Source organism: Ovis canadensis, chromosome 3, assembly GCF_042477335.2.
Source record: "Ovis canadensis isolate MfBH-ARS-UI-01 breed Bighorn chromosome 3, ARS-UI_OviCan_v2, whole genome shotgun sequence".
Taxonomy (NCBI): domain Eukaryota; kingdom Metazoa; phylum Chordata; class Mammalia; order Artiodactyla; family Bovidae; genus Ovis; species Ovis canadensis.
The window spans coordinates 86,520,015-86,592,103 of NC_091247.1; the positions used below are offsets into that span (position 1 = coordinate 86,520,015).

The window sequence follows — 72,089 nt, forward strand, 5'->3', positions numbered from 1 at the left end:
TGGGAGCTTTATGAAAATTTTTTTCTGAAGTATTTTTGATCCATGGTTAGTTGACTCTGTGGAGGAAGAACTCACAGATGTGGAGAGTCAGCTGCACTGAAATAGGGCAAAGACTAACATGGATGTAGATATTCCACAAAGCCACCTATTTTTTTCTCTGCAGGATTGCTTTTTTCCTTATTTTACTAGGATGGAGTAAATGTACCTTCCCTGCAAAGCTCTTTCTCATTAGTCCTCAGATCTCCTGTCTTCCCTGGGTTGTACCTTGTCCCCCATCAGTGAGAATTTGTAGCTAATCTGTTAGCCTACTGGTTACTCCTAGTTAGAGGGAAGTTACTTGTGGGAGACCCAGGTTCAATCTCTGGGTCGGGAAAATCCCCTGGAGAAGTGAATGTCAACCCATCCCAGTATTCTTGCCTCGAGAATTCCATGGACAGAGGATCCTGGCCAGCTACAGTCCATGAGATCACAAAGTGACTTTCACTTTCACACAAGCTTTTATCAGTATAACTTTTTCTTTAGTGTATGATAGTCACTCAGTCAGGGGATCGTCCCCACCACTGAACCCCAGCCTCCTGCATTTCAGGCAGATTCTTTACCGTCTGAGCCACCAGGGAAGCCCATAGCTTTTCTTTATTACATTTCTCTAAAATTGAAGTGGTTCCCTCAAAAGCCATTTGAAATCTTCTGCCAAAGTCATCTTCTGTTTCTCACATTATAAATCCCTAACCTTCTAAATCCACATTCTCTAAACCCCTTTATTAGTTCCCATTTCCTTGTCAGATTTTACTTCCCATCCTCAGATAACTGATTTCTTCCACCTCCTCTGCTCACATCATTTTTTTCCTGAGATTTCTCTTTTCCTTCCCTTTTTGTACTCCACATCTGCACATTTTTTCAAGCCACCTGACCTCTCAGGAGAATACCCTCTCACTTCTCATCTGACAAACCAGCTCTCTCAGCTATTAAAATATGGGAAATTTTCCAACAACTCCTACATACTCTAGAACCTATAGTGACAGATTCACTACTGTTGTCCGGAGACAGTTTTCAGGGCTCAAAATAAACACTCCTTTATTGATCAAGAACTTGATGATTATGTTGCAGTGGCATAATATATGCATTACTTCAGCCACCTGATAAACTAGAAATGTACTCTAATGACATTGTTAATTAAACAGCCTTGTGAGATAACTCAAGAATCTAACCACCATTTATAACATTACTCGTTTGTGAAAATGAGGCCTCCATTCTAAATAACCACAAATGAACTTTTGAAGCATGAATGTTCCACACCTGGCATCGGTAGACATTTGTTGTAGTTTGCCATCCACGTGCAAGCTTCATCTAATGCAGGAAGCCACAGCTTTTCTGTTTCAAGGACCCAGAAGAAATGCATTGCTGCACACTGGAGGAAGCCCACTTGCTGATGACAATAACAGTAAAACATTTATTTCTGTATATTTTTACCTTTTAATCACACCTAATTTTTAAAACCTTAAGATTTTTAAAACCTTAAGATTTTTAGAGCCGAAAGCACAGATATGAGCAAAGAGCCAACTATTTGGAGACAAGTAACCTAGATCAAGGCCTGACTCTACTGTGTATTAGATACCTAATTGGCCAAGTCACTTAATCCTTCTGAGCCCAGTTTCCTTAAGAGTAAAGCAACAGAAGCAACAATACTATTTACGCTATCAAATGTCATGGCTCTTCCATAAGGCATGGCATCGGGACTAGTTGTGAGCAGGGGTGGAACTGCTGGGACAAGTAGGGTCTAGGGTGACCACAGAAATTCAAACAAACAGGTAGAGCATAGCAACCAAGGGAATGAAGCAATGCCCAAACATAAGGCAGACAAACACCAAGTTAGAAGGCAGAAGAAGCAGGATGTCCTCACTTGGGTTCAAAATCTGGTGAACAAGACTGAGTGGGTGGTATTCACCATCCTAGGATTCCACTGAGGTCTTTATCAAAGCCAGTTTCACTCCCTTGGGAAGAGAACCAAGCAAGCATTTAAAATTATAGGGAGATAGACAGAATATGAATCTAAGGGAAGCCCAGTTCTATGCAATGAGCAGGGCAACAGATGCTTGGAAACAGGTGGCAAACTATGATGAAACTGTAGAATGGCTTCACCAGAACTCAAGACAAAGGATTCTAGTGGTCATCCCTGAGATGCCATGCCCAGCAGCAAAAAAATCTTGTAGCATGACACTAAGGTTACACATTATCAGGGAGAGATTTTTTTTTTTAACATTTCAAGTCTCTCAGTCGTGTCCGACTCTTTGTGACCCCATGGACTATACAGTCCATGGAATTCTCCAGGCAAGAATAGTGGAATGGGTAACCTTTCCCTTCTCCAGGGGATCTTTCCAACCCGGGGATTGAACCCAGGGCTCCCACATTGCAGGCAGATTCTTTACCAGCTGAGCCATTAGAGAAGCCCAAGAATACTGGGGTGGGTACCTATCCCTTCTCCAAGGGATTTTCCCAACCCAGAAATCAAACCAGGGTCTCCTGCACTGCAGAGGGGATCTTGATCAATTGAGCTATCAGGAAAGCCAAAAATCTGACCCTTGTAGTTTATGTCCTCCTGCTGCTTAAGAGAGAGAGAAAAAAATATCTGGTACTTGCAGGCTATTTTCCATTTGGAGACCCTTAGCCTTCCTATCTGTTTCTTCTCATTCCCTCCTTTTCTTTTAGAAGAATGACGTTGCCTAGGGAAAGGGGTGTCATCTCTAAATTGGTGAGGCAACATATTCCCCTAACCCTCATATTGAGGGTCTCTGATCCAGGGGCCCCAAGTAGTAGTTGGAGGAAACTGCCTCAGTGGCAGGAGTTTGAGTAACCATTGGTAACTTAGCCTATAGCAATGTACATTGAGGGGGCACAGGGCGGTTTGACAAGAAACATCTTCCAGTAGGATTAAACTTGACTTTAATTCAGTTAGTTCAGTGGGCTGGGACTTGGTGTGCTTGGTTTCGGGGCGTTGGAGCAGGTGAGCTCCTCTCACTGCCGTGTGACCACAGGCCTCTTCTTTGCTCCTGTCCGTTACTCTGTAATTGCTGGGTGCCAGAGCACCATGGGGGTAAGGCAGATTGACACCACAGCTGATGCTCAACAAGTGTCAGAAAAGTACACGGACCAAGGACTAAACAATGAACTTGTTGTTGATTAGTTGCTAAGTTGTGTCTGACTCTTTGCAATCCCGTGAACTGCAGCACACCGGGCTTCCACGTCCTTCACTATCTATCACAGTTTGCTCAAAGTCATGTCCATTGAGTCAATGATGCCATCCAACCATCTCATCCTCTGTCGTCCCCTTCTCCTCCTGCCCTCAATCTTTCCCAGCATCAGGGTCTTTTCCAATGAGTCAGCTCTTTGCATCAAGTGGCCAAAGTATTGAATAATGAACGCCTCAAGTTAAAATGGCTTCCCTCATAGCTCAGTTGGTAAAGAATCCATCTGCAATGCAGGAGACCCCGGTTCAATTCCTGGGTTGGGAAGATCCGCTGGAGAAGGGATAGGCTACCTACTGCAGTATTCTTGGCCTTTCCTTGTGGCTCAGCTGGTAAAGAATCCGCCTGCAGTGCGGGAGACCTGGGTTCGATCCCTAGGTTGAGAAGATCCCCTAAAGAAGGGAAAGGCTACCCACTCCAGTATTCTGGCCTGGAGAATTCCACAGACTGTATAGTCCATGGGGTCACAAAGAATCAAACATGACTGAGCCACTTTCAAGTTAAAGTCCATGAACAGGAGACGAGGACTCAGACATAGGAGCGTTTTGTACAAAGAAGAGCCTGTACTTTTTCTCCCCTGCACAGGAACTGTACGGCCAGTGTCTCATTCCTCTTATTAAAAATTAAGCCTGCAGACGCCCTTAGTCCTGTGCTCTCTTCACTTTGGAAGATAGAATGCAGCCCTCTGAATGCATTTTAAGAGCTGTGTAGGAAAAGACAAGCTTAGAAAAATTCAATAAAAGACGAGAAGCCACTTGTTGACAAAATTCAGCGTTCCTGATTGAAGCCAGGCAAAAGCTCTAAACAAAAAATGTGTTAGGCAAAGTGAGTTAATCACTTAGTAAATACTTTAACATCCATGTGGAAGTGCCTGATGTATCAGTCCTGCTATATCTCCCTTGCAATGCATTTAAGGAGTAGTATAATATAGGGTGCAGTCCAAGGTGTTGTGATCTCGGCTTACTGGCGATAGTGTGAAGCGTGGGGTCTAGATGGGCAAGGTCTGCCCTGTGGGCACGGCGCGTGCTCAGTGGCTTCAGTAGTGTCCAACTCTATGTAATCCCATGCACTGTAGCCTACCAGGCTCCTCTGTCCATGGGATTCTCCAGGCAAGAATACTGGAGTGGGTGGCCATGCCCTCCTCCAGGGCATCTTCCCGACCCAAATCGAACCTGGGTCTCTTACATCTCCTGCATTGGCAGACAGGTTCTTTACCACTAGTGCCACCTGAAAAACCCGAGTTCTGCCCTACAGCCCTGCAAACCCCTTTGTGAGCCTCAGGAGTTCCCACCACGGGGAGAGGCATGTGGACATGTGTTTCTTTGGCTCTCATCCCCAGCAAAAGGACCTTCACATTTCCTAATTAGGCTATATTCAATGTTCACAGGCTGCTGATGGATGAGATACTGAAGTGTAATCACAGCTGATATTATTCATGTCCCAGGAATGTGCAGCCGAGGCCGCTCTGCTTGCTCCAGCAGGAAACAATGGTGTAATTGACAGGGCTTTTTAGTTTCAGATTCTGGTCTGACTTTATTCCTTCTGTTTGGTCATGATTGCAGAACAGGTATCTAGAGAGGAGAAGTAAATATGCTGTGAGTTCCTTTTCCTTGTTGTTTGAAGCTCATTGAGTCATATACAGACTGGCATAGCCTGTCCAGAAATGGGGCCAAGTGAGGAAGCTTTGAGTTGTTGCCTAGAGGCCATAGTAACCAGAGAAGGACAACTACCTTAATCAACAGGTGTTGTGCCAGGCATTGTGCTAAAATAAAAGGTGAAGATAAGCTGCCTGAAAAGGTTGGCAATGAGGTGAAAAAGCAGGCAAAACATGCCAACAATTAACACAAGTCAGATGCAACTCAGTGCTATGATAGAGGAAAAAGTCTTAATGACTCACCAGAGCAGGGGAAGATGAACTCTGACTAAAGGGAGATATTCTACCAGAGGAGAGTCTTGAAGGATGAGTAACAGAACATGAAGGAGGTGTGGGGTACATTCCAGAAGTTAGGAAATGGGGCAGAGTCGTGTGCAAGAAGCTATAAAAACACAGAAGAGGGACAGTGGCCCAGCCAACAGGACCCCAGAGCATTTGACAGAAGACCCGGAGGTGCTAGTCAGGTGGAGCTGGAAAGGATATTCTGGAAAGAAAAGGCAGCACTGCACATACAGAGCGGTGGGAGAATGTGGTGGCTTTGAATACCACAAATCACTCAGTTTGTTTGGAAACTGAGGACGATTTAAAAGATGAGCTTGGAGAAGTAGGCAAGAACCAGGGCGCAGCAGAAGTTATTTTTAGCCAGCTGAGCACTTTATATTTTATTCTGATGGCGATGAGAAACCACAAAAGGTGGTCCAATCTTTCTGACTCAGTGACAGATTGGATCTGGGGAGAAAGTAGAGATGGTGCCAGGATCAGTATCTAAACCAAGAGAAACTCCTTTAACAACTTGCTGTGCAGAGAGGTTACTTTCTGTGTCTTCCTACACTTTCTCAAAACAGTTGTGGCTGTAAAAATCAGTGTGAAGTGAAGACTTCAGAGATGCCCATCTTCTCAGGGATGGTGGCCACAGAGTCTATATCATTTCCAGAGGATTCAAAAGACATACACTTGCCAGTGCAGGGCAAAAGTGAGAAAGAATTTCTCATCAAAATTTCAAAATATCCACTCACTCATTTACTGATACTTAAGAGTTCATCAGATTTCTCTCAAGTCATTCATTTCCCAATCCATATCCAGAGCCAGCAGTATTTTGGATACTGAATGTGTATATCAATATAGACTGTAACTAAATTTAAAATTTATGTTTGTCAAGGGACTTTCATAGTTGCATTTCAGTAATGCGAATCAGTAGTCAATCATCAACCCTGATTATCAATATAGAAAAAAAGATAGTGTTCTATACTTTTGTACCCTTTTATTTTGCTGGCTTAATTATCTACTTCTAATTTTCTGCAAGAAAGCTCTTTATTCATGATGAATCAAAATTTATTTATTATTTAAAAAGTTAAATTTCCAAGCTCTAAACTATAAAGGAAAGAGTTAAAGAAACAAAAGCCAGACAAACAAAATAATTAAGCCCAGATCCTCTTCTCAATACTTTTTTAAAACAACTTTTTTTATTTTAAAATAGTTGTAGACTTACAGAAAAATACACCGATGATAAAGTCCCCATATACCATTTCCCTGTTATTACCATTTTACATTAATAGGGTACATCTGTGACAGTTTGTGAACCAATATTGATACATTATTTTTAACTAGAGTCTGAACAAAATATTTTATTCACATTTCTTCACTTTTTACCTAATATTCTTTCTCTGTTCCAGGATCCCATTCAGTATGGCATATTACATGTAATTGTCAGGTCTCTAGGCTCTTCTTCATTGTGAGTTTCTAAGGCTTTGTTTTAATGAATTTGACGGTTTTGAGGGGAAGTGGTCAAGCATTTTGTAGAATGTCCCTCAATTAGGAACTGTCTGATGTTTTTCTCACGATTAGACTGTGGCTATGAGTTTTTGCGAGGAAGATCACTGAGATAAAATGCCATTCTCATCAAATTATTTCAAGACTGCATATTAGCATGATCTAATTAAAACACACTTACTCCTTGGAAGAAAAGTTATGCCAACCTAGATAGCATATTGAAAAGCAGAGACATTACTTTGCCAACAAAGGTCCGTCTAGTCGAGGCTATGGTTTTTCCAATAGTCATGTATGGATGTGAGAGTTGGACTGTGAATAAGGCTGAGCACCGAAGAATTGATGCTTTTGAACTGTGGTGTTGGAGAAGACTCTTGAGAGTCCCTTGGACTGCAAGGAGGTCCAACCAGTCCATTCTGAAGAAGATCAGCCCTGGGTGTTCTTTGGAAGGAATGATTCTGAAGCTAAAACTCCAGTACTTTGGCCACCTCATGCAAAGAGTTGACTCATTGGAAAAGACTCTGATACTGGGAGGGATTGAGGGCAGGAGGAGAAGGGGACGACCGAGGATGAGATGGCTGGATGGCATCACTGACTCGATGCATGTGAGTCTGAGTGAACTCCGGGAGTTGGTGATGGACAGGGAGGCCTGAAGTGCTGTGATTCATGGGGTCACAGAAAGTCGGACATGACTGAGCAACTGAACTGAACTGAACTGATGACAGCTGATGTTGACTTTGATCACCTGGTTGAGGTTGTGTTTGTCAGGTTTCTCCGCTGTCAAATTACTTTTCCGTCACCTTTTCATATTGTATTCTTTTAAAGGAAATCCCTATATGCAGCCGAAGAAGGCAATGGCACCACACTTCAGTACTCTTGCCTGGAAAATCCCATTAATGAGCCTAGCAGGCTGCGGTCCATGGGGTCGCTAAGAGTTGGACACGACTGAGTGACTTCACTTTCACTTTTCACTTTCATGCATTGGAGAAGGAAATGGCAACCCACTCCAGTGTTCTTGCCTGGAGAATTCCAGGGACAGGGGAGCCTGGTGGGCTGACGTCTATGGGGTCGCACAGAGTCTGACACGACTAAAGTGACTTAGCGGCAGCAGCCGCTATATGCAGCCCACAATTAAAGACTGAGGAATTATACTCTACTCTTTGATAGAGAAATATTTACATAAATTATTTGGAATCCATCTGCAGGGGAGTTTTATCTAGTGCCCTTTATTTATTTATTTATTTATTCAATCACTTATTTATATTAGTATGGATTCATGGATTTATTTTATGCTTTGGGTTTTAACCCAACATTTATTTTATGCTTAGCATTATAACCCAACATTATTTCATTCCTCAAATCATTCCCACTTTGGCCATCCAGAGCTCTATCAGTTGGTTCTTGCATACCTTAAAAAATTCCAGTCATTGTTTTGTTCTCTTAAGCTCTTCCTTACTTTCTGGGACTGCAAGAAGCTCCAGGCTCATCTTGTATATTTCCTGCCCTAGAGTCAGGGATTTCTTCATGGAGCCATAGTTCTTTTCGTAGGAGATGGTATTAGAGACCATACTCTGTGTATCCTGGGAGTTACTGGGGGTGTTGCCATTGCTAGGTCCTCTCAGCTTACAAAGAATATGTGTGTGTGTATAGTAACACATGTATATACACATATATCTATAAATAGTTTATATCTAATAAGCTACATATGGGTTCATATTGTTGTCTCCAACTCTAACCCAGTACCATACGGATCATCCTAGCCTTCTCCCCATGCTTGTCTAGATCCTCTCCCATACAGCAAGAAACATGGATCACAGCCTCAGCCAGCCACAACTTAATTGCTTGATTCTAGTGCACTGTAGAGTACTTATATGATTGCTAACCCATAACCTCATAGAAAATGACGTAAACCAAAGCACTTGTGTACAATCATTCTGCCTTTAACTTTACACATTCAACAAATTTCTTAAGGTACTTAGGTCAGCACTTTCCCCCCACCCCTTTCAGTGCAATATTTCATGCATTTATAATACAATTAGATTCTTTTGCCATATTTTGCATTCCATCCTGGGATCTTACAACCTCCTAAATGATTTTTTAATTTGCATTGATGTTCACCCTTCATGCTGTTCACCAGGGTTTCCGTGGTGGTGCAGATGATGAAGAATCTGCCTTCAATGAGGGAGACCTGGGTTTGATCCCTGGGTTGGGAAGATCCCCTGGAGAAGGAAATGGCAATCCACTCTAGTATTCTTGCCTGGAGAATTCCATGGACAGAGAAGCCTGGTGGGCTACAGTCCATGGGGTCTGTAAATTTGTTTTAATTGGCTATGGTAAGACATGCAGACATGGGGAAAAAAGCTGTCATGATAATTGTATATGCACAGACCCCTAGAAATAGGAGCTATGGCACACCATGCAGACCCCATGGTGAAGCACCAGGGCTCAATAGAAGAGGAACCAGGGGAAAACATGAGTAAAGACTATATCATGGTTTCTATGGGAAAGATAAACTAAGACAGGGTCAGCAGGTTTAGGATCAGCTAGTTTGAATAATTTCAGTGGGCTCTGGGTTGAGGGTTGCAGGTCTCTTGTCATATCTGATCAGGTGATTGGGGCAGAGGATGATGGGTTCCACACTGAGAGCCCTTGGTGAGCCTGATATAAAAGGGGAGGCTGAGGTTGGCCTTCAGATTGGTTGGTATGCATATAAAAGCCACGTTCTCATGCAAGTTGTTTGCTGGCTCTGGGAATTAGCTAACCTGGGAGGGACAGCCCCTTCCAGCATCCACATAGCCCCAAGATGTCAAAGCATCAGAATAAAAAAGCCTACTTAATACACTCTACCTTGCAAAGTCTTTATTGCTGGGTCTGTTTTCATTGGTGTTGCCTGAGACTGTCTTCAGTCTTTTCCCCCTTGAACTCCTTACTTCCTGAGGTCTAAGCAAGCTAAGAATCTGCTTAGTCTCTCCAGATTCTTGGGGCAACCTCTCCTTCAAATCCTAGTAAGATGAGGCTGCTTCTTCTATTGATGGCTCCTGTGCGTCTGTTTTGAACTTCATGCTTTGCAGGTCATATCAAGTGTACCTGTTGTGTGGCCCCATGCAAACCCTCTGGAGGTGAGGGATTCTTCCTTTCCTTTTACTCCCACTTACCATTTCTCAAAGGAGCTTCCCTGGTGGCTCAGATGGTAAAGAGTCTGCCTGCCAATGCAGAAGACACAGGTTCGATCCCTGGGTGGGGAAGATTCCCTGGAGAAGGGAAGGGCTACCCACTCTAGTATATACTTGTCTGGAGAATTCCATGGACAGAAGAGCCTGGCGAGCTATACACTCTATGGGGTCACAAAGAGTTGGACACGACTTAGCAACTATCACATACACACACCATTTCTCAAATCTTTCTGCTTGCCTGAGACTCTAAGTATTTACAGATCTTCGTTATCCATTTATTATCCTCTGTTTTTCTTTTCCCAGCCGTATGGGCTATTGTTCCTCCTGGGTCACTGCTGATACTTCATTCATTCAACACACTTTTTCGCACATGGTGTCTGTGACAGAGATGGTGCCAAGTCCTGGTGACACAGAGACAAACAAGACTATCTACCATTGGAGGCAGGAAAAGCACTTTGAGAATTCTTTCCTTTTGAGGTTTATACTTTTTTTTTTGAGGTTTGATAATGTCAGTCACATTCATAAGAACTGTCTCACTTAATCTTGATTCCCACGTTCACAATGACGTCTATATTAACTTTCCCTTCCACCACTGTTCTTATAGATAAAGCTCTAAGTTTTAGAGAACTTAAGCAGTAGCCCCTGAGTCACATGGCTAGCCAATGAAGAGCTGGTGTTTGAACCCAGGTATCCGACTCCAAAGCACACAATTTTCATCTTGACGCCATGGGTCCCCCCAAAGACATAATTCATAGCTCTCTCCCATCCTGATCCTTGCAGGATGGGCCTCTTTGTCCAGATAAAATAAAAATTATTTAGCAAAAAGTAATAATAATAATAGCAACAACAGCAACTTTTCTGGACTTAGAAGCCTTTGCCACTGAGTGGATGATTCTGAGAAAATCTCCAACTTTTTCTAGGCTTCCATTTCCTCTACTATAAACAGGAGGGCAGAACTAGTGACTTCTAAGGTCTCATAAAATTCTGATGTTCTTTGAATCAATCAGACATGTCTGTAGCACTGTTTAGAGAGTTGCTTAGAGATTGCTTTGAGGAAGAATGCCAGGAAAGGCCAGGTGCTCACCCAACGACGAGAAACATCTCAGAATCATCTTAGCTAGTGTTTCTCTGTCAAAACATGCTTTTTAGTATTGCAGATTCAGCATATTAAAACCATTGTGTGCTGAAACCAAGGGTAAAAAGAAGCAAGCCAATGCATTTTAAAGACACTGTGGAAAACAAACCCTTGCTATGACTAAGGCACTGTCACCCTGCTAGCTGAACTTGCAAGGGAAATCTCAGGGCCCATCCCACCTTGGCACCTTCATGCCCTGTTGCTGGCTACCCCAGGGTCAACCGCAGCCTGGTAACATAGCTCCCAACAGCCAACCAACCTTGGGTCCATCATGTTCTTGAACTCGGCCAGGTTCCCCTTTGCTCCTCTCTCACGCCATTCTCACTGTCGAATTAACCTCCTTCCCGTCTTCACGTTTGTATTAGTTTGTTGGCGCTGCTATAAGAAAACACCTCAGCTTGGGTGGCTTAAAAAAACATGCAGCTGTTTTCTTACATCTTAGAGGCTAGAAGTCCAAGATCAAGATGCAGGCAGGGTTGCTTTCTCCCAAGGCCTCTCTCCCTGTTCGGCAGATGGCTGCTGTCCTACCGTGTCTTCAGAGGGCCTTTGTTCTGTGTGTGGTCCCTATCTTTTCCTCTTTGAAGGACACCAGTCATACTGGATGGAGAAGGCAATGGCACCCCACTCCAGTACTCTTGCCTAGAAAATCCCATGGATGGAGGAGCCTGCAGTCCATGGGGTCACTAAGAGTTGGACACGACTGAGCAACTTCACTTTCACTTCTCACTTTCATGCATTGGAGAAGGAAATGGCAGCCCACTCCAGTGTTCTTGCCTGGAGAATCCCAGGGACGGGGGAGCCTGGTGGGCTGCCGTCTATGGGGTCTCGCAGAGTTGGACACGACTGAAGCTACTTAGCAGCAGCAGCAGCAGCAGCAGTCATATTGGATTAGGGTCCAGCCATATGATATCTCATTTAACCTAATGACCTCTTTGAAGGACCCATCTCAAAATACTGTCACATTCTGAGATTTGGGAGTTAGGACATCAACATATGGGGGCACAATTCAGTCCATAACAACTTTGGAATCCTACCCATTCTTCTAGTTCCTCCTCATGTGTTTTCTCTTTGAGAAGCCTGGAATTTAACCAACTGGAGGCTCTCTTTCCTTGTAACAACTTTGCTCTAGTCCAGCCCTTAACAAAAGACTTGAAATTGGCTGTAAACTAGCTGTTGAACAACAGAATGATGTATGTCTTATGTTATTATATGCTCTAATTGAATATAGCTTAATGCTTTAATCAGAGTAAAAACTCAACATATATTCAGTAGGCGAATGGATAAACTGTGGTATATCCAGACAATGCAATATTATTTAGTGCTAAAAGTACATGCGCTATCAAGCCATGGAGAAAACTTTACATTACAAAGTGAAAGAAGCCAATCTGAAAAGGCTAGCATTCCAACTATAGAACGTTCTGAAACTGTGGAGACAGCAAAAAGATCACTGGTTGCCAGGAAAAAGGGAGAAGAGAGGGATGAATAGGTGAACCACAGATGATTTTTAAGGCAGTGAAACTATTGTGTATGATACTATAATAGTGGATTCAGGTCATCATGCTTGTCCATACCCATAGAATATACATATCAAGAATGCACCCTGTAGACTGCTGATAATGATGTGTCAATGTAGATTCACTGAGTCTAACAAATATACTGCTCTGCTGCAGCACCTTGATAGTGGGGGAGGTTGTATGTATTGGGGGGGCAGATGGTATATGGAAACTCTATGTACTTTCTGCTCAGTTTTGCTGTGAACCTAAGACTGCTTTAAAAAATTTCAACAAGTATATTTTTTTAATCGAATTGAATTTTCTGCACAGTTCTCACAAACCTGTAAGTCTGGGTATGGCTTCCATCTTTCTGTGGAAACCCTGCTTCCCTTTATAGCTACCCGCCAGGGTTCTTGGCCTTCCCCAATCCATAGAAATTGACTAGAGGCCAGAAAAGAAATTCAGGCAAGGTTTTATGGAGGCCTCTGCTCCAGGAGGGGGCAATGAAAACAGATAACAGGTTCCCTTGCTTGCTCACTCCCCAAGGGGGGCAAGCTTGTTCCTTATAAGAGGGGAAGACAGGGATGTGTCCAGGGGCTGGGCAGAAGGACAGCTTAGGTGTGTTGCCCACCCCCTGGTAAGGTGTTGAGTGCAGAGGGCATGCTCAGTAGCTGCTTTTGCTCTATTTTTCTCCCGGCTCCTCAAAAGTGGCAGTTGGATTTTTTGTCTCTTTGTATCTTTTGGATCCAGAATTTGCCCCATCTGCACCTGCACGTAGTTATTTTTAGTCCCCTACAGCTTCCTTGTATTTTGTTCCTCAAGGAGAGGTATGTCAAGGTACAATCAGGGCAGCCCTGCAACAAAGGTTCCCAGGTCCCAGGCCTGTCTTAAAGCTAACCAGGGCTTTAGCCTGACAAGAGATAACAAAGCAATTAAGGAAGAGAATGGTGTCTGAGATTTGGTCATTCTTCCAAATCCTAACATTTGGATATTGCAAGACAACATGAAGCTTGGAGTAGGCAACCCACCTCCCAAGCAAGGTTAACTCTACTCCATGCATGTGTGCGTGCGTGCATGCATGCTATATCCCTGCAGTCATGTCTGACTCTTTGCGACGCTATGCACTGTAGCCCGCCAAGCTCTACTGTCCATGGGATTCTCCAGGCAAGAATACTGGAGTGGGTTGCATGCCCTCCTCCACGGGATCTTCCTGACCCAGGGACTGAACCTGAGTCTCCTATGTCTCTTGTATCTCTGGCAGATTCTTTACTGCTGAGCAGCTACCAGGGAAATCCAGCTATACTCCAAGGTGCAATAAAACTTCAATTAGTCATAATTAGCTATGCAAAAGGACTAGGGTTCTAGATCACTGGTTCTACAGCTCCTGAGTGGATCCTTCCTCCCAAGCCTGCCCTCCCTGAAAGAAAGCACAGCATTTCCTGAGGGTGGTAGTTTCATCATTATTGCCTTGAACTGCGTATCTGCTTCTGGGGTCCAATGCTAAAGAAATAAATATTAGATTCCATTGTAAGTGTTGCTGCTGGCAAAGGACAAATATCCAGATAAGCTGGGCCCCTGAGATGACAAAGGAACAGCATAAAGTCTCCTTAGAGGAAAAGGAGGAAGAGCAAGGGAAAGGTCAGAGGAGGCCCGAAATGAACTTCAGATCCTTCACCACCATGAAACTCAGTAATTTTTTGCAGAGGCAGAATGCACATGACCATGAGGGGATCAAGTGTGGGATCGTCCCTCATACTGTCTATGAAGGCTGTTTCACAAGTCATGAAGATATATGCCCAGGGTAGATGCACCCAGACCACATGACCCAGTACTATACAGTGCAAAGTCTAATGATCACTTTGTACGTAGACCGACTTCAAACGCTGCTGCCTCCAGTAGGCCACCTAATCAGTCCAAACAGAAGCAATCTCTTACTTCTTACTCATCATCTCTCCATAGTTTCCGTCTCTCCATAGTTTCCACTGTGTTTCTTGGAGCCCATAAGAGTCAGGAGGGAGTTTCAAGTAACTCTTTAGTGAAACGGTAGAGGACTGAGAGGGGAGGGACTGCTCACTGTAGCTCAACAAGAAGAACTACACTTTTGCCTATGACATATGCCAAGGTCCTTCTTACAATTCTATTTAAAAAGGAAAGAACTTTAAAACCACTAACGTAGAGTGAAATAGCAGTATTACTGACTGTTCACCCAGATAACCCAGATGATCTCAGTTTAAATACATATTATCACATTGTTGGATAACATAGCAAAATCAGTTCAGTTCAGTTCAGTTGCTCAGTCGTGTCTGACTCTTTGCAAACCCATGAATCGCAGCACGCCAGGCCTTCCTGTCCATCACCAACTCCCGGAGTTCACCCAAACTCATGTGCATTGAGTCGGTGATGCCATCCAGCCATCTCATCCTCTGTCGTCCCCTTCTCCTGCTGCCCCCAATCCCTCCCAACATCAGAATCTTTTCCAGTGAGTCAACTCTTCACATGAGGTGGCCAAAATATTGGAGTTTCAGCTTCAGCATCAGTCCTTCCAATGAATTTTCAGTATTGATTTCCTTTAGGATGGACTGATTGGATCTCCTTGCAGTCCAAGGGACTCTCAAGAATCTTCTCCAACACCACAGTTCAAAAGCATCAATTCTTTGGCACTCAGCTTTCTTCACAGTCCAACTCTCACATCCATACATGACTACTGGAAAAACCATAGCTTTGACTAGATGGACTTTTGTTGGCAAAGTAATATCTTTACTTTTTAATATGCTATCTAGGTTGGTCATAACTTTCCTTCCAAGGGTTAAGTGTCTTTAAATTTCATGGCTGCAGTCACCATTTGCAGTGATTTTGGAGCCCAGAAAAATAAAGTCTGACACTGTTTCCACTGTTTCCCCATCTATTTCCCATGAAATGATGGGACCAGATGCCATGATCTTCGTTTTCTGAATGTTGAGCTTTAAGCCAACTTTTTCACTCTCCTCTTTCACTTTCATCAAGACGCTTTTGAGTTCCTCTTCACTTTCTGCCATAAGGGTGGTGTCATCTGCATATCTGAGGTTATTAATATTTCTCCCGGCAATCTTGATTCCATCTGTGCTTCTTCCAGCCCAGTGTTTCTCATGATGTACTCTGCTGCTAAGCTGCTAAGTTGCTTCAGCCATGTCCGACTCTGTGTGACCCCATAGACGGCAGCCCACCAGGCTCCCCCATCCCCAGGATTCTCCAGGCAAGAACACTGGAGTGGGTTGCCATTTCCTTCTCCAATGCATGAAAGTGAAAAGTGAAAGTGAAGTCACTCAGTCGTGTCCGACTCTTAGCGACTCCATGGACTGCAACCTACCAGGCTCCTCCATCCATGGGATTTTCCAGGCAAGAGTACTGGAGTGGGATACCATCGCCTTCTCCGGATGTACTCTGCGTATAAGTTAAATAAGCAGGGTGACAATATACAGCCTTGAGGTACTCCTTTTCCTATTTGGAACCAGTCTGTTGTTCCATGTCCAGTTCTAACTGTTGCTTCCTGACCTGCATATAGGTTTCTCAAGAGGCAGGTCAGGTGGTCTGGTATTCCCATCTCTTTCAGAATTTTCCACAAGCCTATTTGGCTTTTGGAAAATATCATAGAGTTGATGACATTTATCATATATTGTCTTGTATTATAGTTACTTGTGTACTTGCTTTATCACCTCTACAAAATTTTAAACTAAATTGTGAGCCAGGGCTGGGGCGGAGGACCCTTTGTTGCAGTGCTGCAATGCTTTGCACCTAGAGGCAAAATATGCCCGCAGCACCTGAAGCAACAAAATACAAAGAAACTGTATGGGACCAAAAATAACCGTGCAGTTGCAGCAAATTTTGGACAAAAGATACAAAGAGACCAAAACACCCAACTGCCGCTTCTGAAGAACCCAAAGCACATGCCCCCCACACACACCACCACCTAAGAGGTGGGTAAACCACCTAGGCCACCTCCTGGCAGGACTCCTGAACCAGCTACTGCCCTCCCCCAACATAGGAACAATTTGCCACCTCCCCCGCCTCCAAGAGAAGCAAGCAAGCAAGGGAACCCACTGTTTGTTCTCACCCCAATAAAGCCTTGCCTGAATTTCTTGTGTGGCCTCTGATCAATTTCTATTGATTAAGGAAGCCAAGAACCCTGGAGGGTAACAAGTGTAGGGGGCATATTCTTCTTTGTACCTGTCACAGAGACCTACACTCTTGTGTTCAACACGAACAAGTTGCATAACAATAAGCATGTAAGGTCATATTCCCTAACAAGCAGTCTTATGCAGCAGGTCCTCAGAGTTACAACATAAGGAAACGATGCTCACAACTCTCATCTTTGCTTTCTAGACAGGGTCACAATTAGAAACAATTTAAAATAGGACTTTACAAACCAAAAAGGAAGTCTTAGACCACTCTAGGAACAGAGATTGGGCTTCCCTGGTGGCTCAGGGGTAAAGGATCTGCCTGCCAATGCAGGAGACCCAGGTTCAATCCCTGGGTAGGGCAGATCCCCTGGAGAAAGAAATGGCACCCACTCCAGTATTCTTGCCTGGGAAATCCCATGGACAGAGGAGCCTGGCAGGATAAATCCATGGGACCGGGAGAGCTGGACACAGCTTAGTGGCTAAACCATCACCACAAAGGTGACGGCCACCTTTGAGAAAGCTCAGCATCCAGTGTTCACTTGTGTAAGTCTCACAGCATTTCTGGGATTAGGTACAAAGCATAGGGGCACCACGTGTTGATTCTCACGTGGGTGCCTAATTTGCATAACATGTACTTCTGCCAGACAAATGATTGGACCCCAGTCAAGGGCATCTAGATGTCCCAGGAAGGTTAAAGTGAAGGCCTTTAGAACAGTTTTCATATTCACTCAGGCAGGTTTGGAAAGATGAAGGAAATATAGGTCAGCCTGAGAGCAGTGCCAACGTTATTGGCCCAGTTCCTTGGCACAGGCTGGACCCCCGATAAACTCGTGTTGAATGTGTGAAAAGGCTCTCCTTTCCTCCTGCTCCAGTTCAGTCGGCAGTCAGGCAGCTCAAAGCACTCTCAAGGCTGCATCTATCTATTATTATCCTCTTCAAGGAACAATGTTTGTAGAGGGTTGAGGACAAACTCTAATGACTGGGCTTCAGAGCATCCACAACAGCAGGTGGGAGAGATGTGCTAACCAGTCCAGTCCATCAGCAGAGTGAGGTGTGGCAAACGGCCCTGAGCTTGAGCCTCAGTGACCTCGGGGTCCTAAAAGAGGTAATTGTCAGCTGTGGTTTTCAAATGTCCTGATGGAATGTCCTCTGTGAAGTAAGCAAGGAGAGTCCTGGGTGTCCCACGGCAGATTTCCTGGCTTTCTGTGTGGGAGTCCAAATTCAGTGACCTGCAATAAACCTCTAGAAGTTGGTCTGCCTTTATGCACAGGACTTGTGACACTGTGTAAAATAAGGAAGGTGATAGAAGAAAGACAGGGACGGTGAGGACGTCAAGTCCCTGGAGGGCAGGAGTGTGTTTAGTGCCTGTGCTGGGGAGAGGTATATGGGTACCTGTCCTTCCACATAAGTTCCTGACTGCATGTTGGGAAGCAGGAGAAATGAAGGCATCATTGAAGACCTCTCTCTTCCTCGCTCTTTTTTCATTTTCTTACTAGCCAGGAACATTAACACACAAAATGTTACTTTCTACTCACTTTATAATCATTATCATAGCTGTACAATATTCATTTGGCAGGTACCAAATTGGATGGAAAAAGAAACTCTGACAATACAACAGTTTGGATGAGCTACCCGGTATTCAAATGAAGAGACACCAGAGAAAGAACTAGCAGGGATTGAAATCTATGTTGTTGTTGTTCAGTTGCTAAGTTGTATCCAACTCTTTGCAATCCCATGGTCTGTAGCATGCCAGGCCTCTCTGAAATCTATACAAGCCAAGTTATCACTGTCTGCATGACCTTGAATGAATCACACACCTTTCTCTAGTTCATTCAATAAAGCATTGTTTTATTCAACAAATACTTATCATGTGCCAGGTATTTGTACTAAGTTTTGAGAAGGTATGCATTTATTCAGTCAACAAATATTTATTAAGTCCCTACTATGTGCCAAACACTGATCAAATTGTTGGGGTGCAGCAGTGAATAAAACAAGCAAAGTTTTCACCCTCATGGAGCTTATATTCTAGTGAGGTTGGGTAGAAGGGATAATCAAGAAATATACAATGTGTTTAATGGTAAGTGCTATGAGTCAAGAGGGGTAAAGAGAAAGGGCCATTAGTGATATTTTATACAGTCAATCCTAGGTATTAGTTTCAGTTCTCCCTGAATATCCCAAAATCACAGGATGCTCAAGTTCTTTATATAAAGTGGCATATTATTTGTATATAACCAATACACATCCTCCTGTATGCCTTAAATCATCAATAGATTACTGGTAATACCTAAGAACACATAAATGCTATGTAAATAGTTGTCAGTTTATGGAAAATTAAAGTTTCACTTATTGGAACTCTCTAGGACAGCAGAATGGACTTCCCTAGCGGCTCAGTGGTAAAGAATCCCCCTGCAATTCAGTAGACACGGGTTTGATCCTTGGGTCAGGAAGGTCCCCTAGAGGAGGGCATGGCAACCCACTCCAAGATTCTTGCCTGGAGAATCCCATGGACAGAGGAGCCTGATGGGCTACCAGTCCCTAGGGTCGCAAAGAGTCGGACACGACTGACGCAACTTAGCACACAAGCATACAGGGAAGCAGAATATTTTCAATCCATAGTTAGTTGAATCTACAGATGCAGAATGTTTGGAGATGGAAGGCCGATATATATATAGGACGTGTTGAAGGCCTTTGGGGAGCTAAGATTTAAGCAAAGGTTTGAAAGAATCTAAGGAGGGAGACATACAGCTGTTCAGAGAAAGAACCTGTCACAAAGAACATAATAGGAATGACCCCTCATCACACACAGAAGCCTTTTAAGTTGCCTTGAATGTCTTCTGGAAAGAGACAAAGCGTAAATCAGTCCTAAGGGCCTCACCTACCCAACATGGACAAACAACCTGAGATGAGAAAGAAAAGAGATGAATGTCAAAGTGTTTTTCTTATTCTTTTTTGAAGGCTGGAAGACCATTTAAGTATTCAGTTCAGTTCAGTTCAGTCACTCAGTCATGTCCAACTCTTTGCAACCCCATGAATCGCAGCACACCAGGCCTCCCTGTCCATCACCAGCTGCCGGAGTTCACCCAAATTCATGTGCATCGAGTCGGTGATGCCATCCAGCCATCTCATCCTCTGTCGTCCCCTTCTCCTCCTGCCCCCAATCCTTCCCAGCATCAGGTTCTTTCCCAGTGAGTCAACTCTTCACGTGAGGTAGCCAAAGCATTAGAGGTTCAGCTTCAGCATCAGTCCTTCCAATGAATTTTCAGTATTGATTTCCTTTAGGATGGACTGATTGGATCTCCTTGCAGTCCAAGGGACTCTCAAGAGTCTTCTCCAACACCACAGCTCAAAAGCATCAATTCTTCGGCACTCAGCTTTCCTCATAGTCCAACTCTCACATCCATATATGACCACTGGAAAAACCATAGCCTTGACTAGACGGCCTTTGGTTGGCAAAGTAATATCTCTGCTTTTTAATATGCTGTCTCGGTTGGTCATAACTTTCCTTCCAAGGAGTAAGCATCTTTTAATGTCATGGCTTAATCACCATCTGCAGTGTTAGGTAATGCTATTTATTAGTCACTGGTTTCCAATCAACAATCAAAACTGAGTATGCATCTATATTTGAAGGTCTTATCCACAAATAAAATTGGTGCTGCCTGAGTTCAAAAGCTAATTCAAATGCCAAGAGTCCTAGGATTTGGTGGTTCACTGTCTAACCTGCTCAGAGCTGTATGCTAGGACTGTAGTCTGCATGCTCACACTGTCTCATATATACCATTTCCTGCTGCATTTGATTAGGTGAAACTGAAATCTCCTAACCAAGATGTGACCTGACGTTCTTTATTTACAGGGAAATCACTGGTTAGAAAATTCCTTAATTTTTGGCAGCTGTTCAGTCAAATTCATTAGCACAGATTAACTTTATTTCCAGGACTGGTGCAATTCTATTTGAGTAGCAAGGAGAGGAATCCTCCAAGTATAAGGACATACTTGTTCAAAATGTTCTAAACTTTCAGTTTCTCTTACATTTTTCCTTAAATCAAACTTGGGATAATCGAGAACATACAGTACATATGAATTCAGTCTGAATGTGGCATTTTGGAGGAAAACCCCAGCTGAGTACACACCAGCGTGTTTCAGCTTTGCTACAAGAGAAATAGTTATGCATTATACATGGACTATAAAGACATTTTTTGTAAGCCTTGCTTTTAAATGTTTGAATTTCAGGACTTAAAATGTTCCATGTGTTTAGTATTTCTTGTTCAGCTAGACTAAAGAAAAGTGGTTGAAAACAGTCTCAGCATATGTGTGGTATATTTCAGGAATGTTTCATACATTATTATTTGTGGAGCTATGGAGTTTGTGAACACGGCTTTTACATTCTTCACTGGTTGTAGTCAAGGGGTCACTTATTCAATATATATTTATTGAGTACCCAGAGATCAAATTGCCAACATCCGCTGGATCATGGAAAAAGCAAGAGAGTTCCAGAAAAACATCTATTTCTGCTTTATTGACTATACCAAAGCCTTTGACTGTGTGGACCACAATAAACTGTGGAAAATCCTGAACGAGATGGGAATACCAGACCACCTGACCTGCCTCTTGAGAAACCTATATGCAGGTAAGGAAGCAACAGTTAGAACTGGACATGGAAAAACAGACTGGTTCCAAATAGGAAAAGGAGTATGTCAAGGCTGTATATTGTCACCCTGCTTATTTAACTTCTATGCAGAGTACATCATGAGAAACGCTGGACTGGAAGAAGCACAAGCTGGAATCAAGATTGCCGGGAGAAATATCAATAACCTCAGATATGCAGATGACACCACCCTTATGGCAGAAAGTGAAGAGGAACTCAAAAGCCTCTTGATGAAAGTGAAAGAGGAGAGTGAGAATGTTGGCTTAAAGCTCAACATTCGGAAAATGAAGATCACGGCATCTGGTCCCATCACTTCATGGGAAATAGATGGGGAAACAGTGGAAACAGTGCCAGACTTTATTTTTCTGGGCTCCAAAATCACTGCTGATGGTGATTAAGCCATGAAATGAAAAGACACTTAACCCTTGGAAGGAAAGTTATGACCAACCTAGATAGCATGTTGAAAAGCAGAGACATTACTTTGCCAACAAAAGTCTGTCTAGTCAAGGCTATGGTTTTTCCAGTAGTCATGTATGGATGTGAGAGTTGGACTGTGAAGAAAGCTGAATGCCAAAGAATTGATGCTTTTGAACTGTGGTGTTGGAGAAGATTCTTGAGAGTCCCTTGGACTGCAAGGAGATCCAACCAGTCCATTTTAAAGGAGATCAGTCCTGGGTGTTCACTGGAAGGACTGATGTTGAAGCTGAAACTCCAATACTTTGGCCACATCATGCGAAGAGTTGACTGACTGGAAAAGACCCTGATGCTGGGAGGGATTGAGGGCAGGAGGAGAAGGGGACGACAGAGGATGAGATGGCTGGATGGCATCACCAACTCGATGCACGTGAATTTGGGTGAACTCTGGGAGTTGGGTGATAGACAGTGAGGCGTGGCGTGCTGCGATTCATGGGGTCGCAAAGAGTCAGACACAACTGAGCGGCTGAACTGAACTGAACTATGTGCCAGGCCCCATTTTAGGTATGTAAGCTACAATAGCAAACAAAGAGAATACATTAGAGAAAAAAGGCCGTAAATGAATCTATAAATAAATATAATGTAATGTCAAGTAATGAAATTCTTCCTGGTTTGAGCAAGGAAAGGGAAGGTGGGTGAGGCTGCTGTTCTAGAGGGACAGAGTCTCTGCTGAGGTCTCATTTGAATAAAGACTTTAAAGGACCCTTTCGGTTACCTGAGGAAGAAGTACCCAGGCAGATGGAGTGCCCCAGGCATGGTGGAGTTCCTGGAAAAGCCTGGGGGCCATGTGGCCAAGGTCCACCAAGAGGGAGAACCAAGCATTGGAAATGAGGTCTTACATATTAACAGAACCACATGTTAGAGGGTTCCTGGTGCCCCCCCACAAGAGCCACCGAACCCACAGTCCAGTTTCATTTTCTTAGAGGTCCAGACAGTGAAAATCAATTGCAAGGAAACCCTGCTGTCAAACTACAGTCTCCTCACTGAGCTTCCCCTCACTCTGTGTAGAAATGCATGTCTGTTGTTTTTCTCTTCTGGACCGATTTACCCAGGCATTTCTCCCACCTGAAATGTCCTTCTTGACTCCTCTCCCTGGTCAGTCTCTGTCATGTTTCAAAACTTACTTAAGCTCTGCCTCCTCAAAGAATCCTCCCCTAACTCTTCTGGCTGACACTCAGCAGCCCCTCTGACACTATGACTGGAGGTTTTACTTAGGACTTCCTCATCAGTAACAGATTAGCATTCGGGGGAACCCTGAAATTGAATGCAAAAGAGTTTGTGTAATTCTCCCTTCATGTTTTCGTAAGTGTTCATAAGTCACAGGAGATTTTAAAATGAGTCTGTGATTTAAAAGACTGAGATCCACACCTTTGGCCAGTGCTTCTCACACACCAAATGTGCACATAAACTATCTACCTTTCGTTAAAATGAAGATTCCAACTCAGCAGCTCCAGAGTGAGGCTTGGAGCTGCTGGTCCCAGGATTACACTTAATGGCAATGGACTAGAATATTTGAGTCTGCACTTGTTTGCATACAGCGGCTTGTTGCTCTCTACTCCCTAAATAGATGGGAGGTTTCTGCTGACACTTCTTAGTTCTTCTCCCATGGCAGGGACTAATAGAAAAATAGCTCACTGTTGGGCTTACCAGAGGCTTTCTCTATAGGTACAAGTGCATTAATTGAACCTGATCAAAATATCTTCTCTATGTCCTCTTGCTTAGTCTCAGATAGTTTTCTAAGGTAACCACCTATTTTTCAAGCTGCTAAACTTTTTTGTAACCCAAAGCAGAATCTTCAAACCCTTAAAATCTTCCTAAAGCAGTTTTCGCCTCTCTTCCATATTGAAACAAAAATCCATCAAACCTAAAAACCATCATAGTACAGGAAATGCCTAGCTTGGAAGGATAATCCACTATACAAGGGCATTCTCCCTCACTGGAGATGTTCAGTACCAAGATGTTCAACGCAAATAAATTATGTGGAATGTCAAAGAAGCCAGGATAAATCAAATCAGCACCACTAGGCCCCTGGAGGGGTAGGTTTGGGATTAATGGTTTAGAGCCCAGAAGTGAAGTCTCATGAAGAAAGGATAGAGAGGGAAAGTCTCTAGGAGTTGAAGAACAGTGTAGTAAAGGGAAAATGGGGCTTGGGAATAAAATTGCTACCTCAGAAAACTTGCCACTCTATATTTGCCCAAGATATAAAGGAAGTTACTTAGTCATGTGGAAATAAATTGTTATTAACAGACTCTAACAACAGAGCAAAATGAAAAAAAAAAGTTTACACACAAGACATGTGTAAAGAATGTGTGTGCAAAAGGAATTTTTCATGTGGTATTTAATAAATATATACATATTATTTGTACTTATAAAAATACCATGTGCAATAAGAGCTATGCATAAATATTTATAAAATACCTTTATCTAAGTAGGCCAGTAACATTCAATATTCTTCAATAAATTCATACATAAAATATATACGTTAGTGCCAAAGGGAACATATAGTTTGAAATATGAACGCCTAGTAAAACTTTCAAGAATCTGGAGCAAAATTCAGGTATCTGCCAAAGGAAACTTCGAAGCAGTTGTCGTTTGAAGAAAGGAAGCGATGCTGTGTCTCTTATCTTCGTGGACTATTTGGCTTGTCAGATTTCTAACATCACTTCAGCTGAGTTTTGTATTTGACTTCCAACTTCATGGCCATTTGACCTGCCAACTGTTATTTTCTTTGAGGCTTTTAACACTCCACCCAAGTATTTTGCTTTCCGGAACAGTTGTGTCTGTTCCTTTTCACTTCACCTTAACTTCAGCCGAGGTTTACCAAGTAAAGCTTAACGTGCATCCTCTAAGGTTCAGAAAGACCCAGGGACCTTGCGGTGATGACCTGAAGCTGATACCACACCGGAAAGTCAAGGTCCCCTGGAGGATCGCGCTCTGTGCCAGGATTTCCATTCAGTTTGAGAGCCCCGGGGGCCGGGGCCAGGCCCAGAGTGCCAGGCTCTCCTGGGTTCCAGTCCCCTCCCCAGGCAGAACGTGCGGGCTGGGGCCTTACAACCGGAAAACACCGCCCTTTCCTGTCGCCTACTCATTCCCCAGGCTGACTGCTGGAGTAGGAAGAGAAGGAGACGGATTAAGAAAATTAATTAACCCGGTCCACTTTCGGCCTCCGGGCGGAGGGGCGGGGCGCGCAGCGGCTGTGGCCGGAATGACTGGAGGGCGCAGGTGCCGCCCAGGGCGGAATTTTACGCTCCTGGGCCGCCGCCACGCCGCTAGCGCCCAGTCGCTTGTCCCTGGCAGCTGCCACTCGCTTGCCCCAGCTTTGGGCAGATCTCTTTTAGGGTCCCCGCGGGAGAGGAAACGCCTCCCCCTGGACTGGAAAAACCTGCAGCGTCGGCAGTTCGTGTGCCCCTGCTCAGCCAGCAGCCCCTGGCGTCTCCAATTGCCAAATCCACTCTCCGGGTTTTGGCGGCAGCTCCAAGGGGATCAGGCTGGAAACTGACAGAACACGACCCTCCTCCCAAACCCGGGCGTCGAGTGGCCCGGGGGCCCGCGGCCCGACGGGGACGGCGCGGTCAAGTGGCTTCTCCTCCGCCAGAGTCCCCGCCCGCCGCGCCGGAGCCTTGCCGGGTTAGATCGGGTCGTTGGGACGGAAAGAGGTGGGCGCACGAGGTTTAGTACAGGTGTCTGGGGTGCGGGATGAGTCCCTTTGTTTAGGGGCACCTGGAACTTGCATTCCAGGTCCCTCTTTGAACCGAGCGTCCAGAGTCCTTTCTTTGTGCGGAGGGAGCTGAACGCAGCCTCTCGCAGAGAAGCCACATGCCTGGGGGTGGCGCTGGGGCCGTAACAATGAACGCCCATTGTCCTCCGGGGGCCCGCAGGCCCCGCAGCGGGTGAACCCAGTCCGCCCGCTCCGGGCCGGGGCGCAGGTACCCTGGCTGGGTGGGTCGGCCGGCAGCCCGCGCCCTGCGGCGCGCCCGCCGGCCCGCCCTGGCCCGCCCCGCGCGCTGCCGGCCCCGCCCCGCGCCTCCCCGCCCTTCGCAGGTTCAGTCCGGGAGTCCAGCGGCTGCACGCTCAGTGTAGCTCGCACCTTCCCTCCGACTGTTGCCCGACAGGGCGGGGAGCGCAGCCGTGGGGCCCGAACTGGGGGCGACCCTAGAGACCCCGGCCCTGGGCGCCTTCACGCCATCTCGGAGCGGATAATGCTGTGAGCGGGCGCCGAGCCGGCCGACCGGGTTGGATCTGCGCGTGGCGGGCAGGGACTGCGTGCGCCCTCGGGAGGTGTCGGTTGCGGGCGCCTGGTCCCTGGGTCAGCGGCTGGGATCCTTGGCGCCGCTGGTGAGTTGCTGCCTGCCCACGGCTGCTTCTCCGTGCGTCTGTGAGTCTGTCTCACCGGCGGCCGTGGCGGCTTCCGGCGTGCGTGGCTGCTAGGTTTGGTAAAGCACAGGGAGCGGGGATTACCTAGGGCATCACCTTTCAGCTGGTGTCCAAAGGACCGGAGGGGGCATAAAGCAAACTGGGAGGTGGGGGGGTGATACACGCGGCACGACCGGGACGCAGAGGTTCACCTTTTGTGCCTACCACTTTTCAGGGTGAGGCTGCGCGGCTACACTGCACCCTCCGAGCTATTGACAGCCATTCGGGGCGCGTATTGCATTTTTCCGTCTGAGAACAAGCCGCACATGGCTGCCGCTCCCCTCCCACAGTGGATTGGCATCAGGGCCGCACAAGGGCGCACGGCTCAGATTTGCCGTGGCAATACCCGTTTGGTGCCCTCTCTACACTTGAGGGGCGTTGTGGCTGAGGCGCCAACATGCAGATCTGGCAGTTTGGTGTTTTTTTTACGGTGGTTTCTGAACAACTGAAGTGTTTTCAAGATTTTTTCCCCCTTTCTCCTTGACACAGGCAAGTATCAGACACGTGAGGACGAATGGATCTGGCCAGTCATTTTTTCGTTATGAATTATTATGCTCCATCCCCCTCTCGACTTCGGGAGGCATGTTTTTCATCTTATAAATAGAGAGTAGCATATTTTTTGGCAGGACCTTTATACTGTACAGCCCGAGAGGTCAGTTTAAAAATAAATATGCACTTGAATGTTACATTACAGAGAGCCAGGCTGTGGCTGGGGCAAGCTGCGTGGACCGCAGCATCAAAGCCGGGAGCGCAGCTGTGTTGAAAGGAGTAAAAGCCCCAGAGTGCAGCCCAGGCTGACAGTCAAGTAATTACATTTTGTTTAAAAAAAAAAAAAAAAAAGTGAGTGAATTAAAATGAGGGCGGGAATAGGAATGTCAGGAGGGTATTGCAACATGAATCTTTTCCAGAGCTGGTATATTTGGGGGAGTCGCTGCTGAGGCGTGCTGAGGGTGTAGGGGGCGGTGGTGAGGGAGGTGCTGGCTAAGGGGAGGGAACTGGTGAATGTTAGGGAGACAAAGATTTCCTCCCCAACCCGCCACTCTTAGGCTTCATAATATCCTAGAGTTTCTTGGGGGTGCTGCCTTTCAAAAAAAGAACACGAATCTGGAGAGCAGCAGATGTCCCAATTTGAATAGCAAAGCCTTTCTTGGGGACTTCCTTGGGAAGCACTGGGAGACAAAGGCTCATGGTGAAGGCCTGAGGATGCCCCAGGGGTATTCCTAAAGTCAATTTAAAAGACTCCTGTAGTCTTCTAACCTCTAAAAGATCTTTCATCTAAGGAGCAGGAAATGCAACTTCTTTTCTGGACAGTTCCAGAGATCCTCTTTTTGATACCCGCTGAAATTTGTAAGAGCTCATGTTGACAATTAAGAATAAGCTATACAGGTATGTTTTCAGATTAGATGTAAACACTCTGAAATAAATTAGGGCAGTTGTGAAGTGTTTGGTATTGTCAAATGTGAAATAAGAAATAAAGACTAATAGAGAACCAAGGAACGGTTCAAATTTCTTCATTAAGTCTCCTAAAGCATGTAGGTTTCCCAACAGGCCTCACTCATTGAATAAAACACTCAGCACCAGCTTCTGAGCTCACAGATAAGAACTTTGGGGGGGAATTTGGAAGCCTTTCTGGATCCATGGCCATTTCTGTTTTCCAGTGGTTATCATCTGCAAGAGATTTACGTTATGAATTTCATGATTGGAACATGGTGCTGTGGCAGCAGCAGCTACAGACATGAAATAAGATGAGCTCCCTATTCCCTTAAAATCTGAGTAGTGAAATCCTGTTTTGTATCTCAATGGAACATGTAAAGACAGCTAGAGTAATGAGTGTTGCACTTTTTTTTTTGCTTTTATTGTAAGTTTAAACGTGGTGCAAGATGAATAAATGTAAAGCCATAAAAATCATCGCAGAACTATTCATATGAGCTGGTTTGTCCTATCTGCCCTCCAGCTTTTGCTTTAAAGTGGTGTTTTATGTCCAACATGTTCACAAAAGCTGCCCTTTTTCCTTTCTAAAATTCATGATATTCAACAGTATTGGGAATAAAGTTGTTTTAACCTACATCACCCAGAGATTTTTTTTTTACCAGGCCATAAATTTTTCTCGAGCTCTTTGCCCAGTAGCCATAACATTTATCCAATGGGTGGACTTCAGTTTATAACCTGAAACAACTCCAGGAAGACTGCTCTGATTTTTTTTTTTTTAATATTATTACAATTTTTGCTTTCAGTCTGATTTGTTTAGGCCTGGCCTAATTTCTTTCTAATCAGAATCCTGCTGACCTGTTTATTCATTGATGGATTAAGAACTTAAACTTGTTTTTTAAATCCAGTATGTTTGCCAGAGAGCAAGGGCAGTATAGTCATTTGAAACTACTAGATGGAGCCAGCCTCAAAATCTTTACCAAGCTCCAAAGCCAAAGAATTCTAATGTATCACACTGTCAGTGAATTTATAAGCTACTTCCTACATGGAGCCTGCCAGAGAGTGCCAAGCCCTGTTCTTATCCTTTTACCTTGATTAACTCATTTATTTCTAATAACCTATGAGGAAAGCACTGTTACTATCCCCATTTTACAGCTGTGGCAACTGAGGACAGATGTCTTCTATAACTTGCCCCAAATTACATAATAAGTGAAAGTCGTGCAGTCATGTCAGACTCTTTCCGACCCCATGGACTATACAGTCCATGGAATTCTCTAGGCCAGAATACTGGAGTGTGTAGCCGTTCGCTTCTCCAGGGTAGCTTCCCAACCCAGGGATCAAACCCAGGTCTCTCGCATTGCAGGCAGATTCTTTACCAGTTGAGGCACAAGGGAAGCCCAAATTACACAATAAGGAACATACCTAAACAGGTTTATGCAATTTAGCGACACAGTATGTGCATGAATAAATGGCTAATTTTCCACAAAGATCAGCATCTCCTGCTTAAGGAGATGGGAGAAAAAACTTTGAGGTTAAGAGCCTCTGAGGCAGGCTGTCTGGGTTCATATCTTGGCCCTGGGATTTAGCTGGTATACCTCAGTTTATTGATTGCAAAATGCAGATAGTACTACTCTGAGAATTACATAAGTTAAATAGCACTCAGAGCATGCCAGGTGCAGAGTAGACACAATAAAAAGTTGATGCTTTCATTACTGTTTTTATTGTTTCCCTAGGTGCTTAATACTGGTCTCATTTAATATTCACAACTGCTCTTTGAGGTGGATAATATTGTTATTTTCCAGATGAAAACACAGATTCAGAAAGGTTTGGTAACTTGTCCAAGGTCACACCACTGAGTAAGGAGCAGAATCAGGTTTGAACTCAGACCTGTTGGACCTTGCCCTAAATGAATACCTCACCCTCACCACCAGAGAAAGGCCAGAGAAGTGTTAAATCTGACTCTGTTATAAGGGTTTTTTAGCCTCTGGCAGAGAACTCACTTTGCAGCACACTGTACCACTGCCCCACGAAAGATGACAGTGATTGCCAGCCTTTGGGAACACCATATGAATCATATTTTTATTATTTTTTAAAATATTTTTATTTATTTAATTGGCTGCACTGGATCTTAATTGTGGCACGTGTGATCATCCTCTCTGCATGTAGCATCTAGTTACCTGACCAGGGATCAAACTCAGGCCCCCTGCATTAGAAGCCTGGGCCACTGGACCACCAAGGAAGTCCCTGAATCGCTTTATTTATTGGAGACGGCTGAATCTCATTGTATAGTCAATAGTCACCTGCAGTGGATCCAGCTTCAAACTACTACTAGCAGTAACCTGAGCGGTTTAGTTTACAAAGAGTTTTACTAGGAATTTTGGGACCCAAACATGAACTGGAGTTTAGTGTGCGGCAAACATGCTTGTTAAAGTTCTGGAGGGTCAGGGATTGCGGGGTCCAGTAAGTGAGCCGGACGGTCACCTCCTTGAGACTAGTGACCACAGCCATGGTGCCTGACCCCTCAGTCCCTGGCACTCAATGGACATTTAATACACATTTCATAATGATGTTGCTCTAAGGGGAGCTAAAGCAAAAGGCAGGAGCCACCAGTAAGGTGGGTAGGAAGGCTCTGTTCTTAGAGGAAGTTGGGCCTCATTCCAGTTCTAAGTTCTGCACATGACCCAGACTCTGCCAGATAAGCTTCTGGTGTGAAAGATAGAGCAAGGAGGCCTTTGAAACCTAGAGAGGTGCCCCGGATAACCCAAGGAGACTGCCTGGCCTCCAATGCCTCTGGTACTGTGGGTTTGTGATTAGCTGGGAGGCTGCTCAGACTGAAGTAGGGGTTCTGGAAAGGATGTCTTGGCTTGAAATAATCCAGGTTGTCTCAATACCACGGGCAGTAGCCTTAGGGCTGTCTGCCTCCATTTTCTTCCCATCTTCTGCCTCATCCTCTCAGGGTTACAAATCAAAATGGATCCCACAGACCAGAATAAATAATATCAGTAGCCAAATACTGATGCCTCTACAGCAGCAGGCAGGCATGTTCTTTCCTTTAGGAAAAAAAAAAATGCCTTCTCTGGCCTTGATGCACTTCTTGAGTGCCAAGTTTCACCAGTCTCATGGTGAAGGACGGAGTTTGACAGTACCTCTGGTGGAGGAGCAATTTTTTTTAATCAAAGCATACAGTGTTATAATACAAATCATATTGATATTAAAAAGTCTGCTATATCTGAATAACCAAGAGAACAAATGAGTAGTGAGTTTAAGGGCTGGTGAGTTCAAATTAGTATTTGCTTGATCAAGTCATGAATTAATAGAATCCTAGAATCTCAAATTAAAAATTTTTTAAAACCTGGATTTTCAGTGATTTGAGTTTTATTTGTACATTTGAGAAAGTCATCATTAACCTTCTAGCCTTTGATTCTTCGCTAAACTGTTACAGAGGTCACACACCTGCAGTTAGCTCATTCAGCACTGAAAAAAGAAAAAGTGAAAGTGTTGATCGCTCAGTTGTGTCTGACTCTTTGCGACCCCATTGACTGTAACCTGGCAGGCTCCTCAGTCCATGGAATTCTCCGGGCAAGAATACTAGAGTGGGTTACTATACAATACTACATCACGTGAACTCTGAGACATGAATAGGATCAAAAAGTGGTTCTTTGGGAAACCAGTCTGATAGAGGTCCCTCTGTGCAGGACTTTTCAGAGCATTTAATGTCACTGTGTGCAGTGGATCTCCACAGGGAGGAGGAATCTATCAAATCATTTTGCCCAGAGAGCAGCTGGCAGAACTAGTCTAACAGGAAACATTCTGGGAACCATGAAGCCAGAGGCAGAAGCCACACGCTGCAACCTGCCCTCCAGCCTGTTCAGGGGTACAGGAACAGAGCCACCAGAACACTCTAGAAGATGCCATTCTGCTATTTGATAAGACTCATGCAGAACTAAATGGAGACAATCACAGAGGGATTGGAGATCAGAAAGCATAGATTCTGATCATACCTCTGACCAAAGTGGAACTGTGACCTTTCAGGGTCTTATTCTCAGCTCTAAGATGAGACATTTGGTACTGGAGCATTTCAGATCATCTCTAGCTTCTAAAATCCAGTGAGCCAGGATTAGCGACATCTATGAGCATAGCAATCTTACTATTATACTAATCATGTAAAACCCTGTGTTGAAAAACAGACCCAGTGCAGAGCAGCCTGAGCCAGCGTGGAAGGCAGAGAACTTCAAAGTCAGGCCTCTATTTAGACAGCTTACACATTTGGGAATCCGGCACATTCTGATGACAACCTGAAGGTCACATTTGTAGACACATCATGCCAGTGATAGATGACTGTGTGTTTAGTTGAAAAAGCTTTTCTGTTCAAAACCATTATAATCATTTATGCTACACACAACTTTTTAAACAAGCAAAGACATTTTTTGGTGAAATGTGGCTTTGCCATTTCAGAATATATGTGAATTCTTTCCCTTTTTTATATACTTAATTTTTTAAACTTTTTAAAAAGACACATACCATTGGTCTTTAGCACAGCAGATGAGGTTCTAAGCCCTTGACTGGCCAGCTGTGTTGCAAGGCAGAACCTTGCCCATCTCTGGGTGAGTGATGTCTGTGAAGATGTAGAAAGGAAGGGATGTAGAGGAAGCCATTGAAATTCTCCAAGTGCTCTCCTGGCTCTAAACAGCTGTGATCCTATTGCTGTTCCCCCCCCCCCCCTTGTACCTTAGGCATTTTCCATAGTGTCTTATACCTTTTCCTATTTTAACACTCACTATGTTTAAATTTTCATTTATTGATCCTTGTGACCACCTAGAATATTGGCTTCATAAAAGTAGGGACTGAACCTAGTTCAGCTTGGCACTCATCTCTTTTATACTAGGAGTTAATGAAAAAAGGAAGAATCTAGTCCTACTCATGTTATTTTCTCTTAGAGGTTGCCAAGCCAGAAATCCTTTTCAGTTACCCACCTTAAGTCTGACCATGGTAAAATAATTTCTTCCTAGGCTACCAAATGTTCAAATTCCAAGGAAGCACCTCTAGCCCATCCAAGGTACTTTTGAAATTCAGGCCACCACCAGAACTTCCTCAAAGTCTTCTTGGCCGGGCCGTTGCAACCTGCATGGAAGCTTTCTCGTGCCCGGGTATGATTGCAGTAGCTCGGTACCATGTGTCCACTCAGAGCACAGGCCGGGCAGCCCCAGGGGTGGAAGGATGAGGGTTATGCCCACCTAGACTGCTCAGCCATGCCTACATCAGCCATTCATCATTGGTGTGCTTACCGATCATCTATCTCCACGCTGGGATGTCCTCTCTGTGAGCACATTGTCACTGTAGCCTCAGTTTCTGGGGTACTGCCTGGCACTCAGTAGGTCCTCAGTAGATGTTTGTTGTTGAAAGAATGTTTCAGAAGGTGAGTCACTAGCCAGGAACTGGATGAGGCAAGTGAAAGGCTCTCTCCAAGGCCTGCTGCTCACTGAATGAATCAGCTCAAGCCACATGTCCTGCTGTGCACGGCATAGCGCCAAACTGGAAACTCTTTTCCTGCCCTCTGATGACTTCAGAGCGAAATGTCTTCCAAATGAGGGTTGATTTGGGGCCATATATAAGTTTAGTAGAAGTTGCATTCATGAGTGGATTTTGTTCTGTATTCCTCTTAAAGAAGCCCTTAAGCTGTGGGCTCAACTGACAGGGCAGGTAGACCCCCCTGCCAGCCCACTGAGCTCTCTGTCTCAGGGGCAGCATGGGCAATGGAGCAGTCAAAGGGAAAGTTGCTCAGTCATGTCCAACTCTTTGCGACCCCATGGACTATTCTCCAGGCCAGAATATTGGAGTGGGTAGCCTTTCCCTTTTCCAGGGGATCATCCCAACCCAGGGATCAAACCCAGGTCTCCTGCATTGCAGGCAGATTCTTTACCAGATGAGCCACAAGGGAAGCATAGAGCAGTGATGTCTTCCCGATTCCAGTTTTTTCTCAGAATGAGGAATTTAGACAGTTGGCTCTCTGTATCTGTAGGTTCTGCATCTGTGGACTCAACCAACCACAGATCAAAAACTTTTGGGGGGAAATAAAAGTTCCAAAAGCAAACCTGAATTTGCCATGTGCTAGCAACTACTGACATTGTGTTGGGCATAAGTATCTAGAGATGACTTAAAGGGTATGGGGAGGCTGTGCACAGGTTAGATGCAAATACTATGCCATTTTACATAAGAGGCTTGAACATCTGGATTTTGGTATCCATGGGATGTCCTAAAACTAACACTGGACAGATACTGGGGGATGACTATACTTGAAACCAGACCATTTCAGGTTTCACATTATTTAAAACAATCAGTTTGGGTAGACAGGTCCTGAGTAAAGTTGGGAAAAAATTCTGATGGTGAACTTTCAGCTAGTCTTGTTCCTTATGCAGCTCTAGGTTTGGGGATAATTAATAACAATAACTATATCTCCCATTGACTGTAAGTTCATTGTTTCACAGGACTTTGTCAAGCATTTTATGTGTTTGTCTCTCTCACTAGCTCCACTCCACAGATGCGCAAGCTGAGGCTTGCAGAGAAAGGCACTGGCATTGCCTTGTACCCTTAACTTAATGTGAGGAAAGAGGAGAAGAGATAATGAAAATGCTACAAGCTAGTAAAAAGTATTTTAATTCTAAGGATAGTCTTCATTAAAAAAAAAAAAAAGACATGTTTTTCTTAAAATTCCCTAGAAGCTAGATGTTTCTGCAAACATACAGAATCACAGAACTCTAACATTCTTTATTAACTATAAATAAACTTCAAACACAGATCTATGATTCTGACACCTATCTGTGTATATATGAAGCCTACACGCACATACCAGGGGCTGCTGCTTGAAATGAGACTCGTAGGCATCTCCGCTAACTCCTCTCTCAGTGCAGGAATGCTCTCCTTCTCCCTCCCCTCTGGAATTGTTACCAGTCTCTGGACTCAGCTGGAAAACTTCCCCTGATGGGCCTCTCTCATTCTTCAAGCTGATTGACTCAAGTTGGTTAGACTTCCTCCTATCCAGCCCCACCTGCCCTCTCCTTGAACCCTAATCACACACCTAATTCTTTTCAAGGGATGGTACTGGTTTCCTCTCACCTGATAGCTCACCAAATATTTAAAGAAAATAACTTTATGCCCTTAAATTTTTCCTTATCTGACCAATAAGTGGCAGTAATTTTCCTAACTCAAAGGAGTCCCACTTGTTCTCAAGGCTGGAAGAGTTGCACATGGAGATAAAGGATACATGTGTATGCATAGAAGTTCGCTTCCTGTCCTGTTGACAGAATTACTCTCTAATTAAGCTGAAATTAAAAGACAACTTGTTCCTTGGCAGAAAAGTGATGACAAGCCTAGGCAGTGTATTGAAAAGCAGAGATATCACTTTGCCCACAAAGCTCCATCTAGTCAAAGCTATGGTTTTTCCAGTAGTCATGTATGGTTGTGAGAGTTGGACCTTAAAGAAGGCTGAGCACTGAAGAATTGATGCTTTCAAATTGTGGTGCTAAAGAAAATTCTTGAGAGTCACTTGGACTGCAAGGAGATCCAACCAATCAATCCTAAAGGAAATCAACCCTGAATACTCATTGGAAAGACTGATGCTGAAGCTGAAACTCCAATACTGTGGCCACCTCATGGGACAAGCCAACACAATGGAAAATATCCTGATGCTGGGAAAGATTGAGGGCAAGAGGAGAAGGGGATGACAGAGGATGAGATGGTTGGATGGCATCACTGACTCAGTGGACATGAGTTTGAGCAAACCCCAGGAGATGGTGAAGGACAGGGAAGCCTGTTATGCTGCAGTCCATGGGGTTGCAAAGAGTTGGACACGCCTTAGCAACTCAACAACAACAACGCTTGAAATAAGAATCCTTTCCAATTGTGGAGCTTGTGCACAGGGCAGACACAAACCATTTTAGCCCCATCTGCAATCATACATTGGTGACTGCTGCAGACAACATTTAAGGAGAAAATGGACTGATTATTTGGGCAATTAGAATGGTTCCGCTCCTTCGTATTGCATTTCAGTAGATGTTCTGGTTTTTCATTAGAGATGAAGATGCTTTGTGCTTGCATAACACTCTATGAAGATTGTCAATTAAAAAGATTCTCATACTTAGCTCTTATAATCACGAGAGATAGATGGGTTTGGGGTGACTATCCCCATTTACACAGGAGGTAACTGGCCCCTGTATGGTCTGGCATTTTATAAGGATTCTATAGCTTTAGCTCAAAGTTTCTTTCCGCCCCTAAGGCCTAGAATAGCAGCGAGAGTTCTTTCTACCATTTTGCTTGCCTATGTGTTCATTCATTTAATGATATTTTTTTTAAGTACATGATCTGTGCTAGTGACACCTTAATATTCAAAACAATCCTTTTCTATAGAATATGCATTAGAGCTTCTCACAGGTTCCCCTACATATATTGGGCTAAAAAATCCAGTTCAGTTCAGTGGCTTAGTTGTGTCCAACTCTGCGACCCCATGGATGGCAGCCCGCCACGCCTCCCTGTCCATCACCAACTCCCAGAGTCTACTCAAACACATGCCCATTGAGTCGGTGATGCCATCTAACCATCTCATCCTCTGTCATCCCCTTCTCCCACCTTCAATCTTTTCCAGCATCAGGGTCTTTTCCGTTGAGTCAGTTCTTTGCATCAGGTAGCCAAAGTATTAGAGTTTCAGTTTCAGCATCAGTCCTTTCAATGAATATTCAGGGTTGATTTCCTTTAGGATGGACTGGTTGGATCTCCTTGCAATCGAAGGGACTCTCAAGAATCTTCTCCAACACCACAGTTCAAAAGCATCAGTTCTTCAGTGTTCAGCTTTCTTTATGGTCCAGCTCTCACATCCATACATGATTACTGGAAAAACCATAGCTTTGACTAGACGGACCTTTGTTGGCAAAGTAATGTCTCTGCTTTGTAATATGCTGTCTAGGTTGGTCATAACTTTTCTTCCAAGGAGCAAGGTCTTTTAAAAAATCCAAGTTCCCCTTTAATCCATTTCATTTTGAAAGGAGAGGTCAGCATGCAAGCCCATTGTTTCTCCTGGGCCTCATTCTGTAAGATTGACTTAAGTGTAACTAGTCAGTCTGCATTCCTGGGAAATGTATTGTCACATTTTTCTAGAGTCTTGCCTGTCTCTCTGTTTGCACATGGTAGTGGTGGATGGAAGTCATTTCCTTTTGAAACATCATGTCAACAAATATTCTTTGCCTTAATCCCAAAGATCTTGTATGAGCCTGTAGAATTAACTGTGGCTTGCATTGATAAGCTGTTAAATTCTTACCCTGCATGGATAGAGAAAGGAGAAATGAAAGAAACTCCCACAAGAAAATAGATGACAGCTCCTTGCTCCGTGGTTTTCTCTCTTTCTTGTAGGAGTCACAGAAAGACTCAGCTTGCATTTTCAGTAAGACAGGTAGGGTTAAAGAGGAAAGAAGTCAGGACAATCTCAAGCTTTCTCATTTGTTCATTCAACAAACATTTGTTCAGGACCAGCTATGAATTATAGTTCTCCCCACAGGAGAAGGCAGCCTTGTGGAGCAGACAGTAGTAACTGCAGTATAGTACGAGAGCTGGTGGGGTAGTTGAGTTGCTAAGTCACGTCTGACTCTTCTTGTGAGCCCATGGACTGTAGCCTGTCAGGCTCCTCTGCCTATGGAATTCTCCAGGCAAGAATACGGAAGTGGGTTGCCGTTTCCTTTCTCCAGGGGATCTTCCCGACCCAGGAATAGAACCTGGGGGTCCTGCATTGCAGGCAGACTCTTTACCAACTGAGCTGTGAGGGAAGCCCAATGACGGCTGGTAGGTTGAGGTATAAACAAGATAGTGTGGACCATGGGATCTGGCTGGACTTGTAGCTGCAGGGTTGGGTGAGTTTGCAAAAGTGGGCCTCTCCAGCTATCTTATCTCTAGGCTTTATGGGTAGGTTTGCCACCCAAGGTTAAGGGAGCATTCTAGATGCCTCATTCTGATAGATACTGAAAGATAAAGTGGGAGGAGATGAGGTTGATGACAGTGAGACAGGTAGGGAGGCCAGTGCCCTTGTTTAGGAGAGAGATCTCAAGGGCTAGAAGTAAAGAGGATGGACAAAGTAAGAGAATAGACTTAATGAGAACGAGGCATGGAGAGGAATCCTGGGTGACAACTGGGTTCTGGATCTCGGTGACTTCCTGCTGCTTACCAAAAGGGAAAAGTATAGGAGGTGAAAGCTGAGGGCCAACAAGAGGAGGAGAGATGGCATATTCCATCAGAGATAAGTTAAACAGGAAGTACCTGAGGGAAGCAAAGTAAAGTCTGAAAGACTAGAGGAGAAAAGTCCAGGGCTTCTTTCTGTGAAGGACCAGTGACTTTTAACATTTTGTTTATTTCAATTTCCAGTCCATTGTACACTGATAGCCACATCGAGTAGCTGCTTGGACCATACACAGCTTCCGTGCAAACCTGATGATACATCCTCTCAAACATGCCCAGAGTCTGACCAGTGAGAGAAATCTACTGATCTGCATGCTTGATTATGTGAGAAAGTTTCTACAAGCTCTCTTTCAGTTTCTTTCCATATCTCATCATGGACTGACCCTGGTGCACAGACCCACTTTGAGTTTCACTGGTCTAGACTAAGGCATGTGTGGGCTGAAGACTCCAATTTGGAAGTTAGCATTAGAGGTGGTGGTTGAAGCCGAGGACAGGGGTGTGATTGCAAGGGGACTGTTCAGAGTTGGGGGATGGACAACCACTGTCCAACCCTGTGAAAATGCCAACGTCTAAGGCTTGGGTTCCAGCTTTTCCCATAAAGCATCAGACACATAGAGTCTGTCACACTACTCAGCTCTGACCTTGTCATTGGAAAACAGCTCTTCCAGGGTTTCCAAACCTCAGCACTACAGAGAATTGGGGGCAGATAATGTTTTGTTATGGGGGGCTGTCCTGTGCATTGTACAGTGATTCTGACTTCTGTTCACAAAAATGCCAGGAGCACCACCACCTCTACAAATACGTCTAGATGCTGCCAAATGTCCAGGGGTGGGGGGCACAGAATCACCTTCAACTGAACTGAAGATAATACATAAAAGAAGGAGCACTGGTGTTGTTCCAATAAAGCTCTATTTGCAAAAACAGGTATAGGGCTGGATTTGACTCACCTGTCATAATTTGCAGACCCTTGATCCAAGGGCTGGCCATAGGGAAAACTAAAAGTGCTTATTCAATAAGTTATAAGGGCCTCCTGGGTTCACAGCCCAAGAGGAGTCTCTGTAAGTGATCCAACATCAAGAGGAGATTGTTATCATGGCAGCACTTTTTTTTAATACCACTTTTGCCTACCTTATTATGGCGCTTACTACTTACCAGGAGATAGCAGGTAAAAAATCGTAAAATCCGGGAACAGGAAAGAAAGCAAATATCAGCTCTCTAGGAGCCCTGAGAAAACCTCCAAGTAAGGCAGTAATGAGCCTAGATTGCGTGAGGTGAGTTCGAGAATTCCTGCAGGAAGGAAGTGACTGAAGTGGGTCTTGGAGGATGTTATGAATAGTGGTTGATGGTAAGGAGGTGGGAGGACAATTCATGTAAGAAACACAGGGTTCTTGGTTTCAGAAAGTCAAGAGGGAAGTGAAGTGTCAATAGCAAGGGAAGGGAACCATTGTCCCGATGAAAGCCTGTGGGTGTACAGGGCCCCCCGGTGCACAGCCGTGATGCACGTGTTTCCTCTGGGAAAAAAAAATTAATGGTACTTAATGTTTTTTTCTCAGAACAGGATATTTGTTTTTCTCCTGGAGACCCAGGGGGTTTTTATTACCTCAAAATTTTAATATTTTGGTGTTTCTTTCACATGAAGTCAAATCCCATTTGAGATTCTCTTTGACAAGGACAAAAAGAGTGAAGATCCCTAGTGAGTTGGGGAGGCTGGTGTCTGGGACCATTTTACTCATGTTAGTTAATGACAAGGTCAGATTATTATCTCTGACTCTTGTTGATGTTGAGATCATAGTGTATCATTTCCCCTTAGTGCTGCTGGACTGCAGGACAGATGGCCTGGAACAGCCATTCCCATTCTCAACCCATTTCCTTGGAGGTCCTCACGTTAGTTTTCGAGTCAGCGGCGGTTAGAAGCACAGACTGTGGAGTTCAGCCATGGCTGAAATCCTAGCTCCTCCACGTTTTGGGTGATGGGCCTAAGACACAGATCTGATCTAACCCTGGTTCCTAAGAAGTGTGTTCTAATACTCACCTGCCTGGCCCACAGCATGCGCTTGAGCCATTCCTGTTCACGTGTACAATCTTCAGAGGACTCAGCATTTCACATGTTACGCTTTCTTGCAGACTTGGACGGGGGAATGGTTCCTAAGCACAAAGCAACTATCTCTCATCATGGAAGGCCTAGCAGGGCTTAGGGATTTAAATAACATTTCTTCATTATTTTACTTGTGTGTCACGTGTTGTGGGAGAGAAAAAGGAATGAATTAAGACCCAGCTCACGCTCACAGAAAAGCTCTAACCCTTCTCAAAAGGGATATTCATTCATGCATTGAACAAATATTTGTGTACAGATATTTATGTACAAATAACAGAGAGGAGTTTGCAGTGGAAGTGGGTATGGCATGCACTGGCCACTGCCAGGCTCCAAATATACCCACTGCTGGTGTGATGCAGAGAAGCCAAGTTTCAGTCCCTCCAGTGACTGTGGATGATTGTCAAGGGCCCTAGCAGGATGGGAGGGTAGCATGGAAATCCCTATCTGTCCCCTCACCCCATTAGGGAAATAGTCAAGGTAGTCAAGGGACCTAACTTAGAGGATGTGCTATGAAGACAGGATGAAGAGAACCATGACTTATGTAGTATGAGTGAAATGATCACAGTGTGAATTTCTGGACACTTGTCAAACCTGTTTGGAACATTTGATATTCCTATTTCTGGAGTTTTCATAGAGTAATTGCTGACTTTAATATTAGTGGTTTGGGGTTTCGTTTTGTTTTGTTTTTTGGTGAGCAGCTTTACTAGTTACTTAACTTGAGCTGAGTCTACAGAGCCAGTTCCTAGCTGAACATTGCTGAACACTTAAGAGTGAGGTTCTCAACCTGTATTGATTTTGTCCTTGCAGCTTCACAAACCAACTCAGATCCATTCGTTCTAGAAGCATGGAAGCAACTGATGGGAATCTTTCCATTTGCTTCATATCCACCAGCTAGAGCGTCTGCCTTGGTCCTTGTGACCAGCCCTGAGGCTGAGTCCCCTGTAAAACTAGCCATGATAAATGAGCTAGACCCTTCCCCTCTCTCGTTATAACTGCCGGGGATCCAGGTCTGCCTCAAGTCCTCCCCAATAACTCATTTTAATAGGGAGAAAGGGCGTAATGGCCTCTCTTCTAAAGTGCAGGGTCAGTACTTTTAGGTGGATGTTCTGTCTCCCAATTTTGCTTCTAAAAACCCTTTCATATAGTACAATTAGATCCTATAAACGTGAGTAGTGTACGCACATTAGTGGTGAGTCTCCCATATGGTATTTGTGGGTCTCTGTATAATCGAAGTTGTAAAAGAAAAATAAATACAAGCTGTAGCTGAATCATAAAGGAGAAGTCCATTTATAAATAATTGAGGGTTGAGATGTAGCATAGACTTTCTGAGTGGGTCTATAAAATGCTGTCTGCTCAGTCTGGCTATAAGTTCATTTGCATGAGAGCCAGGCGGCTAGGAACTGAGCTAATGGCATCTTATAGCCTTGCAGCATATAGCCATGTCCTCAGGTTCAGATAATATGGGGAGAGGAAAAGAATCTAAAAATAAAAATGGCATCTTCTTATCTTCTTGTGGGTGGAGTAAAACAGACTAAAAATATGGAAAGCATCCCTCCAGGATGCCATTTACCAGGGTATTCTCTGGTTACATTTACTTCTGTCTCAGGTTTTCATGTAAGTTCAATGTTGAATCTCTAATAGTATCCTTTTTTCTTTCCTCCAATTTTAAAATTCTTTGGTCCCTTGTGGTTCAGATGTTAAAGTGTCTGCCTGCAATGCCGGAGACCTGGGTTCGATCCCTGGGTTGGGAAGATCCCCTGGAGAAGGAAATGGCAACCCACTCCAGTATTCTTGCCTGGAGAATCCCATGGATGAAGGAGCCTGGTGGGCTACAGTCCACGGGGTCGCAAAGAGTTGGACACGACTGAGCGACTTCACTTTGGTCCGGGGAAGCGCTCCTACAGAGGCCCTCGTTGTAGTGATACTTTAGTATTTCTGATACAGGAGGTTGTCATCCCTATGTTAGTAATAACTGCCATCTTCAAATGGAAAGTCTTCCAGGAAGTCTGTGAGTGCTTTTTTTTAATAGGTTAGTGTGAAATGGGGCCATAAGGAAGTGAGCAGCGATGGTTTTCCCTTGTAGGAGGCTCAGAATGAACAGGGATGAGACCCCACCTGCTGGGCACATCGCAGGCTCCCAGCCAAGGCTGCTTCTGTGAAGCCTTGGCACGTGCTCAGTACACTGCCCCCTGCCACCATGGCAACCCATTCCATCTTTCCAGAACCCTGGGTTCTCCCTTAGAGGAACCAAAATCTGTTTCCCTTTAGCTTCTGCCTTTGTATCCCTAGGGCCTCTCATAACAAGTTAATCCCTTTTCCATTACAGTTCAATGAATCCTTCAGATCCCTAAGGATTCCTGTTCCCTCTGTATTTGAGTTTTCTTCAAGCTTCTCCACTCTACCTTCTCACGTGTCCTGAGTCCTGTCGTCTCCCGATTGGACTCCTGGGAACATGTGGAAACATGTTCCAAGTCACCCTTATCCCTTTCAAGTGTGGAGCCCAGGGTGAAATACACTTTTCCAGGGCATTCTCTCCCTTGTGTTTCCCTGTGTTAGCAGCGGAGAGAAATACCCCAAAGGCAGTGGTGGGTGGGGAAGGGGTAGCAGGTTCCTGGCTGAGTTAGCATCCTTCCCTGGGACTGTGGATTCAGGCACAAATGAGGAATAACTGAGCATTTTTGTTTGGGGCCAAGAGGTTGCAGCGGTGCAGCATCTAGGAGCTGGGAGGAAGGGCCTGCTGATTCTACACTGAGACAGAGCGAGAAGTGAGCAGAAGCTGGGGGGTCCTTCACGGATGTGACAACAAGCAAGAAAGGGGAAGCCCAGCACAGACTCACTTCCCGCAAGTCGAAGAAAGGAAAAGGCCCACAGGTCCCTCAGGACAGACACACAGACACACCCCTCACCCCCACCTGCCCTGTTTCATGCATTTGTGTTTTAGATTAACAACCTATTGTTCAGGATGCAAGAATTTTTTTTTTTACCCTCTCTCTCCCCTAAGAATTAATCTAAAAGCAATTAGCAGACAAGCCACACATTCCTTTCTTAAAATAAATGGACTTTTAAAAAATCTCAACCCCTTTGTTCTTTTCAGAGCCCTGTGACTTGCCAGTACTGCCAGCTCTGGTCATCTAGGGAGTGATTTTTCAGGGTGTAACTTCTTCATAACCCTTTGCTTTTCTCCCACCTCCTGCCTTAGTCTTCTTAGCATCATTCTCTTTACCAAAAAGATGACAAGGATGTGAAGCAAAAGGGGGCCACTTCAGTTTTCTTTCTTCATAGAATTATTATTATTATTAGAATTATTATTAGAATTATTATTGCTGTGTTGATTTCTCTTATTAACACTGTCACCTATGTGAGAAACTGGAATTGTCTAGCCTGGTATCGGAATGACCATCTGACACTCTGCCTTTCTTATCAAAACCGTTGTTCAACTTCCTCTTGAGTCCTTTTGTGTCTTGGAACCCTTAAGCTTCTCACAAATTCCTGAGAGTGGGGACCTGTGCCCTTGCAGCTGGACTCCATGCCCACCCATCCCCACCCTTCTGCCAGACACCCTCTCTAACCTTGACAGAGAGTGACAGGCAACTGACTGAAGAGTTGAAACCTTTCGTTGGCATATCTATCCTCTCCAGTGCCCAGGAGCTAGAACCTTTGATTTCAGAGGAACCTAATTTCCCAGATGAATATTATGTCAAGTTGTCATCTGGGGAAGAGGGGGGCGGGGGTGGGGGTAGAGGAGCAAACAGTGATCCAAAAACTCCCGGAGAAAGGGATTAGCGATCTTGGAGGGTTCAGATTTCAGGGTCAAGGGGAGAGTTTTGAGAAAGGTCTACACATAGGATGGTTGGTTTCTCTCTCATTTTCTTTCTTTCCTTCCTTTCTCTCTCTAGTCCTTCCTCCCTTCCTCCCTTCCTTTCCTTCTTTCAAAGACAGTGGGAGTGGAGGAATGATAGCAGTGCAGAAAAGCTGGCCAGCAGGAGAGCCCTGAGTGTGGAGAGTTAGTGATGGCGGTAGAGTTCTGATGCTTTTCATTTGGCTCATGGAGCACCCAGGAGGCCTCCCCTTCCAGCTCTAGTCAGGCCTATGAGCCCTTCTGGTTCAGTTCTTCCTCTCCTCTCCTCTTCTCACACTTTCTCCTCTTGGGTGTCCCCCTGACTCAGAGGCTCTCCCTCTGATTCATCCCTTGCTCTGTCTGCTGCCACGTGGGTCAACCTCCTGGAGCCCAAGTCTCCTTTTCAGAAGTGGAGAGGAGGGACAGGATTTTGTGTTATTCCACTATAAGAAGCTGTCCATCTGTGTGGCCACCACCTCTCAAGACAAGGAGCTATACCCCTGAGCCCCAGCACCTCCACCTTCCCACGCTGCCTTCCATGTAGATACCCTGCACCCACCCTTTCCCCAGTGTCCGGGTCTCTTTCCTCTTCTCGTTTCCTTCTGATGAAAACCCTTCTCTTCTAATACCTCTTCCATTCTGCAAATATGGACTAGGGGCACCTCTTAGTGAAGCTCTAATTAACACAGAAAGGAGTGCTCTGTCCCAATGACAAGATGAGGCTCAGCCTTCTGGTGAGGTCGTCGTGGATCCATGCATTTCCCCTACAGACTTTGGCTTTTGAGCCCATTTTCCCATAGTCATGTTTGCATTACGATCAATAACTTATAGGTTGGGTAGACTTTTCAGGACCTTTGTATAAAATTGTCCCTGCAGGAAAGTGCAGTCTGAGCCCGAAACAGCCCCCTACTTCTTTTTTGTTGTTGTTGTTTTAAATAGCTCATTCACTTGTGTGGTTCAAAAATCCAAAATCATGAAAGGCTATACAGTGAAAAGTTTCTCCTCTACCCTTATCCCCTTCCACCTACTTTCTCTCCCTTTGGGCACTCACAAGCTGGGACAGATGTTATTTGTGCACTTTGGCACCAATCTTTTTTTACTTTGAAGACACATATCTTTGAAGCTCTTTCTATATCAACATATCAGGAGCTGCTTTGTCCTTTTGTAGACCATGTAATACTCATTTGTATGGATGTACCTTAACTTGTAGAATCAGTCCTCTAAACGTGGACAATTAATTTGTTTCCAACTCTATTTTTCCCTTTTTTAAAAATTTTGTCTACACAGTGTAGCTGGTGGGGTCTTTGTTCCCCAACCAGCAACTGAACCCAGGCCTTCGTCAGGGAAAGCTCTGTGCCCTAACCACTGGACCATCAGGAAATTTGCAGTTGTTTATAACTCTTGGCTGCTATAAACTATGCTGGAGTGACAGCTTTGTATATAATATTATTTCCTTATTTCCCATATACATAAATTGGATAAACCTACGTAAGTGGAATTCTGTGGTCTAAGGCATGTGTTACGTAGTTTTCATAGATAACCGTCTTTCGCTGGGGCTGGACCAGTGTGCGCTTCCCTATTCTTATTAGCCCAGTGTGTTATGGCATTATTATATCTTAAACAGGTTTTGGAAAGCACCCCCTTTATCTTTTGGAATTCAATCACTGACTGAATTCCCAGGGAGCGTGCTCCTTAAGTGTCAAGACCTCTATGTCTGGAATTAAGTGGAATAAGCCTAGCCACTCGGCTTAGTGCCTGGGAGCCATGCCACCTGGCACAACCTGTGCCTCAGTGCTTTGTAAGTAAAATGGGGATGTTAACATGGGTTCCTGTCAGTGACCTAGAACACATCAAAGGCTGGAGCAGTGCCTGACACAGTGAGACACTCTCAAACATTTCCTGTCATAGGAAGTGTTGGTGGTTCCCAGGAGACACACACATACCCGCTCCAGGACCAGATATTTTGTTTGCTATGAAGAACTGCCTTGTTGCTTCCTGCTTTAGTGAGTGCAGAGAAGATGCTGAGCAGTCGGCCTGAGGCATGGCTGTCCACTGACTGATAAGCCAACGGGCCCAGGAACATTGAGAAAGGAGGGGAGCAAGCGGTCAGGACAGAGTCTTGATATTGGATGGTCTCTCCTGGGATCAAGCATGGTTGCCCCTGCGCTGGAAGAGGAAAGATAACAGATACAACAGGCAGATGGGTCTGAGTACTCAGATATTTCTCCAGCATCATATCACAAACATAAACTCATCTAAAGTTATAAAACTGACACTTTTGCACCAAGTTTCTTTCTTTTTTTCACCCAAACTTTTAGTGAATTGGGGAGCTGCTCACCCTGGCACACAGTAGACATTCAGTACCAATTATTCTTTGCAAAGTCCTACAAGCCTCCAGCCCTGTCATGCAGTAAAACTGATGTAAATATTTGCAGAAAGAAAGAAAAGCGCCTTTTAAGGTATCTCCTCTCTTTTCCCACTCTGGAGAATCTACTGCCTGCAGCTTATCTAGCCTCTACTCACCAACTCTTTTCTTACTTTTTTCTGTGTTTTTTGGTTCTTTTCTCCCATCTTTGCATGCAGTCCACTAACATAAAATCCAGCTTCTATCAGACCAGGCAAGCCTCTGCCGAAGGGCCATGGCCGTAGCCAAGCAGGGACTGAGGACTGGGCGTTCCTCCCTGAGCCTTGCAGGTATAGCAGGAGTACTCTTTACCTTTTCTCACGTTTGCTCCCAACATCCCCAGTCACTGTACAAGTAAAGGGTGAATGTGAGTGATCCAGTCAGAGTGACCAAGAAGCAGGCTGGCTGCATCTTCATGATATTTTTATTTTTCTAAAGAATCTGAAATGAATGCTATGCCTGTTCTGGCCTTGCATAATCCTGGCTCCACCAGCTGACCACATGCAGCCAGCCCTCGCCCTCGCTTGCCCCCCCAGCTGACCACATGCAGCCAGCCCTCGCCCTCGCTTGCCCCGCAGTTGTGGTGGACACACTGTATCTTTCCATGGCAGCTGCTCTGGCTGTGTTGCTGAGGACACAGCTCCAGTGAGCAGCTGTTGTTCAGGGCTGCCCTCTACCTTCTGCGGCCCCAGTGCCCCTGCTGCTTCTGCAGGTGGTCACTGCATTGTGCCCAGAGGGGCAGGGAGGCAGTGCTAGCCTCCCAGGGAGGCAGTGCCAGCCTCCCAGGATGGCAGGGGCTTTGGGCTGCTGTGCACTTAGAGGGGAAGGGTGTTCTGATGTTTTAGCAGAAAGACTCAGGGCTTCCCCTTTACTTACGATTACAAGACCCAAATTAGAGTTGAAACTATGAGAATGACAGACCCATAAACATATCTTCCTGTGCTGGGTTCTCCATTTACTTGCTTGGTATCAAGCATCTCTTTTCATAACATAGTATCTCCATGCCTTCCGAATCTAAAGTGGGAAGGCAGACCTGCCAGGCTCCTCCAGAGAGTGTATGGTCTTTTCTGGCAGCTTCCAGGGTAGCCTGCTCTGGTGTAAACCCTCATACCACCTCGGCCTCCTCCCCACTCCCAATGCCAGGGGCGGGGGGCGGGAGGCGGGGGTGGGGGTGGGGTTCTCTCCAGCTCATCCTTCCCTGCCTTCTCAGGCCTGTGTGCCTGCCACTTCCTGGAGGGTACTGGAGCACAGTTCTCACCACCTGCCACAGGCAGATGAATTTAAAACTTGTGCTGAAAGGAAAGAAATATGGGGTATGGAACAGATGCAGATGGCCTCCAGCTGCTACAAAGCAAATGTAGCTTCCCTCAAGCCACCATCTAACCCAACCCTTGGAGGATTATTTATTTGCTCTGTGGATAAGGAGAGAGCCCAGTAGAAGAAGTCACAGCAGAGCCATTTCAGGAATTCCCACAGTGGGGAGGGTTTTAGCTTCTCCAGGTCAGCTGATGTGACTGAAGATTTGAAGGATTCTTTTCAAGAGATGAAGAGGTTCTCATCTGTAAGATGAGAGCCCCCAAACCTTCTTGCAGCCCATCACTTCTAACTATTATACAGCATGGGCAGGGAGGGTGTGTGAGTTTTCTACACATGTGGTGGTAGATTACAAACGTGGTGGCTTACAGTCCTACCCATGTATCGTCTCCCAGTGTCTTCAGGTCAGGAGTGCAGACAGGGCTTAGATGCATAGTTACATCAGGCTGTAAACTAGGGGCTGGAGTTGTGGTCTGATTCAAGGCTCAGCTGGGGAAAGATCCATTTCCATGTTCCCTCGGGTTAATGGCAGAATTCACTTCCATATGCCCTCTCAGTATAGTGGCTTATTTTTTCAAAACCAATAAGGGAGTCTCCCTCCAGTGTGCTGAGATAGTATCTTTTATAATGTAACCTAATCAGGGTTGTGATATCTCAATATCTTGCTTGGAATCAAGTCACAGGTTCCGCCTATTAATACAAAGGCATCAACACTAGGCAGCAACTCACTGGGGCTGCTTGGAACCTTGCCTAATATAGGGAAAGGATACAAGCTTATCAGCAAATGTTTCAAAAGTACTCACAAGTGAAGACCACTTGTGAGTGATATAGGATCCCACTTTTTTTCTTTGAAAAGAAGCAGTTTTGTTCTTCTCCTTCTGTTTCAGAATGCCTCCAAATCCTAAAATTTTTGCTAGCCCTATTCTCTCTACCCCAAGTTGATTCCAGCTCCAGCTTCCATAATGACTGTATGTTACTGAGCAAGCCTGTTTTGTTTTGTTTTGTTGACTCCCAAATCTCAGTTTTCTCATCTGTAAGAATGCATTTTCACTGAGATTTTTTTAGACACTAGCATTACTATCACTTAGTAAACGATAGTTCCAGCTCCTTATGAGACTTCATTGCATTGCATTGATTTTATTTATATATAAAAGTCAATCAAAAACAAAATAGCCTTGCTGGTGTGAACATCAAAGCACAAGAGAAAATATATCTTAAATTCAGTTGTGTTTAAGGAGCTGCAGTCACTCTGGTCATGTGCTGACAGCTTAGAGGAAAAGGACTTAAAGCTTAAAAATATCCAGAAAATTTGTGTCCATTACCATGTTTTAAAAGTGCTAATATCATATGTTTGGGTTTTTTAATCTCTTTCTCTCCATTTTTTCTTTTTTTACCCTGAAGTAAGACTAAGATGAGTGGACCCTTGTTAGGATTAAAGTTTTTAATCCTACTTAATGGAGGGAAACATAATAAAGTTTGACTTCAAATGGGAACTGAAGTCCTCCATTATTTACAAGCTCTTGTGAAAAAAGGCAGGCCCATGTGAGCCCTGCGTGTGTTAGTCACTAAGTTGTATCCAACTGTGATCTCCATGGACTGTAGCCCACCAGGCTCCTCTGTCCATGGAATTCTTCAGGCAACAATACTGGAGTGGGTAGCTGTTCCCTTCTCCAGAGGATCTTCCCAACCCAGGGATCGAACCCAGGTCTCCTGCATTGCTGGCAGATTCGTTCCTATCTGAGCCACCAGGGAAGCCCAAGGGACCCCTGAAGGGGCAGCCAGTTTTAACCTGCTTTGGTTTCTCTTCCAGGTTTCTCCCTGCTGTGGAAGAGGTTGAGGATGTGAGTGGCTCTCCAGAAAGGCCTGCTTGCGTCCAGGAAGGCCTCTTAGCTTCCCTGTTTCAGAGCCACTTCTGGAGCTATTTGAGAAAAATGATGTGACAGCACCTATCCAAAAGGATATTGGGAAACTTGGAACATCCGTGAAGTGGCCCTCTTTCCCTTTTGCAAAATCGACATTCTCAAACTCCAAAATGCCAGCCAAAACCCCAATCTACCTGAAAGCTGCCAATAACAAGAAAGGAAAGAAATTTAAACTGAGGGACATCTTGTCTCCCGATATGATCAGTCCGCCCCTCGGAGACTTCCGCCACACCATCCACATCGGCAAGGAGGGCCAGCACGACGTCTTCGGAGATATTTCCTTTCTCCAAGGCAACTATGAGCTTCTACCCGGAAACCAGGAGAAAGCACACATGGGCCAGTTCCCGGGGCATAATGAGTTCTTCCGGGCCAACAGCACCTCCGACTCCATGTTCACAGAAACACCCTCACCGGTGCTCAAAAACGCCATCTCTCTCCCGACCATCGGAGGGTCCCAAGCCCTCATGTTGCCCTTGTTGTCCCCGGTGACATTCAGTTCCAAGCAGGAGTCCTTTGGGCCAGGAAAGCTGCCCCGGCTTAGCTGTGAGCCGGTCATGGAGGAGAAGGTTCCAGAGAAAAGCAGTATGTTGGAGAACGGGACGGTCCACCAGGGGGACGTCTCGTGGGGGTCGAGCGGGTCCGCATCACAGTCCAGCCAGGGGAGGGACAGCCACTCTTCCAGCCTCTCCGAACAGTACCCCGACTGGGCAGCGGAGGACATGTTTGACCATCCCGCCCCTTGCGAGCTCGTCAAGGAAAAGACTAAATCAGAGGAGTCCCTCTCTGACCTCACGGGTTCCCTCCTGTCCCTGCAGCTTGATCTGGGGCCCTCCTTTCTGGATGAGGTGCTGAATGTCATGGATAAAAATAAGTAATAGGACACCGCCGGGCCCTTTTCCTTTGGTGTAAAAGATACCAAAAGACAGAATGGAAGAAAGCTAACCACAAAGAGGAGAGCTTCACTGGCTATACTTGCTGTCATGGGATGGGTTTTCTAAAATAACCTTCCTACAAAATATTTTTTTACCTGGTATACCCTGTTTGCAAAAACAGTATAAAGAAAAAAAACAAACAAACTTGTCCTGGCAAAAGAGAGGAAGTGAGTCAGAACCCATTTTCAGTGGGCCATGCTGAGGTGCAGCTCACATTTTTTGTTTCCAGACACGTGAGAAATCTGGCTTGGCCAGGACTGGCATTACTTAGCTATGAAGGGCTGTGCCAGTCACATTAAGGACCTTTACAGGACTCTGGCATTTTCTGAGCAAGAGGAAGTCAAAATTTATTTAACACCCACGCCTTTTTTTTCTAGACTCTTTTCTATATTATATGGTTTGGGCTCACCATAGCAAATTCTTCAGTGTTAAAACTTTTCTCTTGTTTCCACATTTGAACAACATTATGGGTTTTGGGGATTTGCTTGTAGCTCTTATATATCCCTATATGTTATATCTATATTGCGAAATTTTGACTGTCAGCTACATGTTGGTAAGACACAAGCGAAGTATTACTGTAACTAAGTTATTTTTAAAGTTAAAATATATTTTTATGTGCCTTTGGCTTTTTATTGCAAAGTCTGCATTTTATAGATACTACATCAAATGTGGTCATTTGACTTTTTCCATTGGGTTCCATTGTAAGCTGTGTATGTGTATGTTTGGAAAAGTGTACTCATACTTAGCTTTATTATTATTTTTTCTTCATCTATTATACTTTTCACAGCAGCCAACAGTGGATTGTAAAGTGTAAAGGCACAGGTTACTCACAATGCTTCTGCAGAGACTGTGGGCTATACCACCTGATGTTCTTTGGAAATATGGGTATTTTAGTGCAGTACATACTTGCATTACATAGGTACTTCATACAACACAATAAAGAGTAAATGTTAAAATCAGCTTGCTTGGTTATAGTACTAAACAAAAACATAAGACAAGAGTTATATTTTCCTGACATCCAGGGCTAGGAAAAATTGCTTCTGTAAAGTGTACACAAGGCTTTAAATGAGGTAAGAGGTGTATTCCACTCACTCAGTAATTATTATTTTGATTATTATCCAGAAACAAGGCCCTTCAATTTTAAGAAAACTGAACATGTGAGATGATTTTTTTTTTTTAAGGCAACACTGATGCCAACCTCTCAAAAAACTCATTTCCGTGAATCTCCAACCTAAATTTAACACAGTAAACTCATGCAGGCCTAACCTTGTCCCTACCAGATGGATGCCTCCTTGCTGTGGGTACCATACAGACAAGATTAGGAGGCCAAAAAGAGGGCGGTAGAAAGCACTTGGCCCCCAAAGAGACAGAGATGCTCTGAGAATGCTGGTTAAGAAACAGGAACAGGAAACGTGCACGTTGATTCCTGTCCTTGTCAACCACGCTTTCCCCTCCAAGACAAACACTCGCACACAAAAACTTTTATTTCTCCTTGAAATGTATCCCTGAAATGACTACTGCTTCCAAACCCTTCAGTGATTCTCTCACCATGTCTGAAATTGTTGCAATTCTGTCATCTGGTTAGCTGAAATAATCTTTGAGTTAGAGGTGAAACACAGTAGAAGAGGCAACAAGCTCCCCCCGTGCACTGAGTTCTTGCCTTAATTTCCCTGCTGTATTTCTACCTCACAATTTTCCAGTGTTCTTTTTCTGCTAGACCACACGCACTCATGGTTCAAGTTCCACACAGAGACTTCCCAGACTCTTCTAAATCTTATGCATGAGCAAGAGTCCAATATATCTCATCATTTTTAAGCACACTCTTTGAACACATCTTAATTTTTTTACTGATCATATTCTCATTTTACTCTTCATCTGCAGATTAAACTCTTAGGTGAAATGACAAGGAACCTCTGTGCATTTCCTCTGCTCCCTCTGTGACAGGTAGAGAGGACAGCTCTGCGGGGGTTGGGTTTGTGTATAGAACCTAAGCAATAATGTACCCGCTAGACTTTCTCTGGAGAAGGAAATGGCAGCCCACTCCAGTGTTCTTGCCTGGAGAATCCCAGGGACGGGGGAGCCTGGTGGGCTGCCATCTATGGGGTCGCACAGAGTCGGACACGACTGAAGCGACTTAGCAACAGCAGCAGACTTTCTCTGAGCCCTTTCTCATATGGTCCCTCCCATTAGGTTAGATACCATTGAGATGGCAACAAACATACCCCTATAAGAAAGGAAACAGCCACATCCGGCTTTTGAACCGTACTGTTGAGTCATTTTGCCTGTGGCAGCCCTTCTAATACTCAGTTCCGTCTCTAGGGAGCAGGTGCAGGGCTGGTGGAAGTTTTCTCCTGCAAAAAGGCTCTTCCTACTTGCACCTGCTGAGAGCTGAATTGATGTTCTCAGCCAGTGACCGTTCTGCCACTTTTACACTAATTTACCAAGATACACTTATTTGCAGATCCAGAGTGTGAGCCCCTGGTGACCCAACAACCAGAAAAAAAAGACAATGCAATTTGTACAGGTTAGAGACCTTTGGGGTTGTAGCAGTCAAGGTTCTTCCCTTTGAGTAGGTCTAACAAAAAACCAGAGAGATTATTTGTACCTAAAATTACCAGCTGAAAAAGATAAAATATCAAGGTACTTAGGTCTTCACAAATGTAAAGTCATTAAGTATCACATTTCAGTGAGTCAGAGTTACAAACAAAAGACTAAACTGGTTGAACATAAAAAAGTTTCCAGAGTCATGGTCTATTCCTTTTTTATGTCACTGAAAGTTACGATTTTTTCTCAAGTCTCCCCATGCAAACACTTGAAATCATGGCAAGGAGGAATTTCATGAGTCCATGAGTTAACTTGATAAATATTTTGAAACAGAGAAAAGAAAATTGTACTCTAGATGATGGTTTTGATCCTCTTAATGTGGCACTTGATGAGACTCAATTTTACTACAAAATATATCAATACAGCAGAACAAGTTAACATGATGGTTTCTCTCTAATAAGAGTTTCTCCCTTGGAAAGGACGTTCCCAACCTAGTCCAAAATTTAGCAGGCCTAATAAAGAGGATTCTCAGACTTTAGAATGAGTCTATCAGATTAATATCAGTGACTGAACTTGTTTTTTCTTACACAAGTCAGTCAGTCATATAAATAGGGTTACTGGGTGTTGCCCTGTGTCTCCACCCATATTTTTGCATCAGAATCAGCAAAATAAAGTTTTTTGTTTGCAGATACCAAGTGAAAAGCTACTGCTGACCCAGATGGGTAGCCTGGTTCATTTGACTGTGTGGGACTCAATAACATGCAACTCAAAACTATACTTGTACATATTCAGCGTGTTGGTTCTGAGAAAGCAATATGTTTATTCCCTAAAGAAGAGGGTTTCCCTTGCAGGTTTTTAAGACATGTTTGTTTCTTCTGACGATACCTGGAATGTCACATGCTTTATTCTGATGGCATACCATCTTATCCAGCCAGACTTCCCTTCCTGAGAATGTTTAATTTTCACCTTATTCTTAGAGCAAGTGCTTATCAAAAAGTAGGCCTAAGCATTTCTTACTTGAGTTGTCAGGAGTCATTCATTATTCTGTGGTAAATTTCTGTAAAGGAAATTGTGTGGAAGAATGAGAAGTATGCTTATTTTATGTAGTGATATACAACACAGTGAGATCTGTTTTACAACTAATGCACTGCATTTAATTATCTTCCATCTTTACTTCAGATACTCTGATAGAGAATTTACTTCCATTGGCTTTTAAGGGAGGTCAATAATTTTCATCCTTTGAAGGTTAGCCAAATTTCCTTTGTGGGAAGCAGATTGAAGCGGGTGATAGGTTTTAAAAATCTGCCCAACTCAAGACCACTATGCAGAATAGAGTTAATATTTCAGAGACTCATCACGAAGACAGAGATGTCTGCCGAACATCAAAATTAGTGATGCTGAAAACGTGAAATGGGTATCATGCTCACCATTAAGCGATTATTGGAGAAAGTCATCGGGCGTGTGTGTGATTCGTTGCCAAATCACTGGGGAAACAGCGCTTTGAGTTCTGGGGAGGGAAAGACCTGGGATGGCTCCATGGAAGATCAGGACCCAAATGGGGCCTCAAGGGACTGGTGAGATTTTTTTTTTTAGGCAGAGGGACATATTCAAGGAGGAAGATTTTGAGCAAATAAAAGAATCCACTATATTCTAGCAGAGTTTCTACTCAAAATGGATCAAAAAAGGGATTGATGTAGAAAATGTTCAGTTCCAGGGACTTTTCTGGCAGTCCAATGGTTAATAACTGCGCTTTCAATGCAAGGGGCAAGGGTTCAGTTCTTGATCAAGAAACTAAGATCCCACATGCTGTGCAGCACAGTCAAAAATATATACATTTTTAAAAATTAAAAAGTGTTCAGTTCCAGGCCTGAAAGGATTGGGTCCAAGCCTGGGAACGCTTTCCCTGTGGACTAAGAAAATACTCTGGAATCTGAGAGTGCTGAACAGGTGGATCCCAGGGTTAGGAATCCGTGTATAATAAGCCACCACCTTGTGAAAATTCCTGCCAGTGTGCCTGTGCTGCAACCTAAAGGCAGACAGACATATCAAGGCATATCAAGGAAAAGTCATCGTGATGAAAGCAGTGAGGGGCTACGTTTCTCCTGAAACAGCACCATGTGAAACAAGTCCATGTTCGGGCACCAGGACTGAACACATGGGCAGCAATCCCACCAGCAGCACTCCGGAGTTTACTCTAGCTTCCTTTTCGGCTCATTTTCCCAGATCTTAGTTGTAACTTCTGATTGAGCAGCCCAGGGTTAAAGGAGAAAGCGCCTCAGAAAACAGAAAGGTAAGTCTAAATATCAGCAAAGAGTCTAGGCTGAGTACAAAAACCAACTAAATGGAGGAGAGGCAAGCAGTCCCTGACTGAGGTGCTCTCCAGTCCCTGCAAGCCCAGACTCACAGAACTGAAGCCCAGAGAGACCAAAGGCCAGACTTCCAAACTCTGGTTTCCTGCCTCAGGACCTGCATCTTCCCAGGGGTGACTTGTGGGCCGTGCACCCCTCAGCAAAGTCCAGATTCTCTCCTAGCATGAGCCCTTACCCAGGAGATACATAAGGAAAAGGGTCATCTCAGCACAGCAGGAAGTCCCCGACATTTACACCACAAATATCCACAGTGAGAAGTGGAAAGATCCTTTCATTACATTTGTCTTAAACAAAGAGACCCTTGAGGTACTGCTTCCATGGAAAATTCCATCTTTAATAGGAGTCACAAGAAGTATGTATTAAAATCCCCAAAGGATGTTGTCCCCATATCCATGAGCAGTCTTATTTGTCAGTGAAATTGGCAGAACTTGAGGGACCCTAGAAAGACAAAACTGCTCAAAAAATTTCTCTCTGTGTAACTGCCCTGCTGCTGCTGCTGCTAAGTCGCTTCCGTCGTGTCCAACTCTGTGCGACCCCATAGACGGCAGCCCACCAGGCTCCCCCGTCCCTGGGATTCTCAAGGCAAGAATACTGGAGTGGGTTGCCATTTCCTTCTCCAATGCATGAAAGTGAAGAGTGAAAGTGAAGTCGCTCAGTCGTGTCTGACTCTTAGCGACCCCATGGACTGCAGCCCACCAGGCTCCTCCATCCATGGGGTTTTCCAGGCAGGAGTACCGGAGTGGGATGCCATTGCCTTCTCTGTGTAACTGCCCTAGGGCCAGAAAATCTAGCATTGGAAATTGGTTCCTTTAGATAAGGTGTTATGCCAGGCATGGAGTCTCCTTAAAACACTCCCAGGAATATCAGCATCTTAAAGCCACCAACAGCAGGATGTGAACTCACTTATCAGGTGTCTATTCTAGGAGCATAGCCTCTAGCAACTGGCCTGGGTCAAGGGAAACAGAATAAGTGAGAACAGGAAGAAGATGAAGAGTGAGTTCATGTAATGCAATATTTTGGCTGGCACCCCAAAAAAGAGGGAGTAGGGAGACAGTCTTTTCCAAAAGATTTACCCGTTACCAATGGGGCTAACTTCACCAGAAGAGGTAACAAAGGTTATAGTTGACTCATGTCCCTGGTGTCGAAAGAATAAATGCAAACAATGCAATTAAATCTAATATTGAATTGATGTGGAGAAGGAAATGGCAACCCACTCCAGTACTCTTGCTTGGAAAATCCCACGGACTGAGGAGCCTGGTGGGCTGCAGTCAATGGGGTCACAGAGAGTTGGACATGACTGAAGTGACTAAGCACGCATGCACACACTGAACTGATGCAAATTAGACAGTACAAGAGAACATTAATATAAAGCTCCCAATGATTAACATGGTTCCATTCACCCTACAGATCACCAGGTATAAAGGGATTCATGCCTTGACACCAAATGTTGATATTTCTAAGTCACCGTCTAACCGTCCTTCTGCTTCTTCCACCCCACCCCTTAACAATGGCATTTTAGTGAAGTGGTTTCCTAGAGGGGATTATGCTTTTATCCTAAAGTCTCTTTCATAATAGTTTTTTCTGCATTTTAAGGTAAACCATTAGTAATGCCCCAGAAACACACAAAACTTAGAAAAGCCTGAAACAACATTCAAGTTACATATTGAATTTTTCAGAGTAAGCAGTAACATAGAGCACAGTAAGCAGAGATGTTGTTAAACGTGGGAGAAGAACATGGCTAATTATCTTCCAACCCCCTCCTCTCATTGCAAGAAAATGAAATTGGGATGGGACTAGAAATGAGAAGCAAAACATTTATGGTGCTCTGGCTTCAGATTTTTCACCATAAATGGCAAGAAAGAAAAGCAGACAAATATAATTTTAGATGTTAGATTAGCATCCAATAAAGTTCTCCCATCCACATAGTGGACCATGGATCCTGTGACCAAATAAAGCACTGTTTGTGAAGATTCATTCTGCAGTCACCCTCTTTGTTAAACAACAACAAAAAAGAGGTGCTTTCACCATTGATTAAAATTGCTAATTTTCAACACAGTTTCCTCTTTGGACTTCATACGACCCCAGGGACTATACATACAGTCCATGAAATTCTCCAGGCCAGAATACTGCAGTGGGTAGCCTATCCCTTCTCCAGAGGATCTTCCTGATCCAGGAATCGAACCAGGGTCTCCTGCATTGCAGGCAGATACTTTACCAACTGAGCTATCAGGGAAGCCCTTGGGCTTCATAAGCGAATTGAAAATTGATCAGGTGCTTTAAGTAATCCATAAAGGGGAAAAAGAGCCTCATGACACAGAACACAGATTAGGGACAGACTCTGTTATATAAGAAGGGGGAAAGCAGAGTCTTACTGCCCAAGACTCAGCCTGGAGATTGCTCTAACTAGAAGTAAAATTATTGCAAGTGACATGGCTTATAAGAGTGAGATACCCACCCCTCTAATCAGCCGTGAAATAGGAATCCATGGAAGATACTCTCCTTTCTTCCCATCCTTAATCACCCAAGTATTCCCTCTCCAGGGAGACTTCTCAGCTTTTCAGCCTCCAGACCACCCTTCAGGTCTTAGGAGTAGACCACAGCAAAGGACAGGGCCAGCTGTCCTTTGGATGGACAAACCTGTCCAGCAGGATGGTTTGGAGGGGTGTGATCATGCCTGCACACACCCAAGAAAGACATCTTTAAGTCTTTCATAGGTTGACTGCATTACTGAAACACTAAATGATAGTGCACGTGTGTGTTCAGTCGTGTCCGACTCTGCGACCCCACGGAGTGTAGCCCACCAGGCTTCTCCAGTCCATGGAAGCTTCCTGGCAAGAATCCTGGAGTGGGTTGCCAATTCCTCCTCCTCCAGGGGATCTTCCCAACCCAGGGACTGAACCCACGTTTCCAGCATTGGAAGGAGGATTCTTCACCTCTGAGCCACCAGGAAAACCCCCAAATGATAGTATCTGAGTTATATACCTGTAGTAGACCGAATAATGCCCCCCACCAAAAGTAGCAGGTCCAAATCCCTGGAACCTGAAAGTGTAACATTTGGAATACAGATCTTTACAGATATGGGTAAGTTAAGGATCTTGAGATAGGTTGTTTTCTTGGTTTATTCAGGGGGTCCCTAAATGCAATCTAAATTGTCCTCATGAGAGAGTAGTAAAGGAAAATTTGATACACAGAAGAGGAGGAAAGAAAGTGAGCACTGCAGGGGCAGAGATTGGAATGATGTGGCCTCAATTCATGGAATGCTCTTAAGTACCAAAAACTGGAAGACAAGGAACAGAGTCCACCTTAGAACTTCCACAGGAAGTAAGGCCCCGCTGACAGCTTGACTTCGACTCAGTGATACTGATTTTGAACTTCTGGCCTCTTGGTCTGTTAGAGAACAAACTAATGTTGGTTTAAGCCACCAAGTTTGTAGTAATTTGTTAAAGCAGTCATAGGAAACTAATGCACACTCCAAGCACTGGAGAAAATGCAGAAAAATAGAATGTGTTAAAGATAGAATGTTATGAACTAGATTGTGTTCCCCCAAGGTTTACATACCTTTACTTGGTGGCTCAAAAGGTAAAGCATCAGCCTGCATTGTGGGAGACCTAGGGTCAATCCCTGGGTGGGGAAGATCCCCTGGAGAAGGAAATGACAACGCACTCCAGTATTCTTGCCTGGAGAATTCCATGGACAGAAGAGCCTGGCAGGCTACAGCCCATGGGATCGTAGAGTCGAATATGACTGAGCGACTAACTTTAACTTTTTTCAAGATCTATATGCCAAAGTTCTAACCCCTGATGTAACTGTATTTAGAGATGACACCTTTAAAGAGGTACTTAAGGCTAAGTGAGGTGGTAAAGTAGACCCTAACCCAACAGGATTTGCGGACTTAAGAGAAAGGAAACTCTCTCCCTCTCTCTTCCTCCTCCTCCCTCTCACTCTTCCTGTCTCCCCCTTCCCCACCCCGGAAAATGCTCTGTGAGGACATAGCAAGAAGGTGGCATCTGATAGCCAAAGAGAGACCCTCAGGAGAAACCAATATCATTGGTATCCTCGGAACTCTGAGAAAATAAATCTCTGTGGTTTAAGCCATCCAGTGTGTGGTATTTTGTTCTGGCAGCCCAAGTAGTTGGCAAAGAAGACCCCTTTTAAGTGCTAGGCTCTTCAAGGAAATAAAGCCCGGATGACCCCACCTCCCTGGTTGTCAGTCTCCCCTATAAGGCAAGATTTACACTGAGTCAGTGGTGATGAGGGAGGGGAAAATACTCCAGGAACAAAGTCTAGCCCCCCATTAACAGTTTCAGGAAGTGTACCTACATGAGCACAGGAGAAAGCTACTTTCGTGCACCATGTGCTTCCACGGGGTAACACAGTCTCATCAGACACTGGTGTGATGCCTTGGCCCGTGGAGGCGGAGTCAGCTACCTTCAGGAAGGTCACTGTCACTCACGGTTGATTGCTGCTGGTGTACAGGTCAAGGGTGTGCACGGTGGGCAGACTTGGGGAAGATGGAGAGAAAGAAGGGATTTAAAGTGTGTTTTGAGGCTTGTTCCCAGCCCCAGACAGCATTTGATGTGGGCAGGGGCCAGACTGTCCCTGTCTCCAGAGAGCAAGGAAAGGGAAGCAGAAAAGACAGACAGCAGAGGGACTCTGAGTTATCACTAGGAAGAAAGCATATCTTCCAGGGACAGGGGTTGTGGGGGGGGGGGGTGGGGTGGGGGAGGAGGAGCCCTGCAGGGCAGAGCTTCCCACATCATAACTCACAAAGGAAACAGAGAAGTTTAAAGGTAAAGCATCTGCCTGCAATGCAGGAGACCCAGGTTTGATCCCTGGGTCGGGAAGATCCCCTGGAGAAGGGAATGGCTACGCATTCCAGTATTCTTGCTTGGAGAATTCCATGGATGGAGGAGCCTGGTGTGCTACAGTCCATGGGGTCTCAATGAGTTGGACACAACTGAGCAACTAACACTTTCACTTTCTTTCAAAGGACACCCTGGGGGAATGAGAGGGCTGCTAGACTGAGGCAGCCTTGCCCCCGCCTACCCCAGCTGCTACAGGGTCAACACCTCAGCACCCTTGTAATGCATTCAAAACCCAAAAGTTGGGGTGTGGAAGATCCTGTTCCAGGGTACCTATCATTATACTGACCACCTGGCTACTTATGGGACCATGCCAGGCTCTTCCTACGACTCCGACTCCTGAGACCCATGTGGGCACACGTGGTGAGGAGCAAGTACGGGTCTAGAGGGGACACAGAATAAGGCATAGGTGAGGCCTGACTGCCAGGTGGCAGTGGAGGCAGTGATGGGGAGGCGGCAGCAGCAGGGGCACGGCGAGCCCCTTGCCTGTGACAGTGGACAGGAAGCACACGCAAGACAGGGAGCCTGGAAAGCTGGGGAGACATCTGGTGAGTTGGGAAAGTAAACAGCAAAGTCTTCCATTCAATAGGGGAAGCCCAACTGAGACGGCTTCTAACCATCGGTGGCCAAAACTGTCCTTTCAGTGTCACGGACTCCTGGAGAACCTGGGGCAGAGGATCTATTCAAGTCTCTCCCACTGGAAACCAAACAGCCAGCCTTGAAGCTGTGACCCATTCATGACCTTCAAAGGGTAACTGACACCTGTGTCCCCAGCTTGTGACCTCACTGAGCCCCTGGTTTCTACCCCTACCACCATGCCACCAAAGCTGCATTCAACAGCGTCACCAATAGATTCTGTTCCTAAAGTCACAGACGTCTCCTATCTCACCTTCCTTCCTTCTCTGCAGGCTTTGACTCCACTGGGCACTGCTTAGCCTCTCACACTCTCCTCTCCCTCTGACCACCCCACTCTGGGTCCTTCCTGGTTCCTCTTCCTCTGTGTGCCTTGTCCCTACTGCACACCTAGGGGGTCATCCTTGTCTTTCTCTTGGTCCCTCAGTTTGGTTGTAGAGCTTTAACTACCAGCTACTTATGACTCCCAAATCTGTGTTCCCTGCCCAAACTCAACTCCTAGGCTTCTTACTTGAATGTGCAACCAAGGACTGCTCCTCTCTACTTGTTGGTCCTCCAGGAACCTCCAACTCACTTTATTCCAAATGGAGTTCACCATCACCAATAATACGCTTTCATTCTCCTCTTCCTCTCCCAACGATGATACCACCAGCCAGCTGCCTGAGATGAAACCTAGGAATTGACTCCATCCCACCTCCAGCAACCCTAGACTTCTACCCCCTTGACATTCCTCACGTTCAGCCTCTTTTCTTCATTCCCACTGCCACTAACCTTCAGATCCTCATTATTCCTTGCTTCTATGACGGCAATACATTCATAACAACTTCCTTGTCTTCAGTATGACCTCTGCCAATGTATTTTGTTTCATTTTGTTGGTGGTGTGCTTTTTTTTAAAGGTTTTGATCCTTTAAATGAATAAATGGGTATAAAGCAGATAATAAAATTGAAGAATTCTTTTTTTTAGTCCACAAGATATAAAGTCCACAAGAAGTTAAGACTTCTCAGGAGCCTTAACAGAATGGAAAAATGCCATAAATACTGAAAAAGCACTTTTAAGGAAAAGAAAACAAAGTACAATGCATGTTTTCAACATATTCAAAGGAGGCTGTAGAGACTAAATAGGATTGAAACATTTGAAAATACCAATATATACACATGCAAATGTTTCCACGGATTGTTTTACATGTTTATACATTTTCATTATTCTATAAGAAAAATATAGCTCTATAGAAATTTATTATTATTTGCTCCAACAAGACAAAGCCATTACAGCATGCTTTTAAATATTGTTGGTTTAAAGAAGCACAAGAATGTAATTTGGAGTCTATAAGCACTCAGAGTCCTGAACAAGCCTAAACAAACATTTTTAATCAGCGTTAGTGCTTTATGAAAATTTTAAGCTGCCTCTTAAGAGATGCTAATGTATAAGTTGGCAAAAAAGAAAAAAAGGCCTGTCACCTTTACCATACATTATCTAAATGTGCTCAAGCAAATGCATTCAAATACCCTACCTTACTGCTGCACAAACACGTAATAGGACAGGAAGTCAGCAGTAACTGATTTCATGTCCTAATCAGCAGCACTGGCTATTTTTAGAACAGCCAAATTGTGTCAGGAATAAAAACATAAATTATTCACAGTAACCAAGAGGAATAACATGTAAAAATTGACTATATGGCCTCCTGGTAGAAAGCAAAGACTGAATCTTAGGCTATCCAAATATTTTAAAATGATATAAAAATGTGATTTTAGTTAAGTAGTTTCCCATACTGACAATGTAGACCCCTAGCCATTGAATTACACGTAACATCGCATTATTTCATCTAAGACTGCAGCTGTCACAAGTCACAGGACACTTGATCCACAAGCAAGTTAAGATTTACAAGAGCTAAGTTCTAACCACAAACAGGAGTACACAACAGACATCTAGAAGAACTTCCACTTGCGCCATGCTGGACATCTTGGCATTCTCAGCATACGAGGACTTGATTGTTTGGATGCCAAATCTGAGAATGACAGTAAGTAACCCCGGACTCTATTTTCTGTATTAGATATGGGGCTCTTTGTTTCATGAATTTCATAGTCCCTAATGCAAGGGACAAGTTCTATGCAAACATGCTGCCTATTCATTAAAGCAATACGTTCATCAGTTGTCTGTGCGTATTTGTGGTATGGTGTGTGCGCGGGGAGAGGGAGAGTGAGACACAGAGAGAAAGAGAATGGCAGAGTAAAACAGGCAGATGATCAAAGAGATAAAGAGAAAGGGTGGCAGTTTACCAGCCTGAAAAGAAGTCGAGGGGTACACAATATTATGAAACATAAGTTGATTTTTGAAACAGAGACAACAAAGAAAGAGCAATTTAAGTAAGCAGAAAACATGCAAGAAAACACAAACCTTAAAAGAGATATGAGAAATTACAAATAAAAGCAACAGCACCTTAATAGGAAAGGAAAGAAGATACCCCAAGGCAGACAGTCCCTAAGGTAAGTGTCTCCAGGCAAATATGTTTTTCAGGGTCCCTGCAATTTGACTTTTTAATATTTTAAAAAATTCATGGTCCTGCATGAGGCATTGATGGAGACACAGAACTCTGTGTAGAGAAGAGGTATTTTCGCATTTGTTTATTGTCTAATCAGTGTGAGTGAAGATTATTCACAGTATGTAGACACTTCCTATGCAAATACCACAACCATCTCTTTAAGCTCTTCATTGTTAGATGTGCTAATTTCACCTCCATCCACCTCCTTGTCCCCAGGAGAAGCTGTTATTATTCACAGCATCATAGCCCTCCAGAACACGTTTGTACTGAAACAACATAGATCTGCTTGCCTCTGCATTTCCCTGATACTATTTATGTATTTAATGCTGATTATGTCACCTCTCCTGCCACCCATGAATTCCAGCTTCCAATGACTCTCTCAAGGGTTCTTACTGGCTTTGTGGATGGTGACCACAAAGGCAAGCCTTCCCCTGAGTATAAAAGAAAATGTGAAGTTAATTGGCTTTCTGACCATGTTAAATTCACTGCTTGAAATTTTCTGGAATAAACCTAGAACATCACATTTTCGGGCCATAGCTTCTCTTGAAATCCCTTGGGGAATTCCTGCATTCCTAGAATGTGATTTCTTCCAATGTCGTCAGTACCTCTGCCTTCCACAGACCATCATTAGGGGGAGGGCAGAGGGAGGGAAGATCCTAGGAGTAAACAAAGATGAGTGGTCCTATTTGTGCAAAGAATGCCTCTCTCTCACCAACATGGCTTAAACATGAATATTTGGAGCCTAGTGAAGGTGTCAGTCAGAGAGGATCTAGAGGAATGGCAGGCCAACAGCTGGAAAGCCCTCTGAGGAGAATGTCATAGATCTCTGGAGGACTGGGCAGGGAGGAGTTTCGACCATCCTGGTGCCAGTGAAGGGAGGTTCCCAAAATAAAGGAAGTATGATTCCACCATTGCTGCCCTGGGGCGGGGGTGGGAGGACGGAAACCAGACATTGCCATATAGCAACATGGAGGGGTGAGAGCTGATACACGCACCCAACACATGGCAGCCCCAGAGTTGACAGTGGGCCGTGGGTACCCCAGAGTCATGAACTTGTGTCTCCAAGATGGGAGTCATCCGTGAGTCTGTACATGTATGGTGGCTTGGTCTCACCAAGTCTCACTAGAGAAGACACAACTCTCCTGAGGAACAATTGCTTTTCAGGTCACCTTCCTAAAATCAGGGCCAGGGCAGGGGCCCCAGAATGATCCCATAGATATGCGGCCTGGAGTTCTTTGGGGGCATCTAGTCAATTCAACATGGTGGATGAGGAGTATAGATCCAAAAACACCCCCAAAGGGAGAAAAGGGGACCAGGGTCCAGAAGGACCCTGCCCAGATAACAAGGCTACCCTGGTTGTTCTTGAGTATCCGAGGGGAACTTTGAAAATGCTGAGGAAATCATTTTAAAGCAGACAGAAACTGGGGTCCAAGGGCTGTGCTGATGTCAAGGATGACCAGCAACAGGGATTACCAACCGGAAGAGTTGTGGAGAAATCTGAGACACTGGGCAGTCAAGCAAATGTCCAATGTGCAGCTACTAAGTGGTAGAGTTTGATATGAAAACAGTCTGACTTTAGGACCTGTGTCCTCTGTTGTAAAAATATCTAAAAAGATCACAGATGTTTATATTCAAACAGACCTGAGTCTAATTTACCACCCTCAGAAACGGTATGGACCTAACAGAAGCAGAAGATATTAAGAAGAGGTGGCAAGAATACACAGAACTGTACAAAAAAGATCTTCACGACCCAGATAATCACGATGGTGTGATCACTCATCTAGAGCTAGACATCTTGGAATGTGAAGTCAAGTGGGCCTTAGAAAGCATCTCTACGAACAAAGCTAGTGGAGGTGATCGAATTCCAGTTGAGCTATTTCAAATCCAGAAAGATGATGCTGTGAAAGTGCTGCACTCAATATGCCAGCAAATTTGGAAAACTCAGCAGTGGCCCCAGGACTGGAAAAGGTCAGTTTTCATTCCAATCCCAAAGAAAGGCAATGCCAAGGAATGCTCAAACTACTGCACAATTGCACTCATCTCACATGCTAGTAAAGTAATGCTCAAAATTCTCCAAGCCAGGCTTCAGCAATACGTGAACCGTGAACTTCCTGATGTTCAAGCTGGTTTTAGAAAAGGCAGAGGAACCAGAGATCAAATTGCCAACATCCACTGGATCATCGAAAAAGCAAGAGAGCTCCAGAAAAACATCTATTTCTGCTTTATTGACTATGCCTAAGCCTTTGACTGTGTGGATCACAATAAACCCTGAGAGAGATGGGAATATCAGACCACCTGACCTGCCTCTTGAGAAATCTGTATGCAGGTCAGGAAGCAACAGTTAGAACTGGACATGGAACAACAGACTGGCTCCAAATAGGAAAAGGAGTATGTCAAGGCTGTATATTGTCACCCTGCTTATTTAACTTCTATGCAGAGTACATCATGAGAAACACTGGGCTGGAAGAAGCACAAGCTGGAATCAAGATTGCCGGGAGAAATATCAATAATCTCAGATATGCAGATGACACCACCCTTATGGCAGAAAGTGAAGAGGAACTCAAAAGCCTCTTGATGAAAGTAAAAGAGGAGAGTGAAAAAGTTGGCTTAAAGCTCAACATTCAGAAAATGAAGATCATGGCATCTGGTCCCATCACTTCATGGGAAATAGATGGGGAAACAGTAGAAACAGTGTCAGACTTTATTTTTTGGGCTCCCAAATCACTGCAGATGGTGATTAAGCCATGAAATTAAAAGACACTTACTCCCTGGAAGGAAAGTTATGACCAACCTAGATAGCATATTCAAAAGCAGAGACATTACTTTGCCGAGTAAGGTTCGTCTAGTCAAGGCTATGGTTTTTCCAGTAGTCATGTATGGATGTGAGAGTTGGACTGTGAAGAAAGCTGAATGCCGAAGAATTGATGCTTTTGAACTGTGGTGTTGGAGAAGACTCTTGAGAGTCCCTTGGACTGCAAGGAGATCCAATCAGTCCATTCTGAAGGAGATCAGCCCTGGGATTTCTTTGGAAGGACTGATGCTAAAGCTGAAACTCCAGTACTTTGGCCACTTCATGGGAAGAGTTGACTCATTGGAAAAGACTTTGATGCTGGGAGGGATTGGGGGCAGGAGGAGAAGGGGACAACAGAGGATGAGATGGCTGGATGGCATCACTGACTCAATGGACGTGAGTCTGAGTGAACTCCAGGAGTTGGTGATGGACAGGGAGGCCTGGCGTGCTGCGATTCATGGGGTCGCCAAGAGTCGGACACGACTGAGCGACTGAACTGAACCGACCTGAACCAGTAAGTGACCTTGGCAACGAGTGGGGTTAACAGTAGTTACTTTGTAGGATTGTTTTCAAGAGTCAACTTTTTCTGTAAAGGACTAGTTGATAGATTCTTTAGGCAGCCTATACAGTCTGTTGCAACTACACGATTGTGTGGCATGAAAGTAGCCACAGGCAATGTATAAATGAAGGGGCGCTCCTGTGTTCCCATAAAACTCTATACAAAAACAGATGGTGGGCTGGATTTGGTCCATAGACCTTAGTTGGGTAACTACTTGTTTTTAGCATTAATTCTGATAATGTCAATAAAAGCTTTATAATAGTTACCCACACATAACAAACACTTAATAAATATTAGCTGTTATTAAAACAACAAAGGGTTTCCCTAGTAGCTCAGCTGGTAAAGAATCTGCCTGCCATGCAGGAAACCCTGGTTGGATTCCTGGGCCAGGAAGATCCCCTGGAGAGGGGATAGGCTACCCTCCAGTATTCTTGGGCTTCCCTGGTGGCTCAGACAGAAAATAATCCACCTGCAATGCAGGAGACCTGGGTTCGATCCCTGGGTCGGGAAGAGTCCCTGGAGGAGGGCATGGCAACCCACTCCAGTATTCTTGCCTGGAGAATCCCCATGGACAGAGGAGCCTGGTGGGCTACAGTCCATGGGGTTGCAAAGAGTCGGAGACAACTGAGTGACTAAGCACACACATACCAACAAAATGACTACAACTTAAACTTACTGGCTTAAGGTTCTAGTCACTTTTGTCTCCTTCTTTTACAGTTACATTGTACATACTCCAGGAAAAATGATAGGTGAATAAATACTTCATCACTTGAGTTCTTCCTCACTACTATTATTTTTGAAAAGTTCTCCTTAGAGTTATTTTCCATCTGAAAACCACCAGTCTTTAAAATGTGTGAATCAAAGTCTTTAAGTACACCTTTATTAGGTATTTAAAATAGAAAGTTTCTGTTCATATTTCTACTTCAGTAATATAAAATAGTGGGAATTTTTGATGCTACAAATCAAATTTTTTGAAGAATACATATATTTCAAGAATACATATAATATGTAAACAATCTGTTTACCATCATTTATATGTGATTCTCATAACCATTTATAACATCATTTATCTGGCATCTATACAGCTCCTTTCCACACTTCTTTTATGAATAGGATTTCTTCTTATCTTTGGGAGATAATCTCTTCCTCCATCCTATTTAAGTGGTTTAAAAAATCAATGTCAGCTGGTTTAGGGGCTGAGCCCAGGACCTAAGTTATGAGCTGAGCAGATTCGTTGCTTCTGCTGGTCTTATTTCCAGCTGTCAGGAGGACGTTGTCAAGCAGAATGGAAACAAAAAGTAGAGTACAAAGAGGCCATGAAAGGAGGGATGGGGGCTTATAATGGTTGAGTCCTCATCTCCTTTACCCTAAAGTTCAGCCACATCCCTGGCCTCTAGTGGTTTCATTATGAGAGACAATGAACTCCTCTTGTGCCTAAGCAAGTTTCAGTTGATCATGGGCTATGACATCACCCTTGGGTGATATGAATCATCCCCACTCGGCTTATCCTGGGGGAAGCTCTCCTGTCCGCCACTCATCAGATGTGTGGCTTTGACATCAAAGAAAGTAACTTACAGAGAAGAAAGCTCATTTGAGGGCACTTCTTTCATCTGGAAGACCAGATGAAACCAACTAAGTCAGAAAGATAATTATTTTAAAAGACTATGCATGGTTTTTTGCATTTTTTAAATCACTAATACAATTGGGAACATTGTACTCAACTAGGAAAGGGGCAAAAGGAAAACTCCAAGCTAATATCATTAGATCAAGAGAAATTATGGATTATTTTATAGCAAGTGGCTTATACTCAGGGTTTCAAAGCAAAACATAATTTTAAGAAAACCTAGTAAGAAGGCACCAACATAATTTCCTGTTTTTTTCCCCCTAATTTTTTCCCCGTTTCTTGGGGTACATCAGGTGAGCATTTGATAAATAAAAAATTTATGACTAAAAACACATTGGCACAATGGGCCTAGTTCTCTTTGCATTCTCCTGTATTAGATTGGGCTGCCACAACAAAGTACCACAGATTGGGCGGCTTAAACAATGGAAATTTATTTTCTCACAGTTCTGGAAGTTAGAAGTCTGAGACCAGGGTGCCAGCACAGTCAGGTTCTGGTAGGAACACTTCCTGACTTGCCATGTCCTGTCTATCACATGGCTGAGAGAGGAAGCAAGCAAGCTATCTGGCATCTCTTCCTCTAAAGGCACTAATCCCATCATAAGGACCCCACCCTTGTGATTTCATTTATACATAAGTATAAAGGAAGTCAACTCTGAATATTCACTGGAAGGACTGATGCTGAAGCTGAAGCTCCAATACTTTAGCCACCTGATGCAAACAGCTAACTCATTGGAAAAGACTCTGATGCTGGGGAAGACTGAAGCAACAGAGGCTGAGATGGTTCGATGGCATCATCAATTCAATGGACATGAACTTGGGCAAACTCCAGGAGATGGTGAAGGACAGGGAGGTCTGGTGTGCTACAGTCCATGGGGTTGCAGAGTCAGACATGACTTGGTAACTGAACAACAACAACCACAATCTTCCCCAAAAGCCCTCATCTCCAAATACCTTCCCAGTGGGGTTAGAGCTCTAACATATGAATTTATTTGGTGGAGATACAACTCAGTTCATCATACTCCCTTAGAAGATTGCCACTTTTTAGAGATTGGGCTTCCCAGGTAATGTGAGTGGTAAAGAATACACTGGCCAGTGCAGGAGACATAAGAGACGTGGGTTTTACCCCTGGGTTGGGAAGAGCCCCCGGAGGAGGGCATGGCAACCCACTCCAATATTCTTGCCTGGAGAATCCCATGGATAAAGGAGCCTGGCAGGCTATAGTCCATAGGGTCACAAAGAATCAGACATGACTGAAGCAACTTAGCATGTACACACACACACAATCAGTTCATCACACCCCCTTAGCAGATTGCTAATTGATGGAGATTAACCTATCCATTACCCTATTGATGAAATTTGAGAAGAACCAACTATCTAAAAATATTTTCCCCTGTTTTTCAGGCAGCAGAGTGTGAGGGAGTGGACAAGGGCTTTTGGAGCTAGTGATCTGGATTCAAGACCTACCTTGACATTTAAGTAGGTTGCTTACGTTTATTGAGCTGCAGTCTGTAAAACTAGGGCTTCCCAGCTGGTGCAGTTGTAAAAAAAAAAACCCTCCTGCCAAACCAGGAGACGTGAGAGATGTGAGTTTGGTCCCTGGGTCAGGAAGATCCCCTACAGTGAGGAAATGGCAAGCCATGCCAGTATACTTACCTGGAAAATCCCATGGACAGAGGAGCCTGGTGGGCTACAGTCCATGGGATTTCAAAGAGTCGGATATGACTGAGTACACGTCAACACTGTAAAACTGAGATTTGCATCAAACAGAACAGAATATAAACTATCCTCAACCACTTGACTTTTAAAGGTCTTCTATCATGAATAACCACTTTAATCTTATAACTCTCCAAGGGCACCACGCAATCACGTATTTGTGTAAATTAGTCAGTTTGCTTCTTCTGAGGTTGGCCCTCAGGGAACTGGTTGTTATTGAGTCGCTCAGTTCAATTTTGAACCAGTCCGTTGTTCCACATCCGGTTCTAACTGTTGCTTCTTGACCGGCATATAGGTTTCTCAAGAGGCAGGTAAGGTGGTCAGGTATTTCCATCTCTTTCAGAATTTTCCACAGTTTGGTGTGATTCACACAGTCAAAAGCTTTAGGGTAGCCAATGAAGCAGAAGTACATGTTTTTCTGGAATTTTCTTGCTTTTTCTATGATCCAATGGATGTTGGCAATTTGATCTCTGGTTCCTCTGCCTTTTCTAAATCTAGCTTGAACATCTGGAAGTTCTCGGTTCATGTACTATTGAAGCCTGGCTTGGAGGATTTTAAGCCATTCTGAAGAAATGGGTATAGGGATCATTTTGGAAGGTGGGGCATTGGAGTAAAAGGAAAGAAAACTTTGGTGGTATGCCAAAGGAAGATTAAATTGGACATTTAGAGAGTAGGACAAAGGAATCTGTCAGCAGTGAGGATGAAAGTGGTGTGGAGGATAGGGTACACCAAAAGAACACAGAAGACAATGGCCAACAAAGGTCAGTCTCATGATTTTCTAAACCTTAGCTCTGGGAACTGGGTTTCTGGCCCTCCCAGAAAAACCACTATGCTCCCTTTCTTTTCCCTCTGTGACCCAAAGGAAGGCAGGAATAACCCCTGTTAATAATCATCACATCGGGGGCAGGAGAAGGGAGCAGTGACTACAGGGTCTCTTTGGCTGAGGGCCATCACCGCCGTTGCCACACCTGACCCAGAACATTCTCAAGCCATGCTCAGGGCCAGCTGTAGTCTGCCAAGCACTAGAGCAGATGCTGCCGACCTGGGTTCTCTGTGAGACGCTGTTTGTAACTCTCTGCCAGGAAGTGCCTTTGGAAGGCAAAGAAACAGAGACCAGACACCTAACTTCATAAAAACTAACAAGAGTCTGATCCTCCCGGCGGCTTGCTTGTACAGCTGTAGCGGCTGCTTGGGACATTTCTTTTCCTCACGCGCTTGCCAACCGTAATACGCAAGGAGAGCACTCCTTTTCATACACATACAGGGACAGAAGGAGCCAAACACTGCCAGGATTCTTTTCAAAAGTGATTTGAGAATATCCTTCCTCTCAAGATTATTTGATCCAACAACATTCATCCTACTAATATTTTTCTGTCAGAAACTGTACTTCAGATGACAAAACTCTATTTTCTGGAATCTTCCACATTGGAACTGCCTATTAATTACCTTTGCTTGTCAGCTGGCCCCACACACATGGCTTAAATGTTTAGTCTGCAGTTTGTATAAGCATTCTCCTGCTTCATAATTACTCCCCAGAATTACTTCACTCTGAAGGTACCACCACAAAGTCTGTGCTTTTCATGTCTATTAACAATGCCTTATCAGGTCTGCATTCATAAAGCCTTGCTCAGGGGTTGAAAGGAATCTTGAAGAATTCCCTGGTGGTCAAGTGTTAGGATTCAGCACTTAACACTGCAGTCTCCTGGGTTCAATCCCTGGTTGGGGAACTAAGATTCTACAAGCCTCATGGCATGGCCAAAAAAAATAAAACAAAAGAATCTTGATGTAATACTTATCACTCGAACAAATTCTCAATTTTATACCCTTTTCTTGAGTCGTGGGTTGAGGGCCAAGTGAGTGGGTCCTGGGGATAATAAATAGGAGAAGCCTTTCTGTTTTCACCATGCACATAGAGGGAATTTCCATACATTCAGAGGCAAGAAGACTTCACCCCTCCGTTTCCTAAACTGGCTCTGTCCAAGTTGGAATAGTAATGAGATTTAAGGAGTTCCTACATGGCCTTGACACTCATCTGTCATGCCTAGACTTGTGTCACACTTGGACCACTGGAGCCAGGAAGGGCAGGCCTATCCAACAAGAACAGAATCTTGGCTTCAAGGTTAAAGCTGAAAGGGAATGAAGGCCAAGACGGCTTG

The 72,089-nt window shown here is 44.4% G+C and overlaps 1 protein-coding gene across 5 annotated transcripts; it reads left to right on the plus strand.

The window, feature by feature from the left end:
• The first annotated feature begins 24,824 nt into the window (after positions 1 to 24,824).
• CDC42EP3 (CDC42 effector protein 3) lies at positions 24,825 to 51,257 on the plus strand. Of its 5 annotated transcripts, XM_069580471.1 has the most exons (4): positions 25,783 to 26,072; positions 26,326 to 26,639; positions 37,980 to 38,117; positions 49,255 to 51,257. In XM_069580471.1, exon 4 carries the CDS (start codon positions 49,477 to 49,479, stop codon positions 50,239 to 50,241), a length of 765 nt encoding a protein of 254 aa, XP_069436572.1. In that variant the 5' UTR covers positions 25,783 to 26,072; positions 26,326 to 26,639; positions 37,980 to 38,117; positions 49,255 to 49,476; the 3' UTR covers positions 50,242 to 51,257. The 5 variants fall into 5 exon arrangements, with proteins under 5 accessions (XP_069436570.1, XP_069436569.1, XP_069436571.1 ...); XM_069580470.1 differs by lacking the exon at positions 37,980 to 38,117 and having other exon boundaries at positions 25,607 to 26,072; XM_069580469.1 differs by lacking the exons at positions 25,783 to 26,072; positions 26,326 to 26,639; positions 37,980 to 38,117 and adding an exon at positions 24,825 to 25,393.
• Positions 51,258 to 72,089: the final 20,832 nt, after the last annotated feature.

What these genes read in the sequence shown, in the direction of transcription:
- CDC42EP3 (XM_069580469.1), top strand. Translation starts at nt 49,477, where the DNA reads ATGCCAGCCAAAACCCCAATCTACCTGAAAGCTGCCAATAACAAGAAA.